This window comes from Medicago sativa, chromosome 7, assembly GCF_051527215.1.
Source record: "Medicago sativa cultivar Bolivia chromosome 7, Bolivia_mono, whole genome shotgun sequence".
NCBI classification, from domain to species: Eukaryota; Viridiplantae; Streptophyta; class Magnoliopsida; order Fabales; family Fabaceae; genus Medicago; species Medicago sativa.
Genome location: NC_140755.1, coordinates 12816039 through 12887711, shown reverse-complemented (window position 1 = coordinate 12887711; position 71673 = coordinate 12816039). Strand labels below are relative to the sequence as shown.

General features: G+C 37.3%; 6 protein-coding genes and 1 non-coding gene across 7 annotated transcripts; 5 read left to right on the top strand and 2 right to left on the bottom strand.

The window, feature by feature from the left end:
• Nucleotides 1-6257: 6257 nt before the first annotated feature.
• Nucleotides 6258-6364, bottom strand: LOC146904363 (small nucleolar RNA R71). The gene has a single exon (XR_015020815.1). It is a non-coding gene; the product is annotated as a small nucleolar RNA R71 (small nucleolar RNA).
• A 28560-nt stretch (nt 6365-34924) lies between these two features.
• LOC146904362 (UDP-glycosyltransferase 83A1-like) lies at nt 34925-35580 on the top strand. Its single transcript, XM_085728278.1, has 2 exons — nt 34925-34967; nt 35138-35580. The coding sequence occupies exons 1-2, from the start codon at nt 34925-34927 to the stop codon at nt 35578-35580; spliced, it is 486 nt and encodes a 161-aa protein (XP_085584404.1).
• A 963-nt stretch (nt 35581-36543) lies between these two features.
• On the bottom strand, nt 36544-36999 carry LOC146904361 (uncharacterized). Its single transcript, XM_085728277.1, has 2 exons — nt 36925-36999; nt 36544-36861 (listed from the first exon to the last, which is right to left on the bottom strand). The coding sequence occupies exons 1-2, from the start codon at nt 36997-36999 to the stop codon at nt 36544-36546; spliced, it is 393 nt and encodes a 130-aa protein (XP_085584403.1).
• Nucleotides 37000-38095: 1096 nt separating this feature from the next.
• Nucleotides 38096-41033, top strand: LOC146904360 (UDP-glycosyltransferase 83A1-like). The gene is made up of 2 exons (XM_085730407.1): nt 38096-38800; nt 39731-41033. The coding sequence occupies exons 1-2, from the start codon at nt 38326-38328 to the stop codon at nt 40576-40578; spliced, it is 1323 nt and encodes a 440-aa protein (XP_085586533.1). The 5' UTR covers nt 38096-38325; the 3' UTR covers nt 40579-41033.
• Nucleotides 41034-44318: 3285 nt separating this feature from the next.
• On the top strand, nt 44319-46784 carry LOC146904359 (uncharacterized). Its single transcript, XM_085728276.1, has 6 exons — nt 44319-44394; nt 44451-44863; nt 44969-45647; nt 45782-46140; nt 46252-46425; nt 46548-46784. Exons 1-6 carry the CDS (start codon nt 44319-44321, stop codon nt 46782-46784), a joined length of 1938 nt encoding a protein of 645 aa, XP_085584402.1.
• A 552-nt stretch (nt 46785-47336) lies between these two features.
• Nucleotides 47337-48035, top strand: LOC146904358 (uncharacterized). The gene has a single exon (XM_085728275.1). The coding sequence runs from the start codon at nt 47337-47339 to the stop codon at nt 48033-48035; it is 699 nt and encodes a 232-aa protein (XP_085584401.1).
• Nucleotides 48036-51676: 3641 nt separating this feature from the next.
• Nucleotides 51677-54547, top strand: LOC146904357 (UDP-glycosyltransferase 83A1-like). The gene is made up of 2 exons (XM_085730406.1): nt 51677-52426; nt 53448-54547. Exons 1-2 carry the CDS (start codon nt 51952-51954, stop codon nt 54293-54295), a joined length of 1323 nt encoding a protein of 440 aa, XP_085586532.1. The 5' UTR covers nt 51677-51951; the 3' UTR covers nt 54296-54547.
• Nucleotides 54548-71673: the final 17126 nt, after the last annotated feature.

The window sequence follows — 71673 nt, the reverse complement described above, 5'->3', positions numbered from 1 at the left end:
GTTCCCAGTTATACTTAACTGCTAGTAGGCCAGATATTGTCTTTGCAGTTGGTTTGTGTGCACGATTTCAAACTGCTCCAAAAGAATCTCATTTAACGGCAGTAAAAAGAATTTTCAGATATTTAGTAGGTACTACTGATCTTGGCCTTTGGTATAGGAAAGGTTCTTCTTTTGATCTTGTAGCCTATTGTGATGCTGACTACGCTGGAGACAAAATTGAAAGAAAAAGCACAAGTGGAGCATGTCAGTTCCTCGGGAATACACTTATCAGTTGGTCATGCAGAAAACAAAACACAATCGCTCTGTCAACGACTGAAGCAGAATATGTGTCAGCAGCAAATTGTTGCTCCCAGGTATTGTGGATCAGAAATCAACTCGAAGATTTCTCAAAAAGGTACACAAATATTCCTGTCTTTTGTGATAATACAAAAATTTATCAAAAAATCCCATTCAACATTCAAGATCAAAGCATACTGAAATAAAACACCATTTTATTAGAGATCATGTGAATAAAAGTGAAATCGAATTAATATTCGTAGACACTGAAAATCAGTTAGCTGATATATTCACTAAACCTCTTGTTGAGGATAGATTTAATTTTATCAAAGATAAATTAAATATTATTCAAAATCCTCATAAAAAATAGGATGTTAATTCTTAGAATGTCTTTAGCACATTCTTTTTGTGTGCTCTCTATGTGTGCATATGTGGGGCTCACGTTCAAAAAATTTAGTTGTACTTCTCTAGTTAAGTGAACTAAAATCATCATTAGATTGTTCTAAAAATATTTTGACACTGCCCAACACAAGTTTGATGCTAATCACATCACTAAGTAGGTCCACTTGAACTCTCTCATGTTTCCATACCACTCTCAATCAAATCACTTTCACTTCCCTCTCTCTTCTCTAAACCACAACTTTTTCTCTCTTCTTCTGCAAAACCACTATCAACAAAATCTTTTCATCTTCTATAAAACTCAAAACCTTCTTCCATAAAAATCAAACCTTTCTTCTTCCATAACAATGGCAAGAACAAAAGGAAACCATGCTAACTTCAGAACTCCCTCACCATCACCTTCTCCACCTCGCTCTCCATCACCACCCTCACCACCTTCACGGCCATCCTCTCCGACGAACCCTCCACCAGCCTCACCGAAATCCGCAGACTACCAAACTCCAAACGAAGCAACCCCTCACTCTTCTCCTCAAACCGAGCCTAACCCTAAACCATCTTCAAACCCTAACATTGTTGAAGAACCTTCTTCACTTCCTGAACCCACTCCAACCGAACCCTCTCTTCCAGTAAGGGCCATGCCATTAAACTTCATGCTTCCACCTATCTTTCAAGCCTCTGCTCCTAACTTGAATCAAACACCTCCTCACCTTAAATCTAAACCAAAGAAAGCGACCTCAGCCCCAAATTTGGCTCCAAGGAAATCACAAAGGTTAATAGGAAAGAAGAAGACTAATGTACTAGACAACACAGTGCATGTAATCAGCGATGATGATGATGATGATGATGTTGTCCAAAAGGAAATTGCTCAACAACCTACTCCTACTTCTGAGAATGTCGTTCCTCTTCCTACTCCTAAGGAAACTAATCCTCTCTCTACAAATGAGGAAACAAATGATCCTCCAAATAAGGAAGATACATCACTTCAAAATCCCTCTGATTGTGTTGTAATCGAATCACAATCAATAGCTGTTGAAGTCTCTCCTGAAAAGCCTCCCTCTCCAATCGAAGTTCCAAGGGAAGCCTCTCCACCTCAGTGTGACAAAGAAAAGGAGAAGGATATTGATGAAGCCAATCCAGAACATTCTCCAGAGGTCCCTCTCACCAGAAGGAAGGGAAAAAGAAAAATGTCTGAAAGATCAGAACGTTCTCAAGAACGTTCTTCTGTCAAAGAAGTCAGTTTCAACAAAAGGGTAGAGTCTTGAAATCTTTCTGTGTCTAAATCTAAGTTCCCTCTGTTGATTGATCCTTCCCTGAACACTACCTTTTATGAAAAATGGTCTTCTAGGCCCATTGGTGTAGGTAGATTCTATGACTTTGATAAATTAGAATTAGATGAAATTTTTATCAAACAATATCCTGAGAAACTAAGACGGGTTCCTTTTCTTCAAATTAGGGAAAGACATTATCCAGAGGTAATTCAAGCCTTCTATCTAATGGCTAAATGCTATCCTGAAAAAGATTTGATTGTTTCCACAATCAAAGATGTCGAAGTGTACATTTCTTTAGATGAAATATCCACAATTCTTAACATTCCTATTTCTGGACCAATTGTTTTTGGTGATGATTGGTACGATGCTTTAGGTCTAGATTATGACACTGTGTGCAAAACCATCTTTAAACTAGATGCACCAGACCACACATACTCTAGCTTGCTTCCCACCACCAAAATTCTAGCAAACATGTGTCACTATAGCTTCCTCCTTAAAAATGGCAGCTATGATCAAATTTCTCACAATGACATATTGCTTATCTATCACATGTTCAAAGGTGAACCACTAAATTTACCTCACATCATCATTCAAAACATGATTCTTGCTGCCAAAAATTCCAGTAAGAAAGGCACTCTCCCTTATGGAATGGCCTTGTCAAAAATTCTCAAGAAACTCAATGTTCAACTTGATGATGAACTCTCTAGTTTTAAGTTCTCAACCTTTGGACCTAAAAATGTTCACCAAATGAAGGATGAACCTGAGAGTCACATTCCCCTTGCTGAAAATGTGTCACACTCTCAAGGTACCAAAAGAAAGAATCCTATTTCTATGGAACATCTTTTTCAATGCCTTCAACCTGAATTAGAACCTCTTAGAAAGAGTTCTCCTATGTCTAAAGACCATGCTAGGTTGTTAGAAAACTTTGCTCAAAATCCCATCTTTCCAAAGTTTCAAAACTTGTATGAGATGCAAAGTTTCTTTGGTGAAATTGCTCCCACAAACAAAGTGTCAGTGGCTGCACCACTCTATGTGTCTCCTCCAAAACACAATTATTCAGCCTTGTTTAGATCTGAATCAATTGATAAGTTTTTCATGGATCCACCTTTTTATGAGTCTCCTACTCCTCATCATAAAATGCAATCCTCTTCTCCTTCTTTCAATGTACTAACTGGCGCATCCCTCCCTCCTTCCATGGATGAACCTCCTCCTAAGAAGACAAGAGTTGAAAGGGAAATAAGAAAGATTAGGAAGGATGTCTTGAAGTTGTTTGAAGCATTTCATGGAATCATGAATCATACTGTGTATGATTCTATGGAAAATACATGTTTAAGGCAATGGTACAATTCTCTAAGTGCCAAATGGGGTGTTGAACCACCTATGACTAATCCTTTTCCTCCACCACCTGCTATTCCTATGCCGGTTCCATCTAATTCATCCTCTTCTGATGGATCTTCTCATTCTAAGTGAAGCTTGAAGACTTGGTGCTTTATCTCCTTTTTTATGTGACAAAGGGGGAGATAATTAGAAGTACAACTTTTGTTTTTGGAATGGTGTTGCTGCGCACATGATGCATACAAGAATATATTTTAGGTTGCTAGCTTGCTGCTTTAAATATTATTGCTGCCTTATATTAAAAACATTCCATGTACTTCTGTATTATGCACTTTTTATATTTTGTTTCTACGTCATTTTGCTACTTTATGCTATTTTGATATATGAACCTTATGTGAAATTGAAGTATGTATCATTATCTTTATATATGAAATGATATTTTTGGTTCATTATTTACTTTGGTGCATTATTGCATATATTCTCAATTTATTCAAAAAGATCTTGGATGCTAAAATTGAGGGGGAGTTATTGATAAAATTATTTCACAAATAAATTATCAAATCTCAAATTTAAATATCAAAATCAAAAACAAATTATAAATGTTTGTCATCATCAAAAAGGGGGAGATTGTTGGGGACAAAATCCTTATTTGATGTTTTAAAGATTACAAACATTTTATACTTGTTTTTTAACTTGTTATCTACTAATGAATTTTGTGAGAAATGTTTCATGAGAATGTTCTTAACATAAGAAGAAGGTTCTTTGCTCAAAAGACAAGTTAAAAACGTCCTTATGAAAGCAAATAAGCAAATGGACATAATTGAAGTTTTTGGAACAAATTCAAGAAGCAAAATATTCTCTATGTCTCACCAAAAGAAGATACTTGGGATACATGACATAAATAGAATATCATATGATTACATAAAGGCTTTGCACTTAGAAAAGAAATGGAAATGCACGTGCCATAGAAAAAGAAGAAACAAAGTTGTTTTACAAAGAAAGAATGTTCTTGAGAACATTTTGGTGAAACTACAAATATGGATAAGGATGCTGTCATTCAAACACAGCCAATTACAACTCATATACAGTTGTATTACAACCTCACGTGGGCTGTCTCAAATGGCTAGGAAGAAGAGAATGTTCTTCAGAACATTCTTCACTTGGAATATGATGAGTCATAGATTAGTATATTTTAATGCTTTATTTAGTTTAGTTTTAAATAAGATTTGATTTGATTTTATTGCATTTTATTTCCTTTTAGAATATTTTACTTTAAATTGCTTTTTATTTTATTTTAGGAACGAATATATGGTGGAAGGTGTCTTGGAGCAAAAGAAAGAGGACTGGAGCAAATACAGTGCGAAAATACGAAGATATGGAACAAAAATATGTTCCCACCAAGTCATAAGCTTGACACGGCCAGTGCCAACATGTGGCACGGCCGTGCCACCTCCAGAAGCCTCTTTTGCTGCTTTTTCTTCGGGCCCAAGTTACCCTGTTGCAGCTTTACTGTTTTACCCTTTTAGTTGCTTAGTTTCTAAGTCGATTGTAAAGCTATAAATAGAGTAGCTCTCCACCATAAACATTCACCTTTACTTTGTTTATTTCAAGTATTATTTCAATAAAAAGTCTTTATTTCCTTTTTACTTTCTTTGCAATTTATTTTACTGTTTATCTCTCTTCTTCCCCCATGTCTACGATGAACATGAGTGAGTAGACTTCTTCGTCTTGGGATTGTTGGGGAGTCTAATGACTCAATCCTAAACAAAACAAGCCTAAACCCTAATTTCTATGTAACCCTAATTTCTAATCTAGATTCACCGTCTTAACGTGGATTAACAATTATCAAACTGTGGAAGCGAAAGCGGAGGGTTTGATAATCGTTAATCCATCATCCCAAACATCAATTCATAAAGCGAGAGCGGAGTCTTGATGTTGGAACAAGTGAATCTAGACAATAATTGCAAAACATTGAAATAGTCTTTGCAATTATTGAGACAAAGAGTAGTTTCAATCCTCTATGCATCTTCTAGTAATCATGTCAGCGAAATAGGCTTGGTTGCTAGAAGTAAACTCTCACCGGACTTTCATCGGAAAGGTGAGGGGCTAAGGGAAACCGGTCTTTAGAAATTAGTGTGTAAACCATGAAATTAGATGTTTAGGTCTTGTCTAGTGAAGGATTCGTCATTATGATAAACCAATGATCCCGAGGCCCTTTATTATTATTGTTTTTACCTTCAGCAATAAAACTCCCTTTTTCTAACTTTCTCTTCTCTAATCATTCACTAAAAGTTGATTGAATTAAACAACTCCCTAGCGGAACGATAACTCTACTTACTACTATTACTTCGATAGGCCGTGCACTTGCGGTTTGGCTCTATCAAGTTTTTGGCGCCGTTGCCGGGGAGTTAACTAATTTAATTAGCTTTTTCTAGTTATTAGAATTCTCTCTTCTTTCTCTTTTCTTTTTATTTTTAACTTTTTTATTTTTCTGTTATCGTTAACTTCTTGGGTTCTCAACCTTTTATGCGAAGAACTAGAAATCGAGCGGTATTCATACCCGAGATCGAAAGGTTCTTACATAGAAGAAGGAGAGCGGCACAAAATAACACCGCCATGGCCAATCGCACTCTCAAAGAGTATGCAACACCGTCTACGGCTGAGCCACAAGCTGTTATTGTGTACCCAACGGTTGAGGATGACAATTTTGAAATTAAGCCTGCCCTACTTAACTTGGTGCAGCAAAACCAATTCTCGGGATCCCCCATTGAGGATCCCAATCTTCACATCTCTGTTTTCCTACGAATTAGTGGAACCATGAAGGAGAACCAAGAAGCCGTAAGACTTCATCTCTTTCCCTTTTCCTTAAGGGATAGAGCTAGCGCTTGGTTCCATTCCCTCGAAGTCGGTTCCATTACTTCATGGGATCAGATGAGGCAAGCATTCCTTGCCCGTTTCTTTCCACCATCTAAAACCGCTAAACTTAGAGACCATATCACGCGGTTCAACCAAAAAGATGGGGAATCTCTCTATGATGCGTGGGAGCGTTTCAAAGAAATGCTAAGACTTTGTCCCCACCATGGCCTAGAGAAGTGGCTTATAGTCCACACTTTTTATAATGGCTTGTCTTATACCACTAAGATGTCTGTTGATGCAGCTGCAGGTGGAGCACTTATGAATAAGAACTACACGGAGGCGTATGCCTTGATTGAAGACATGGCTCAAAATCATTACAAATGGACCGATGAAAGAGCCACCACTAGTTCTTCATCCTCCAAAAAGGAGGCAGGTATGTACGAAGTCTCTAACTATGACCACCTTGCTTCTAAAATTGATACACTAACCGAAAAACTTGAAAAACTCAATGTTAGTGCTATCAATTCTGCTTCTACTCCTTCTTGTGAAATATATGGTATAACTGGTCATGCTGGTGTTGATTGCCAACTAGGTAGTGCTATTAATGGTGTTGAGCAAATGAATTATGCTCAATACAACCAAGGGATGCGTCAAAATCAAAATTTTTATAAAAACCAAAATCCCTATGGACAAGTAGCACCACCCGGTTATGCAAACAACCAAAGATTCACTCAGAAATCCAATTTGGAAATTTTGTTGGAAAACTCTATTGCCAACCAAACCAAACAACTTCAAGAACTTAAAAACCAAACCGGATTTCTGAATGATTCTCTTTCCAAGCTCAATACCAAGGTTGATTCTATTGCTACTCACTCTAAAATGCTTGAAACTCAAATTGCTCAAATAACCCAACAAGTGGCTACCTCTTCCCAAACACCGGGAGTCTTTCCTGGTCAAACCGAAGCCAATCCCAAAGCCCAAGTTAATGTCATATCTTTTGGGGGTAGTAAGTTAAACGAAACTTTTGCTAAGGTTAAAAACATTGGGAAAGAAAGTGTCAAGCCTTTAAGTGATAAAATTGTGATAGAAGATGCAAAACCGCTTGAAGAAAACAAAACTTTATCCCCCTTAAATCTTGATAAGCTCAAACTAAAGGGTAAGTTTGAAAAATTTGTTAACATACTTAGGAAAATTTGCATTAAACTTCCCTTTGCTGAAGCTTTGTCTAGGATGCCTCTATATGCCAAGTTTTTAAAGGAAATTTTTTCAAAGAAAAGGGCTATAGAGCATAATGAGACAATAGCCTTGGCCAAGGAAACTAGTGCAATCATCCAAGAAGCACCCCCTAAGCTTAGAGATCCAGGTAGCTTTGCCATACCGTGTGAAATTGGGAATGAAACCATAAACAAAGCCTTATGTGACTTAGGAGCTAGTGTTAGTTTGCTGCCTTTGTCTCTTCTTAAAAGGATAGGGATAGGAGAATTGAAACCTACCGAAATAGAGTTGAAGCTAGGTGATCGTTCTACCATGAAACTTGTAGGATTTGTCGAGGACATACCCATTAAGATAGAAGGGATATATATCCCAACTGATTTTGTAGTCGTTGACATTGCGGAGGACGAAGACGTCCCCATAATCCTAGGTAGACCTTTCCTAGCCACTGCAGGAGCTCTCATAGATGTTAAGAACGGTAGGATAGTATTTCAAGTGAGTGATAAGACGGTAGGATTTGAGTTGGAAAACGTTATGAAAGGTCCCGCTCTTTACTCTTGTTGCATGCTTAACGATCATGTTGTGAAAGAACGTTTTATAGTGTCATCTACACAATATGATATCTTTGATCCATTCTAAGGACTCTTTCTAACCGTCAAGCTAATGACATTAAAAGAGCGCTTCGTGGGAGGCAACCCACACATTTAATCGCTTTTGTTTTGTTTTTCTTTGTTTTAAGTTGTTTTGTAGGTAATTGTCCAAGTGTGATTCGAAAAAAAAAATCGAGAAATTGAAAAATTCTGAAGCCCCCAGGACCAGAAAGGTGGCACGGCCTGTGCTAGGCTTGGCACGGCCATGCCAAGATTTTGAAGAAAAAATGAAGGTGGAAGTCAGGAAGATGGCACGGCCCGTGCCAATAGGTGGCACGGCCGTGCCCGACCTCTTGTGCCTATATACATAAATTTTTCTCTTCTTCTTCCTCATTCTCAAACCACAAACCTCTCTCTACTTTCAAACTTCTCTCTAAACCTCCATAACCTCCAAACCTTCAAACCCTCATATCTCCCTCAATTCTAAACCAAATCACTCAATTCTTTCACCAATCAACCACAAACTTCCTCCAAAACAAAAACCACCAATCAAAAACATCTTTCACCCATCCAAACCCATAATTCACCAAAACCCTAATCTTTCAAAACATAACCCAAACACCACAAAACCTTAACCAATCTTCACATCCAAACCAACAAACCTTCCTTAAAACATCAACCCCAACCCTAAACCAATCCTTTCCACCAAAAATCTTCCCAAACCCTAAAAACTTCAAAACAAATTGCAACAAGGGTCAACGGCTTCAAGAAGAAGTGGTAAGGAACCAGCAAGCTCTCAAGGAGGACCTCCCCTAAAGAAGCAAGCACAAGTGAAGAATCATGGAATCCAGTTCAAAAACAACAAGCAAAGGGACAGGTATAAAAATCTCATCTCTAAACACTTGCATCCTTCTCGTTATCCTGATCCCAATACTTTGGATGTGCTAGAACTTTTTGGTGATGTTTCTAGGCTGATAGGAAAGTTAGGTTGGACTGATTTGCCGAAACCTATGCGGGGTTATGAAAATTTCACTTATGAATTCTTGAGCTCAATAGATTTTACCAAAGATAAGTTGGATTATGATAACCCTAACCATAGAGTTGTTTTCCGGTTGATGAATATTTATTATGACATGTCACTTCAGCACTTTTGTGAGGCCTTAGGTTTTGCAAATGAAGGATATATTCATGATCATTGGGATCCTAGTCTAAAACCGGTTAACTATGACCCTGCTGCCTTTTGGAAACAAATCACCGGTCTTAACAAATACGTCCCTAGGGAGAACAAAGCTAGCAACATTCACAACCACGTACTTAGGTACCTTCAGAGGGTAATGGCTTGCACTATTTGGGGTAGAACCGAGCTAGGAAACACTAGAACCGATGAGTTGTTCATGTTATGGGCAATGCTCTACAACCACCCCCGTCAATACTTGTTTTTATTTGATTGATCACCTAGACTTTGTCGGTACTAGACCGGCCGGTAGAGGAGACATAGTGGTGGGTGGCATCATTACATATATAGCTAGGTGTTTTGGAGTGGGTGAAGATGAGGGGATCAAACCAATTGAGGGAAACAATAGGCTTAACATAGAAACCCTTATTGCTATGAATTTCATCAAACATCGTCCACCCCTTTGCTTCTTCTTCTTCTTCTTCTTCTTCTTCTTCTTCTTCTTCTTCTTCTTCTTCTTCTTCTTCTTCTTCTTCTTCTTCTTCTTCTTCTTCTTCTTCCTTCTTCTTCTTCTTCTTCTTCTTCTTCTTCTTCTTCTTCTTCTTCTTCTTCTTCTTCTTCTTCTTCTTCTTCTTCTTCTTCTTCTTCTTCTTCTTCTTCTTCTTCTTCTTCTTCTTCTTCTTCTTCTTCTTCTTCTTCTTCTTCTTCTTCTTCTTCTTCTTCTTCCTTCTTCTTCCTTCTTCTTCTTCTTCTTCTTCTTCTTCTTCTTCTTCTTCTTCTTCTTCTTCTTCTTCTTCTTCTTCTTCTTCTTCTTCTTCTTCTTCTTCTTCTTCTTCTTCTTCTTCTTCTTCTTCTTCTTCTTCTTCTTCTTCTTCTTCTTCTTCTTCTTCTTCTTCTTCTTCTTCTTCTTCTTCTTCTTCTTCTTCTTCTTCTTCTTCTTCTTCTTCTTCTTCTTCTTCTTCTTCTTCTTCTTCTTCTTCTTCTTCTTCTTCTTCTTCTTCTTCTTCTTCTTCTTCTTCTTCTTCTTCTTCTTCTTCTTCTTCCTTCTTCTTCTTCTTCTTCTTCTTCTTCTTCTTCATGCTTCTTCTTCTTCTTCTTCTTCTTCTTCTTCTTCTTCTTCTTCATTTCTTCTTCTTCTTCTTCTTCTTCTTCTTCTTCTTCTTCTTCTTCTTCTTCTTCTTCTTCTTCTTCTTCTTCTTCTTCTTTATTATTATTTCTTCTTCTTCCTTCTTCTTCTTCTTACTTCTTCTTCTTACTTCTTCTTCTTCTTCTTCTTCTTCTTCTTCTTCTTCTTCTTCTTCTTCTTCTTCTTCTTCTTCTTCTTCTTCTTCTTCTTCTTCTTCTTCTTCTTCTTCTTCTTCTTCTTCTTCTTCTTCTTCTTCTTCTTCTTCTTCTTCTTCTTCTTCCCCAGCTATTTATTCTTCTTCTTCTTCTTCTTCTTCTTCTTCTTATTTCTTCTTCTTCTTCTTCTTCTTCTTCTTCTTCTTCTTCTTCTTCTTCTTCTTCTTCTTATTTCTTCTTCTTCCTTCTTCTTCCTTCTTCTTCTTCTTCCCCCATTTATTTATTTCTTCTTCTTCTTCTTCTTCTTCTTCTTCTTCTTAGCCTTGTTTCTTATTTTATTATTTATTTCTTCTTCTTCTTCTTCTTCTTCTTCTTCTTCTTCTTCTTCTTCTTCCTTTTGAATCATTGAGGACAATGCTTCCCCTAAGTGTGGGGCTAATAGAAGTGTCTAAAGTCGTAGTGTCTGTTATACCCCTAATTTTGGACCTAAAAATACTATTGCACTCTTCTTTTCTTGCATTTCAAGACATTTGGTATCTCTGATCAATTACATGCTTTCTCTTGCATTTTATTTCAATATTACTTGCAAAATTCATATAGAAAGGTATTTTAGTCATTTCTTTTGTGTCAAGCTCATCTTAGTCCTTTAAAAATTGCTTGAGTCTTTCAATTGTTTGAATAGAAGTTTTATTTCAATTCCATGTCAAAAATCCATTTAAAAAAAATTGCATTTGAAGTCATTTTGGTCGGTATGGCCTAGGGGGCATTTTAGTCTTTTCACATGTCAGACTCTTTTATTTGATTCCTAAAAATTGTCTACGGTCTTTAATTTTGTTAATATGAGGCTCTTCTTTGTTCTGTTTAAAACCTTTAATTGCATGGGGTATTTGATAGTTTTAGTCCTAGGGCATTTTGGTCATTTCACACGAAATTTTATTGTGAGAGAGAGAGGTTACTTTAAAGTACCTCATTTAATTAGTTGGTTCGTTTTAGTCTAGTTTTTGTGTCTTTTGTGGTTTCACTTTACGTTGTTTTCCATTTACCAGAATTTTAATTCAATTTTATTTTTAACTTTTTCATTAGTCCTAAAATTCCTAATTGCATTTTGGTCCATTTTGTTTCCTTCCGGTCCTTTAAATCTTTTTCAATTTTACAATTAAGTCACTTTTAGTCGAAAAGTTTGCGAGTCCGGTCCATTTTTCGAATTGCTGATTGGTCCCAAGCTTCTCAAATTGCAAAAAGGTCCCTCAAGGCAATAGGTCAGATTCTAGGTCAAACGGAAGTCCAGGATACGTGGCTTCGGATTCTAAGTGGCTCGGAAGGCCACATGGCAGCTATGAGAGCATTATTCATCGTCTGACGAAAGGAAGTCAATCCCAATGGCCTTTGAAAAAACAAATAAATCACATTCTCTCTCCGATTAGTTACGATCAAAACATAGAGATTGAAGAACTTCATCGAAGTTCATCAAGAAATTTCCGAAATTCTCAATCCAGACCTAACAAACTCAATCCTCATCCAGAATTCATCATCAAACACACAAAAATCAAAAAGAAATTTTCGAAAACCAAAGATGTTACTGAAGTTCAATTAGAAAACTCTTATAAAGTTGGTTTAATTGCTGTTCTCGGTGATTCCTTACGGAAATCGTCATCATCAAACCACATCCACTTCATTTCTTGCAATTCAGTGGAAAGGATCTGAAAGCAAGTGTGAGAAGAAGAAGAATCAACATTTTGAGCCAGGTGAAGAAGGAGAAGAGAGTTCTAGATTTGACTGGGTTCAACGCTTACCGAAGGATCAAAAAGCTTTCTCAAGGATCTTTCGTTGAATCTCTCCAACTTAAGACCAAGTAAACACCGAACTTTTCTGCAGTTTTTGTTCAAATCGTCACTTCAGCTCGTAGTCGAAAATAAACGGTGAAGCAGAGTAGATCGACAAGTTTTACAACTTTGTTCTTTCGAAAAAGTCTGGAAAAGTTGAAAAAGTTCAAAGTCGAAACCCTAAAATGTAGATCTGGGATGATTCATAGTTTATTTTAAAGCAATCAAGTTCATCCTGGTAACCGGCACAAAAAATAGAACAAGTTAGGGTTTTGAATCTAAACGGATCGGAGGAGTTTGAGTGTCGCCGAATGCGGAATTCATGGCGGTGACAATGGGGTGGGATGAATCTTCATCGTCTCCGGCCGTTTCATTCCGAAACCGGCGGAGGAGGATGGATGAGGAAGAGAGAGGAGAGCCTCTCTCTCTAGTTTCAAGTTTAGAGAGAGAAACGAATGGGAGAAATGAACGAACCGGTCCCATTGCCATTATATAAACGTTGTTGGACCGTTTGGTTCGGTTAAACCACACCGGTTCGCCTGAACCATGCGTTTCCATCGTTAGATCTAGGGTTTCACCTTCTGGATCAATCTAACGGCCTGTATTGCTCCCTGTGACCCAGGATCCATGTGTGAGTGGGTTTGGGCTTTTGCTTGTACTGGATTTCGTTTTCTTTCAATTTTCTTGCTATCTTGACACTGTTTGTTGATGTTTACACCCCCTGCCTTGCCTAAAATTCTCATAAAAATTCCATAATTTTTTCCATATGTTCTTTGATATTTTCCTTAACCTTTTTGTGATACTTTTATGTGTTAAATCTTGATAAAAATATGTGTAGCATTTTTTAATTTGTTTACTATTTTTTTGTTCAAATTTGTGATTTTCTTGTACATTTTAAGTCCAAAAATTCTTTAAAAATTCTAAAAATTTTCATATACATTTCTTGATAATTTTGTAGTGTTTTTGTGATGATTGTTGCATATTAAAGTTGATAAGAAGATAATGTGATAATTTTCTTGTTATTTTGTGATATTTTGTATCAAATTTTTTGTGAAAATTGCTTGATTCTAGTTCCTTTTTTTTTATGAAAGTTTGTGACCTATACCATATGATTTTGTGAAGTTTTGGGCTACTGTTTGTTTGTGATTTTTGCTGCATGTGTGTGAATTGGGTTTAATTGCTTGGATTGCAAGTTATGTTTGTGAATAAATGATGCAAATATGCCTAGATGTATCATGGATCTTGACTTGAATGTGTTCTTATAATTTCATATCATTAATTGTGGTGAAACCTTTAGAAAATTGGCATGATATGAGGATTATAGGTCATATATTTGCCTTGATGTCATGGTAAATTTTAAGTGTATTTTGCCACTTTTAGGTTAAGAATTTCATTACTTTTTGTCAAGTTTTTTTATATTTCTTTAGCTTATAATTTTCATGCTATTACACCCTATACCACTAACCACTTTCATTTCATGTTTCATTCATTCATAAGCATTCCATACTTCATCTCCTCTTTCATCTTATTTCTTGCACTTTAAGTTTTACCAAAAATTAGAATGTAAAACTTAGGAATGTTGTAATATCTTTCCTATGCTTTTAAATTCTTGCAAGACCATAGCATGTATCTAGGGTATGATGTAAAGGACAATGGACTCTAATGATGTACACCGACACAAGCACCGACACATGCACACACCTCACTTTAGATGTATGGCTAGGATATGCATGTTTAGATGTATGTTTAGGATTGAATGTTTAGATGAATGCCTAGGGTTTATACTTAGAAAAAAATCATTTTCCAAATAAACGTGAATAATATCACTCAAATCATCTTCTAAATAAACTTTGGGATCAAAATCCCATTGATTTTCCTTTTGTTTTCTTAAACAAAAATCTTAACAAATTCTTAATCATACTTAGACTTTTTTGCAAAATAACTAATTCAACCTCACAATTTCACAATCTTATGCCCTTGAGGCCTCTCTCTCTCATTCTTCAAAATTCCAATTTTCAAACTTAAAATCAACCAACAAAAAACAAAAACATTTTTTGGAAGAGAACTACGGTGGATTTGATCCCTTAAACGGGTACGTAGGCAAGGAACAAAATTCCTTCAACTCAAATAAAAATAAAAATTCAAACACTTTCTTCTCCCTCCAATTCTTGACTTAGTAAACCCTTAGGTGTAAATATCATTTTTCAAATAGCATTTAAAAATAAAACGCGCGCGTAGAAAGTAAAGACGGTTCCTATAGGATACTATAGTCGTTATGGGTGCCTAACACCTTCCCGTAGCAAAAACAACTCCCGGACCTCGATTCTCAAGGGTTTTGCTTACTTTTTCCCTTCCCAAGAAAAAATAAGATATCACCGGTTAAAAAGGTTCAAACGTAATCAATGTTTGACACCCGAAAAACAAAGATAAAACAGCTGGCGACTTCACTGGGGAGATTCAAGAGTTACGCCTAGTCTTTATTTTCACGCTTACGCTTTCGTTTTTATTTGCTTCTTTTACTTGCTTTCTTATGTGAATAAATGTTTAATTTCTTGCAAACGTGTGGGGTGAGAATATCAAAAGTCCTACACCCGGGCTGAGTGAACTTAGGATTTAGGAGGGATATAATCGACAATTCATTCCGGGGGTTGCCTCGTGTTTTGGATTATGCGATCAATCCCACATAGCTGAGGCATTTTGGGGGTGATGTTATCGGCGCGTGTTGTCGCGTTTAGGCACTTTACTTCTAATTGTTTTATGACGCTATGAACTGTAGATAACCGAACCCATCCATGGCCATTTTCTAGGATGTAGTGCGGGGGCTAAACCGAGTGTTGTCTCGAGTTTTAATCGTCACGCGATACTACACTCAAGTTAGACCTTCTTACGAATAATCGTGGAGCGAGTGTTCGTCTCGTGACACCATGATATACGCAAGAGAGGTTGCAACTTGGGAACCTTTTTAGAACCCGATTACTATCTCCTAAAGCCCTAGTTTCACCGGACACCGTGTCCACCCGTGACTCCTTGACTTTGAACTTCAACCCACCATGTTTTCTCCGAACTTGAACATAATCATGCATTCATGCATACATGCATAAACTTTTTTCCATGCATTTATCGGAGGACTTAGACGAGTCATCTTTTGAACATCACGGATGTGAACACCAAGTGATACCATCTCAACTAAACATCTAGTTTTGCTCAAGACCTTCAAATAAAACCGTGTTTCTCCGTGATGTTCACAACCACTTTGACAAGTCTTTTGACAAAAAAAAGAGTCTTTTTGCATTTGCATATCATGCATCATATGCATCATTCATCGGTCACAAATGGCTTCCCGTGCTCATTGTCTCCTGGTTCTTCTGTCTCAGTCTGAAAAGTGGCTCGTGCTCGCAAGATTCACCAACCAGATAGAGTTCAGCAGACAAGATGGTACAAGAGAAGAAACATGGCTAACCTTGAGGAAGAGTATGCCAGCCCCTCGGGCCAGCCCATTAAAGAGTCTAATCTGGACGAGATTTTGAGGCTTATTAAAAAGAGCGATTATAAGATTGTTGATCAGCTGCTGCAAACTCCGTCAAAGATATTCATCTTGTCTCTGCTCTTGAGCTCAGAAGCTCACAGGAAAGTGTTAATGAAAGTGCTAGAACAGGCATATATTGATCATGAAGTCTCTGTGGATCAGTTTGATGGAATAGTGGGTAATATTACTTCTTGCAACAACTTGGGGTTTGGTGATGATGAGCTCCCCGAAGCAGGGAAGCACCATAACTTGGCTCTGCATATCTCGGTACACTGCAAGTCTGACATGATATCCAATGTGTTGGTGGACACTGGATCATCTTTAAATGTAATGCCTGAGTCTACACTGAGACAGTTGAGTCATCATGGAATTTCTCTGAGGGGAAGCAGCTATTTGGTTAAGGCTTTCGACGGATCTCGCAAAGATGTTCTTGGGGAAGTAGACTTGCCAATTACCATTGGTCCTGAGACATTTCAGATTACTTTCCAGGTCATGGACATCAATGCTTCTTACAGTTGTCTCCTCAGAAGGCCGTGGATTCACAACGCTGGGGCAGTAACTTCTACTTTGCATCAAAAGCTCAAGTTTGTGAGGAATGGTAAGCTTGTTACTGTGCATGGTGAAGAAGCATATCTGGTTAGCCAAGTGTCATCTTTCTCTTGTGTTGAAGCAGGGTCCGCTGAAGGGACGTCATTTCAAGGCTTAACTGTTGAAGGTGCAGAACCCCGAAGAGCTAGTACTGCTATGGCTTCATTGAAAGATGCCCAGAAAGCTGTTCAAGAAGGGAAAGCTGCAGGCTGGGGCAAAGTGATACAGATCTTGGAAAACAAGCGTAAAGAGGGCCTTGGATTCTCCCCAACCTCAGGCATTTCAACTGGAACTTTCTACAGTGCTGGGTTTATCAATGCTATTGCTGAAGATGCTGCTGAAAGTAGTTATGTGCCTACATTTGTTATACCAGGAGGCACTATGAGAAATTGGGAGGCCATTGATGTTCCTTTAGTCATGCATGCTTCCATGTAATGTGTCTTGTTGCTCATGTTTTCTTTGTTTTCAAAATAACAATCCTTCCGCTCCGCCCAAGGCGAAAGTGATATCATTGTAAGGGCATGTTTGTTTCGGCATTGCCGTTATCAATAAAAGTTGTCGTCTTTCTCACGACTCTTTGTTTTTTTTAGTGCCTTTTTCTTGGAAATAATGGTAATGCCAGAAAAAACCAAAACATTTGTTATTTTCTTATTAATTTCAAAAATCTGCATGAAAAACATTTTTCTAAAATCATCCCAATCATATTATGCAGATTGAACCATAATAAACCCGTTGCACACAGTGACCCTATGGTTCCTCCAAATTTTGAATTCCCGGTATATGAAGCTGAAGATGAGGAGGATAATGAAGAGATACCGTATGAGATGACTCGACTGCTTGAGCAAGAGAGAAGAGCCATTCAGCCTCACCAGGAAGAGATTGAGCTTGTCAACCTGGGTACTGAAGAGAACAAGCGAGAGATCAAGATTGGTGCTGCACTTGAGCCAGAGGTGAAAAGAAAGATTACTCAGCTTCTCCATGATTATCCAGATGTCTTTGCATGGTCCTGTGAAGATATGCCGGGTCCAGATCCCAAGATTGTGGAACATCGGATACCGACAAGACCTGAATGTCCTCCTGTCAAACAGAAATTGAGAAGGTCTCGTCCAAACATGGCTCTTAAAATCAAAGCTGAGGTGCAGAAGCAAATTGATGCGGGTTTCCTCATGACGGATGAATATCCTGAGTGGATTGCCAACATTGTACCAGTACCGAAGAAAGATGGAAAAGTGCGAATGTGTGTTGATTACAGAGATCTGAACAAAGCCAGTCCGAAAGACAACTTCCCATTGCCCCACATTGATGTTCTTGTTGACAGTACTGCTCAATCCAAAGTGTTCTCCTTTATGGATGGGTTCTCTGGCTATAACCAGATACGAATGTCACCTGAAGATAGAGAAAAGACGTCCTTCATTACTCCGTGGGGAACGTTCTGTTATAAAGTGATGTTGTTTGGCTTGATAAATGCTGGTGCTACCTATCAAAGGGGTATGACCACTCTGTTTCATGATATGATTCACAAGGAGATTGAAGTATATGTTGATGATATGATTGTGAAGTCAAGTGATGAAGAGCAGCACGTTGTGTATTTGAAAAAGATGTTTGAAAGATTGCGAAAGTACAAGCTGCGGTTGAATCCTAACAAATGTACATTCGGTGTAAGATCTGGAAAGTTGCTAGGTTTCATTGTCAGCCAAAGAGGCATTGAAGTTGATCCTGACAAAGTCCGAGCCATCAGAGAGATGTCGGCTCCTCAAACTGAAAAGCAAGTCAGAGGTTTCCTCGGGCGTCTGAATTATATTTCAAGATTTAAATCTCACATGACTACTACCTGTGGACCAATTTTCAAATTGCTCAGAAAGAATCAACTTGTTGTGTGGAATGATGAATGCCAGGAAGCTTTTGATAGCATTAAAGAATACCTGTTGGAACCACCTATCCTTGTCCCACCAGTGGAAGGAAGGCCTTTGATTATGTATCTGTCAGTGTTATAGGATTCAGTGGGTTGTGTTCTCGGTCAACTAGACGAGACCGAAAAGAAAGAACATGCTATCTACTATCTGAGCAAGAAATTCACCGACTGTGAGACTCGGTATACAATGCTCGAAAAGACTTGTTGTGCTTTAGTCTGGGCTGCCAAACGCCTGCGTCATTATATGGTGAATCATACAACTTGGTTAATATCCCGAACGGATCCAATCAAATACATCTTTGAGAAGCCTGCTGTTACTGGAAAGATTGCACGTTGGCAAATGTTGTTGTCTGAATATGATATTGTGTACAAAGCTCAGAAAGCAATCAAAGGAAGTGTCCTTGCTGAGCACCTTGCTTATCAACCTCTTGATGATTATCAGCCAATTAAGTTTGATTTCCCGGATGAAGAGATTATGTATTTGAAAGCGAAAGACTGTGAAGAACCACTGATTAATGAAGGGCCAGATCCTAATAGCAAATGGGGATTGGTGTTTGATGGTGTCGTTAATGCTTATGGTAAAGGAATTGGGGCCATTATTGTAACTCCACAGGGGCACCACATTCCTTTCACTGCTCGAATAACTTTTGAATGCACGAACAACGTAGCAGAATATGAAGCATGCATCTTGGGCATTGAAGAAGCCATTGATCTGAGAATTAAGCACCTTGACATCTATGGAGATTCTGCACTTGTCATTAATCAGATAAAGGGTGAATGGGAGACTTATCATGAGAAGCTGATCCCTTACCGTGACTATGCAAGACGTCTGTTGACATACTTTACAAAGGTCGAGCTGCACCACATCCCTCGGGATGAAAACCAGATGGCTGATGCTCTTGCTACTCTGTCTTCCATGTTTTGTGTGAATCACTGGAATGATGTGTCCGTAATCAAAGTTGCAGCGTCTTGATAGACCCGCTCATGTGTTTACTATTGAAAATATGCCAGATCAGGCTGATGGAAATGTGAATGACAGAAAACCTTGGTATTACAATATCAAACAATTCTTGCGGAGTCATGAATATCCACCTGGTGCTTCCAACAGGGATAAAAAGACCTTGAGAAGATGGGCTAGCAAATTCCTTCTGGACGGAGAAATCCTATACAAGAGGAACTATGACACGGTCCTATTGAGGTGTGTTGACAAACAGGAAGCTGAGAAATTGATGCATGATGTACATGACGGTACTTTTGGGACCCATGCTTCGGGCCACACCATGTCAAGGAAACTATTGAGAGCCGGCTATTACTGGATAACTATGGAGCGTGATTGCCATAAACATGCTAAAAGATGCCACAATTGTCAAATTTATGCTGACAAGATTCATGTGCCTCCACATGCCCTCAATGTTATCTCTTCCCCATGGCCTTTCTCTATGTGGGGCATTGACATGATCGGAAGAATTGAACCAAAAGCTTCCAATGGACATCGCTTCATTCTAGTGGCAATTGACTATTTCACCAAGTGGGTTGAAGCTGCTTCCTATGCAAATGTGACCAAGCAAGTGGTTGTCAAGTTTATCAAGAATAACATCATCTGTCGATATGGTGTTCCCAACAAGATCATCACTGACAATGGTTCCAATCTGAACAATAGTATGATGCAAGCTTTATGTGAAGAATTCAAAATTGAACATCACAACTCTTCTCCTTATAGACCTCAGATGAATGGTGCAGTTGAGGCCGCTAACAAGAACATCAAGAAGATTGTTCAAAAGATGGTCACAACTTACAAAGACTGGCATGAGATGCTACCGTTTGCCTTGCATGGTTACCGTACTACAGTGCGCAGTTCAACCGGGGCAACTCCTTTCTCTTTGGTATATGGCATGGAAGCAGTTCTCCCTCTGGAAGTGGAGATTCCATCTCTTCGACTGATCATGGAAGCAAAATTAACTAAGGCTGAATAGTGTCAAAGTCGGTATGACCAATTGAATCTGATTGAAGAAAAATGTATGGATGCTATGGCTCATGGACAGTTGTATCAAGTGCGAATGAAGAATGCTTTTGACAAGAAAGTCTGACCCCGAGAATTCAAGGAAGGCGAACTTGTATTGAAAAGAAGGATAAGTCAGCAACCCGACCCAAGGGGCAAGTGGACACCTAACTATGAAGGTCCTTATGTTGTCAAGAAGGCTTTCTCTGGTGGTTCTTTAATCCTTACACACATGGATGGTGTTGAGCTTCCAAATCCTGTTAATGCCGATATAGGCAAGAAATACTTTGTCTAAGAAGAAAAGAATAGCGTGGTAGGTCGAAAACCCGAAAGGGCGGCCTAGGCAAAAATGCGCTTCCCGGTGAATCGAAAACCCGAAAGGGCGATCCAGGCAAAAGTTAGGGACAAAAAAAAATATATGTGAAAAAGCTCGCTGAGATTGTACGCGACTCAGGCATGAATGAGCGCCTCGATGTGCCGAAAACCCGAAAGGGCGGTTCATGCAAAAATGAGGTTGATAATAAAAGACAAGTAACTATATCTAGCAAACCACCATCACTCTTTGGGGCATCTGCAGCTGTCAATGATCGTCTTCATCAGAGGCTTCCGTACTTGTGAATTTAAAATTTCTATGAAATGTAGCGGTCATCGTGTTCAATGTACCACCAACCAATAAAATTACCATTTTCCAAGCTTTGTAAATCCGTGGGGTTATGCCTTTGGCTAATTTTCACTCTTCTACATCAATTTGAGCCTATGCTGTTGTTTGAAACTCTGCTTTTTCTTTCTACTTTCAATGCTATATACAAAATATTTCCTTTCTATTTGATAATGCCAATGTCTGAAACAAATATCTTTTAAAATTGAAAAATCTTTTCCTGTCTATTTTGAAAGCAAACCTGAGCAACAGGGTACATTTCAATGAAACATGCATGAATAAATGAGTGTCAATGTCTATTTCAATACATGTTACGAGCAGGTTACTCCCCAGGATGATCTGTGGTCGATGGCAAGAATGAAAAACAAAAGAAAGAATTAAAAAAAATATAATACAAATGAAAAGCTCGCTAAGTCGAAAACCCGAAAGGACGGCTTAGGCAAAAATGAGCACCCCGCTGATTGACAACCTATGAAGGCAATTCTGGCAAAAATGGGGCAATGAAAAGAATTTTACTCCCCGATGAATCGAAAACCCGAAAGGGCGGTTCAGGCAAAAATGGGATTGAAAAATGAAAGAATGAAAGAATGAAATATTGAAAAGCATTGACCACAGATGTGAACATCCAACGTTTACCCAGCACTGACACGCCTAACAACGGCGACCTGTATCAAAGAATCTTTCAAGGGTCCCTCCTCTACAAGTTTTTATTGCCCTCAGCCATGGTCTTGATACGTCTTGCAACGACGGTCTCTCCAAAGAGGATTTTCTATGTGAATATGTTACAGCACGAGCCACTACGCGCCCAATCTTCCAATGTTTTGTCTATCTCTGTGAAATTTCGCTGTCAAACTACAAAACAATCATGCATTTCAAGCATTCATACATGCATAATCATGCATTTTATGTGCTCATACATTCAATAATCTTGTCATACCATACATACATGTTGCACTTCCAATTTCAACTTTCAATATAAATCAGTTTCCACTTTCAATTCACTTCAATCTCCACTTTCAAATTTAACTCAACATTCAATTTCCAACTCAACTCAATCTTCACTTTCAAAATTCAACTCACTTCCAATTTCAATCCAATCTCAATTTCAATTCAATCCAAATTTCAACTGTCAAACTCAATTTCAATCTCCAATTTCAATCCAATCACAATTTCAATTTCAACTGTCAAATTCAATTCAATTTCAACCTTCAATCCAATTTCAATGCCAATTTAACTCAATTCAATTTCAATCTCCAATTCAATTCAATGTCTATGTCTATGTCTCTGATCAATCTCAATTTTCAACCTCTCTTTCAATCTCAAACTTTCAATTCAATGTCTTTGTCAATATTAATCAACTCTCAATTCACTCTTGGGCCAAAAAAATGGTCATGTCTGTCTTCAAATCAAGTCAATATCAACTTACTCTCAATTTGTATCTTTCCAAATCAAACTTCCAATGCATATCTTATTTTTGGTCAAGTGGCTAGTTCGATCCAAAGAACAGCTTGTACCTGTTTATATACCCGTACTTCCGGTCAAACGACAAGTTCGATCCAAAGAACAGTCTGTACCCAGCTTATGCTTTGTTATCAGTCAAACGACAAGTTCGATCCAAAGAACAGTTTGCACCCACTTACATGATGTGGTGATGATCCAGTGGCTAGTTCGATCCAAAGAACAGCTTGTACCTGTTTATATACCTATACTTCTGGTCAAACGACAAGTTCGATCCAAAGAACAGTTTGTACCCAGCTTATGCTTTGTTATCAGTCAAACGACAAGTTCGATCCAAAGAACAGTTTGCACCCACTTACATGATGTGGTGATGATCCAGCGGCGAGTTCGATCCAAAGAACAGTTTGTACCTGTCTATCTGTTTGTATCTTCAATCAAGTGTCAAGTTCGATCCTAAGAACAGCTTGTACCTATCTCTTGTTTTGTATTCCTTGGTCAAGTGGCTAGTTCGATCCAAAGAACAGCTTGTACCCTATTTTCTATCCCCTGGTTTGTCTACCCTGTCAGTGTCCACCTGAATCCCCAGTGACATGACATGCTCCATAGACTCCAGTTGTTTGACTTGCATTCATAATCGAAATATTGCATGACATTCATGATTTTGAAAATCCGAGAGCGTATTTTTACGTCCAAAAACAGTGCAAATTTTAATATTTAAGTATCTTCGTCCTGTCAACTCAAAGACTTCGTCTCTTGACCCTCCGGACAAAGAAACTTAAATAGGGGCAGCTGTTATACCCTAATTTTGGACCTAAAAATACTAGCTCCACTCTTCTTTTCTTGCATTTCAAGACATTTGAACTGTCTCTGATCAATTACATCTTTCTCTGCATTTTATTTCAATATTACTTGCAAAATTCATATAGAAAGGTATTTTAGTCATTTCCTGTGTCCAAGCTCATTTAGTCCTTTAAAAATTGCTTGAGTCTTTTCAATTGTTTGAATAAGTTTTTATTTCAATTCCATGTCAAAATCCATTTTAAAAAAAAAAAAATTGCATTTGAAGTCATTTTGAGTCAGTATAGCCCCTAGGGGCATTTTAGTCTTTTCACATGTCAAGACTCTGTTTAATTCCTAAAAATTGTCTCTGAGTCTTTTAATTTTGCTTGTATGAGCTCTTGCTTTAATTTCCTGTTAAAAACCCCTTTTAAAATTGCATCTGAGTCATTTTAAGTCGTTTTAGTCCCTAGGGGCATTTTGGTCATTTCACACGAAATTTTGACAGAGAGAGGTTACTTTAAAGTACCTCATTTAAGTAGTTGGTTCGTTTTAGTCCGTTTTGTGTCTTTTATTGGTTTCACTTTACGTTGTTTTCCATTTACCAAATTTTAATTCAATTTTATTTTTAACTTTTTTCATTTTAGTCCTAAAATTCCTAAAATTGCATTTTGGTCCATTTTTTGTTTCCTTCCAGTCCTTTAAATCTTTTTCAATTTTACAATTAAGTCCTTTTAGTCCAAAAGTTTGCAGTCCAGTCCATTTTTTCGAATAGCAGATTGGTCCCCCAAACCTTCTCAAATTGCAAAAAGGTCCCTCAAGGCAATAAGGTCAGATTTCAGTCCAAAGCAAGTCCAGATACGTGGCAAGTCCTAAGTGGCTCAGAGGCCACATGGCAGCCTATATAAGGCTGTGTCATCAATGCAACAGAAAGGAGATCAATCCTAATGTGCCAACACATCACAAACCAAATCACACATTCTCTCTCCAGTTAGTTACGATCAAAACATAGAGATTGAAGAACTTCATCGAAGTTCATCAAGAAATTTCCAGAAATTCTCAATCCAGAACCCTAACAAACTCAATCCTCCATTAGAATTCATCATCAAACACACAAAAATCAAAAGAAATTTTCAGAAAACCAAAGATCAACACCGTTTCAATTAGAAAAACTCTTATCAAATTTGGTTTAATTCGTGTTTGTTCTCAGTGATTCCTTGCGGAAATCGTCATCATCGAACCACATCCTTCATTTTCTTGCAATTCAAGTCGAAGACGATCACAAGAAGCAAGTGTGAGAAGAGAAGAAGAAGAATCAAAGCAAATTTTGAACCGGTGAAGAAGGAGAAGAGAGTTTCACCGATTTATTTTCGGTTCAACGCTTACCAGAAGGATCAAAAGCGAGAAACGCTTACCGGCGGAGGAGGATGAACGGAGAGGAAGAGAGAAGGGAGAGCCTCTCTCTAGTTTCAAGTTTAGAGAGAGAAACGAATGGGAGAAATGAACGAACCGGTCCCATTGCCTTTATATAAACGTTGTTGGACCGTTTGGTTCAGTTAAACCACACCGGTTCGTTCGTTTCCCACCTGAACCATGCGTTTCCATCGTTAGATCTAGGATTTCACCTTCTGGATCAATCTAACGGCCTGTATTGCTCCCTGTGACTCAGGATCCACGTGTGAGTGGGTTTGGGCTTTTGCTTGTACTGGATTTCGTTTTCTTTCAATTTTCTTGCTATCTTGACACTGTTTGTTGATGTTTACACCCCCTGCCTTGCCTAAAATTCTCATAAAAATTCCATAATTTTTTCCATATGTTCTTTGATATTTTCCTTAACCTTTTTGTGATACTTTTATGTGTTAAATCTTGATAAAAATATGTGTAGCATTTTTTAATTTGTTTACTATTTTTTTGTTCAATTTTGTGATTTTCTTGTACATTTTAAGTCCAAAAATCCTTTAAAAATTCTAAAAATTTTCATATACATTTCTTGATAATTTTGTAGTGTTTTTGTGATGATTGTTGCATATTAAAGTTGATAAGAAGATAATGTGATAATTTTCTTGTTATTTTGTGATATTTTGTATCAAATTTTTTGTGAAAATTGCTTGATTCTAGTTCCTTTTTTTTTATGAAAGTTTGTGACCTATACCATATGATTTTGTGAAGTTTTGGGCTACTGTTTGTTTGTGATTTTTGCTGCATGTGTGTGAATTGGGTTTAATTGCTTGGATTGCAAGTTATGTTTGTGAATAAATGATGCAAATATGCCTAGATGTATCATGGATCTTGACTTGAATGTGTTCTTATAATTTTCATATCATTAATTGTGGTGAAACCTTTAGAAAATTGGCATGATATGAGGATTATAGGTCATATATTTGCCTTGATGTCATGGTAAATTTTAAGTGTATTTTGCCACTTTTAGGTTAAGAATTTCATTACTTTTTGTCAAGTTTTTTTATATTTCTTTAGCTTATAATTTTCATGCTATTACACCCTATACCACTAACCACTTTCATTTCATGTTTCATTCATTCATAAGCATTCCATACTTCATCTCCTCTTTCATCTTATTTCTTGCACTTTAAGTTTTACCAAAAATTAGAATGTAAAACTTAGGAATGTTGTAATATCTTTTCTATGCTTTTAAATTCTTGCAAGACCATAGCATGTATCTAGGGTATGATGTAAAGGACAATGGACTCTAATGATGTACACCGACACAAGCACCGACACATGCACACACCTCACTTTAGATGTATGGCTAGGATATGCATGTTTAGATGTATGTTTAGGATTGAATGTTTAGATGAATGCCTAAGGTTTATACTTAGAAAAAAATCAGTTTCCAAATAAACGTGAATAATATCACTCAAATCATCTTCTAAATAAACTTTGGGATCAAAATCCCATTGATTTTCCTTTTGTTTTCTTAAACAAAAATCTTAACAAATTCTTAATCATACTTAGACTTTTTTGCAAAATAACTAATTCAACCTCACAATTTCACAATCTTATGCCCTTGAGGCCTCTCTCTCTCATTCTTCAAAATTCCAATTTTCAAACTTAAAATCAACCAACAAAAAACAAAAACATTTTTTGGAAGAGAACTACGGTGGATTTGATCCCTTAAACGAGTACGTAGGCAAGGAACAAAATTCCTTCAATTCAAATAAAAATAAAAATTCAAACACTTTCTTCTCCCTCCAATTCTTGACTTAGTAAACCCTTAGGTGTAAATATCATTTTTCAAATAGCATTTAAAAATAAAACGCACGCGTAGAAAGTAAAGACGGTTCCTATAGGATACTATAGTCGTTATGGGTGCCTAACACCTTCCCGTAGCGAAAACAACTCCCGGACCTCGATTCTCAAGGGTTTTGCTTACTTTTTCCCTTCCCAAGAAAAAATAAGATATCACCGGTTAAAAAGGTTCAAACGTAATCAATGTTTGACACCCGAAAAACCAAGATAAAACATGTCCAAACTCCCTTGAACTTTATTCTTTTGTTTTGTTTTTATAGTGAAAGGCATGACTAGTAGCTTGTTTTTAATGCAAAAAATGGCATGAAAATTTTTGTTTTGTCTCTTCTTTAGGTTGCTTCTTATACACGAAAGTAGTTTCTTGTGTTCTTATGATCTTGCTATACCCATGTCTTGTTTTATTGTGAAAATCTCCATTGAGAAAAGCACTCGGTTGCATTCCTTGAGCAAATGTATGAATAGGTATTTTAAGGAACACGTTCTATCTTTAGTGTTAACTTAGACCCTTTAAAGTCTTAAGAGTAAAAGTAGTATAAGTTTGTGTGGGAAATTAATCTATGTTCTTAATTGTTATATCCTTAATTGTTAAAGTTAAAATGGGGCGGGAGAATGGCACCAACATGTGGGGGAAAGGACAATCCCTAACTTCCTAATTGTGGTGGTGACTCCCTAATTTGAACCTAAAGTGAAACAAATTCATCAATGCTAGGGGGAAAGGACAATTACATCCAAAAAGACTTCCTACGCGGAGATGAAACAAATAATAATTTTGCAGCACTGCTTAGGGTGATTTTGAATCTAGGGGGAAAGGACAATTACATCCGAGAAGACTTCGTACGAGGATAGATAGCCCCTAAGCATCTGCAGCCCTTGTGCTTAATTGTTAAATTAATTCAATCTTAACTTAAATTCCCATCACTCTTATATGAAATGAAGAAAGGACTTTTCTCGGTTACTTTAGCGTTACGGATAGAACCTATTCCTCATAATATCTATCTTATACAGGAGCAATAAAAGGGTTGGACTGCACACACACACTCGCTTGAGACTTGATGTTGGGTAGAATAGGTTCATGAGAAGCATTTGAAATTGTAATTAGTGTACTTGAAGCAAAGCCTTTCTTTTGAGACATGTGTTCTTAATATTTCCATGAATAAATCTATTGTTGCCTGCTATGTTTATTGCCTTTTGCTTGAGGACAAGCAAAGATTCAAGTGTGGGGGAGTTTGATGAGTCATAGATTAGTATATTTTAATGCTTTATTTAGTTTAGTTTTAAATAAGATTTGATTTGATTTTATTGCATTTTATTTCCTTTTAGAATATTTTACTTTAAATTGCTTTTTATTTTATTTTAGGAACGAATATATGGTGGAAGGTGTCTTGGAGCAAAAGAAAGAGGACTGGAGCAAATACAGTGCGAAAATACGAAGATATGGAACAAAAATATGTTCCCACCAAGTCAGAAGCTTGGCACGGCCCCGTGCCAACATGTGGCACGGCCGTGCCACCTCCAGAAGCCTCTTTTGCTGCTTTTTCTTCGGGCCCAAGTTACCCTGTTGCAGCTTTACTATTTTACCCTTTTAGTTGCTTAGTTTCTAAGTCGATTGTAAAGCTATAAATAGAGTAGCTCTCCACCATAAACATTCACCTTTACTTTGTTTATTTCAAGTATTATTTCAATAAAAAGTCTTTATTTCCTTTTTACTTTCTTTGTAATTTATTTTACTGTTTATCTCTCTTCTTCCCCCATGTCTACGATGAACATGAGTGAGTAGACTTCTTCGTCTTGGGATTGTTGGGGAGTCTAATGACTCAATCCTAAACAAAACAAGCCTAAACCCTAATTTCTATGTAACCCTAATTTCTAATCTAGATTCACCGTCTTAACGTGGATTAACAATTATCAAACTGTGGAAGCGAAAGCGGAGGGTTTGATAATCGTTAATCCATCATCCCAAACATCAATTCATAAAGCGAGAGCGGAGTCTTGATGTTGGAATAAGTGAATCTAGACAATAATTGCAAAATAGTGAAATAGTCTTTGCAATTATTGAGACAAAGAGTAGTTTCAATCCTCTATGCATCTTCTAGTAATCATGTCAGCGAAATAGGCTTGGTTGCTTGAAGTAAACTCTCACCGGACTTTCATCGAAAAGGTGAGGGGCTAAGGGAAACCGGTATTTAGAAATTAGTGTGTAAACCATGAAATTAGATGTTTAGGTCTTGTCTAGTGAAGGATTCGTCATTATGATAAACCAATGATCCCGAGGCCCTTTATTATTATTGTTTTTACCTTCAGCAATAAAACTCCCTTTTTCTAACTTTCTCTTCTCTAATCATTCACTAAAAGTTGATTGAATTAAACAACTCCCTAGCGGAACGATAACTCTACTTACTACTATTACTTCGATAGGTCGTGCACTTGCGGTTTGGCTCTATCAGAATAACACATTTTTTTGCAACACTTGTGCATCAAGCAACAAAAGCAAGAGCACATGGGCTGTTTTTTTTTCGTACAAGCTTCACAACTTTATGTTCATGTACATTTCAAGTGAGCTTCACAAATCAAGCCTCTATAAATACAAGCATATAGCAAGGCAAATTCTTCAAAAGCTTACACACAAGAATTCCATTCTCTCATTCACGTGAATATTCAAAAGAAATATTCTCAAGCTCTTCAACAACAACAGCAAAGCAAGCTACACATATCTTTCTTCTTAAAGCTTAGATATCCCTGAGAGTTTGTATTTAAAATATCTCTTTGAGATATTATTTTGAAATCTCCACGTGAGATACTTTTAAAATCTCTTTTGAGATTCCGTATTTTACCAACACCCACCACCATACAAATTGTAACTAGATCTCAAGTCTATTGGGCTTAATAGTTTGAGATAGAACTTTTCTTGTGTGATCAAGAATAGTAGAAGCCTGCTGAGGTTGATAATACAGAGTGTAACGGACTGATCTGGTGTGATCAACAAATTATAGTGCTATTCAGACGTTTCTGATAGCAGGATACTATAGTGGATAATCTCACACGTAGTGTGGGGACTGGACGTAGCCGGTTAGGCGAACCAGGATAAATCTCTTGTGTTCTCTCTCTTCTCTCATCTCTTAATTTCTGGCCGTCACATATAACTATAACTAACTATATTAATTTTCCAGAGTGCTCTGGTCCTTAAAACTTAAATTAAATAATTAACCTACCACTTAATAATTATCCAGAACTTTCTGGTCCTTTGTCGCTTTATTTATTTCAGTTATATACATCCAGAGTTTTCTGGTCCTTTATCGTTTTATTTATTTCAGTTATATATATCCAGAGTTTTCTGGTCCCTTACTGTTTTATTTATTTCAGTTATATATATCCAGAGTTTTCTGGTCCTTTACTGCTTTATTTATTTCAGTCTTTTATTCCAGAACCTTCTGGTCCTTTTATTTATTTTATTATCCAGAGTTCTCGGGTCCTAATATTATAATATTTTATTATTACTAACACTAACCAAGATTTTCTTGAGCATATATTTTTATTTAACTTCCAGGAATAATTTTTAAAAGGGTCACAATTCAAACCCCCCCCCCCTTTCTTGTGACGTTTATTGCTACTTCAATTGGTATCAGAGCCCGGTCTCTGAAAAAGATAAAGCACTTAACACGTGCTAGAGGAAAAGATCCAGAAAGAAGCAATGTCTTACATACCAGAAGGACTTTCTTGTACTAGGCCTCCATTATTTAATGGAAAGAACTATTACTTTTGGAAAGGGAAAATGGAACTATTCCTAAAATCTCAAGATATAAACATGTGGAAATTAAAGTTGTCGCTGACGGTAACTTCATACCACAAACCACTGATCCAGTCACGGCTGTTGTAACTATCAAATCTGAGGCATCATGGACTGATGACGAGAAAAAGAGAGTTCTCTTAAACTCTAAAGCTCAACTCTTTTTACAATGTGCATTAACCATGGAAGAAAGTGAAAGAATATATGAATGCAATACTACAAAAGATATTTGGGACACTTCAAAAATTCACCATGAAGGAACAAGCCATGTAAAAGAAACAAGAATAGATATTGGCGTAAGAAAATTTGAAATTTTCGAAATGAATGAAGAGGAAAACATTGATGAAATGTATTCCAGAACGAGGATCCCCCTGCCTAACACCTCTACTACAATTGAAATAGCCATGTAGCTTGCCATTTATGGACACTGATAACTTAGCAGACAAAAGAATTGCATGAATCCATTTGCAAAACCTATCACAAAAACCAAAACATTTGAGAACTTTAAGAAGAAAATGCCAGTCCAGAGTATCAAATGCTTTAGCAATATCAATCTTCAAAGCTAAATTTCCCCCAAAAGCCCTCTTGTTGAGAACATTAATAGCTTCAGACGTTAAGCAAATGCAATCTTTTATGCTTCTGCCTTTGATAAAACCCCTCTGCTGAGTTGAAATGATTGCAGGCATGAAGTTGGAGAGTCTATCTGCCAAGATTTTGGAAATAAGCTTGAATTTGAAATTTGCAATGGCAATGGGCTTGTAATCAGTGACTTTCTCTGCATGGTTAGTCTTAGCAATAAGAACAATATTGTTAGAGTTAAAACCAGGTAAGATCCAACCATTTTTGAAAAAATCTAAAACAGCATTTGAAACATCAACTTTAATAATTTCCCAAAAAGATTGATAAAAAAGTGCTCCAAATCCATCAGGACCTGGGGCACTTTCTTTATTCAAATAAAAAACAGCTTGAGAAATCTCATTTTCTGAGGGTATAGTTGTAAGGAGAGAATTGATTCTATCAGTGATGAGAGAAGGAATCACTTCTTCTATCATACCATTATCAAAAGTATTTGTGGATGAGTTGAAGAGAGTATTGAAGTGATTGACAATATGCTCTGAGATCTCAGTTTGATCAGTCAACAATTCATCACCAGTGGAGATGGATGTGATAAGGCTAGAGGCATTTTTAATTTTGGCTATTCTATGAAAGTAAGATGTGTTTCTATCACCCTGAATGTGCCACTTTACTTTGGACTTCTGCTGCCAGAAAATTTCTTCAATATCAAGAGCTTTCTCAAGTTCAATCTGGGCCTATTTTTCTTGATCTAAAAGGTCATCTGTAACAATAAGGTTGTCTAGTTGATCTTGAATGTTATCAACCTTAAGGGTAGCAGTTTTGATTTGAGAATTAACATTACCAAAAACGTTCTTGTTCCAAACTTTCAAGGAAGATTTTAAGTGTTTCAGTTTTTGAGTCAGAACATACATAGGGCAACCAACAAAAGGAGTACACCAACTGTTTTTAATAATATTAACACAATCAGGATGAGATAACCAGATTTTGAGGAATTTGAATTGAGAAATGAACCTGGAATCATCATTAGAGAAATCTAACAGGATGGGGAAATTGTCATACCTGAGTTTGGTGAGGGTGGAGCATGTGACTAAGTTGCAAGCATCATACCATTCCTGGTTACAAATAGCTCTATCCAATCTTCTTTGAATGAGGAATTTACTTCTTCTACCATTAGACCAAGTAAAGTTGGCCCCTCTAGTATGAATGTGGATGAGGTTGTTAGAATCAGTCCAGTCTTGGAAATCCTTCATTGCAGAATCAAAAACTCTATATCTGCTCTTTTGTTCATGAGCACCAAGAATGGTGTTAAAGTCCCCTAGACAGCACCAGGGAAGATTGGCAGAATGTTGAATGAATTGCAATTTCTCCCATTGCTCTTTTCTCTTGATACGACTATTAGAAGCATAAACACCAGACAAACTGAAGCACTTACCATTTAACATAATATTCAGTGAAATTTGTTGATCATCAACATCTATAATGTTGGGATTTAGGTTCTTAGCACAAAGACACCAAAGATTAGGAATGAGATTACCTATAATATTTACACAGACTAATTTCATTCCCAATCTGTTTAACCAAGAAGAAGATAATTTAGATACATACATCCAGGGTTCAGCAATGAAACAAAGGTCTGGCTTATGTAGAACCAGCAACTTTTTGAGAACTAACTTAGTGGGGGAGTTAGCCAAACCCCTTAAATTCCAGAAGAGGCACTTCATTGCAAAGGTTTAGAGGGACCAACCTTTGATCTGGTAGAATAGGCTCTTTTTGCAGCTTTCTGCGCTTTCTTAGCACCTTTGGAAATCATTTGCTCAAAACCCTCATCATCAATCAAAGGGTTACTCAGCTGCATCAACCGGATTGCAGAGAAAGCAGCATTTGCACAAACTAGAATGGTAACTTGCACATCTGGAGAAAGATTCTGAGTTTCCACATTATCTTTTGAAACATGTAAATTTGCCCAAGAATCCTTTAGAAAATCAATATCTGCCTGAGCTAGGACTTGTTTAGACTTAACACTATCTACAGTAGGTAAGGAAAGCTCCAAATCAGGTTGACTCTTAGTGTTTTCAACAAAATCAGAGTTACCACTACTAACCTCTTGAATAACAGGAGACAGAACAGGTTCCATTGCAGGCTGAGATTGTAACTGCGCAAATGCTGCATTATGAGCTTCAATGACATCGTTAATTTCATGTTCCATAGCAACATCATCCCTGCTTCTAACAGAAGAATCTGCTACGTTTTCCCCCAAGTTGACAGGGCCAGGGGGCTTAGGTACCCAATCCTGCTTGTTAATGGGCTGAACCTGCATCTTCTGAGGTCCCTTCGTAACTCTAGCATTCTTCAATCTCTTGCAGACTTCTATGTGGTGACCTGTGGCTTGACAATGAGAACAAAAATCTGGAAGGGTTTCATAATCAACATCAACAAAGAAGGCAAACCCCTTCCTTTCGACAAGTATCCTATAGACCAGGTCTTTGTCCAGATCCAAATCAACTAAGACACGAGCATAATGGCCAAAGGATCTCTCCATTCTTGGTTTACTTGTAATGGAATCAGTACATAGAGGGGTACCAACTCCACGAGCAATAGCAAACAAAATTTTTTTCTCCAGTATTCCTGCGATAAACCATAAATCCTAATCCAAACCTGAGCAGTAGTTTGATGTTGCAGAGTTGGATTGAAATCGGGAGACCAAGCAAAGAGCTTTAAAAAACCTGGATTTAGAGACCATGATCCAACCGATCTAACCCGTCTGAGATCCTCAAGGGAAGAGAAGATGAATTCATAAAAACCTTTTCCTATAGAGGTTACCCCCCATAGACCTAATGATTTCCTCAAGATTTTTAACTTGTTACGCAGACCATCAATAGATAAAGGTGACGACCCTTTGGGTACTATGATTCTCCCGTGCAAGCTGTGTTTGCATTCATCCATACCAGTCAAATACTCTTCTTCTGGTATTTCGATAGCAACGTCATTCCCCTTCAGGCAAGGCTGAGGAAGTTGGCTTAGTGGAACATCACAAACATTACTTAACGCCTGAGCAAAAGTTTTATGTTGATTATGGGTTACGGGCTGAGGGTTAGGTTGAAAAGGAGGGATGGGTTTAGAAGGAAAAGGAGGGTCAGAAGATGAAATCAAGCAAGGCCAAGGGATGTTGAATTTTGGAGAGGTTGCTGATGACATGATTGTTGGTGGTAGGTGGTGGATCGCAAGGTTTCAACACAGAAAGGAAAGGTAAAGGTAGGTGATGAACAGTGAATAAATCGCCCTAAAATCGCCAGAGCAAAAAGTCAATCCCCCATCTTCGATCCAAGGGCACTAGAGAATGAAACCAGCATATCTAAACGTACAAGGACAAATTTAACCACATTCAATAAAAACATTTATCTCTATTAATTTATTTTTCTTCAAATCTGAGATATGGAACCTGTTTTGATGATAATAGAAAAAGCCCCCACCGTTTGCGACGAGCAGCAGGATCCCAATTGGTGAAGTCTATTGATAACTCCCAATTTCTCTATAGTTTCCATACACAGATAAATTCTGAAAAACGACATGGATAAATCCTTAAGATTGTTGTAAAAATTAGGAATACAGTCTCTCTATAAATAATAATATCATATAAATAAAAGCATCAATAAAATATTAAAGAGAACAAATAAGAGAGATTTAAGAAAACTTATGTTTGCTCAATATTGTTGTATAATTTGGCTGCTGACATAGTTCTATCAACATCCTCCACCAATACTTCTTAGGACACCTACACAAGTGTAAACCGATAGATAACCTGAGGTGTGACGAAGTCACTGTCCTTAAGGATTTATCCGCCTCATAAGCGAATATCCTCCCAAGATACAGCAGGTTCTTCTCTGACATGAATCATGTCAGAGGTGACAGAACAACTTGAATTTGATAATCACATGAAATGTTACCCAAAAATAAAATAGTTCGGAGGAAAGAAAACTATATTTTTTAGAAGAGTACTTTCTATATCTTTGCATTTGCATATTCATCAAAGAAGTACATGTTCTTTTTACAAAAATGACCGTACTACTATAATTCAATTAAAAGATTGTGATTATAATTACAATTGAGAGGTGGATGATTGTTGCCTTATATTTCTTACTTTAGGCACAAAACCGTTACTATAACAATGAATTTTGATTACCTCTATTTGACTAAGCCAAAAGCTAACTGTAGAAAAGAGAATTAGCATACTTTAATGTCATAATGCACCTGTTACTCTTTAGTCTCTTATTATTAAATAATTGAATTAAATACTTTTTACTAAAATATTTATCAATTAAAAATAAGGGACAAAAATATATTTGAAAACTTTTGAAATATACTCAAAATTTACAACAAGTTGTTCGTCCGAACAATGATAATAAGGTAAACTATGCATACCCTGATGAATTTCTTGGAACTAAAGGAAAGATTGTTGGTTGGGCACCACAGAAGAAGATATTGAACCACCCTGCTATTGCTTGTTTCATAAGTCATTGCGGCTGGAATTCTACCGTAGAAGGTGTATATTGCGGTGTACCTTTCTTGTGTTGGCCGTTTCACGGTGATCAATTTATGAACAAGTCATATATTTGTGATGTGTGGAAGGTTGGATTTGAATTAGACAAGGATGAAAATGGGCTAGTACTAAAGGAAGACATAAAGAAGAAGGTGGAACAATTGCTTGGAGATGAAGACATTAAAGAAAGATCGTTGAAACTAAAGGAATTGACATTGGATAACATAGTAGAAAATGGTCACTCTTCAAAGAATCTCATAAACTTCATCAACTGGGAAAAGTAATTATGATTCAATAGGTGTATGGTAGTTGTTACTGTTCTTGTATAATTTTTGAATTATAATCTAATTAAGTTTATATTTTCTTCTATTTCTATGGTTTTACACTAATTTATCTTGTCTACAATGAGAATGTGTGAGTAGACTCCCTTTATTTTGGGATTCTGAAAAGAAGTCACAATGAAAGATTGTTCCCAAGTCTTTCTTGTTGCTATGTTTCAAAGAACTTCTAATTTTATCTTATTGTTATATACATACACACAAATTGTAGATATGTTTGTTTGATCTTAGTTATCAAACAATTATGTCGTTATATTTATCCAAATCTATGATATATATATATCAACGATGGAGCAACAGTGGAAGTTGATAATATCAACACATATATAAGGGTTTTGAGGCGCAGAAACCAAATTTTGTTTTCAGGCTAAAAATCATTTGAACTGCAAGATAAAAAAAATACGTGGTTTGTTTTGGTTCAGCTGAATTTAAAAGAATCGAACTAAATCAAACAAAAACAAACCAAACCAATGTGATATGTGTTGATTTGGTTGGTTCGATTTTTTGCAAGATAATACACAACTACTACGCTGTTCATAAATAACACACAATTTGGTTGTGTGTTCAAAAAAAAAAAAAAAAAGGTTTCCTACTATCGTTAAATTGTGTTAGGAACTCTTTGATAATCATGTTTGTCACCACAAAGTTTATGGTTCAAGCTTATCCTAAGAAGGACAAGAATGTTCTCATTGTTTTTTGGCTACCTCCTCAAATTGGTGCTTAAGGTTAACACTCATGAGACTTCTATGGGATCTTGTAAAGCAATTTTTAGAGATTCTCGAGAAACTTTTGTCCAGAGTTTTGAAATGAATCTTGGCTGGCAAGACTGTTAATGGTGGTCCATTTGTCCTAGTTTCATTACATTTGATTTCTTTAGAGATAAAAATAAAATGTGGGAATTAGGGTGTGTTACAACATGCACCCAAAGGTAGCGCAACCCAAAAAAAGGTGACTTGCAGTTTCCTCGTCGTCGCATCCTCCTACACACCTGTTGTCGACATGTTGAAGCACACGACGCCACACAAGATTGTCTTTTATCGGAAGTTTGTTGCGAAGAAGTCTCCAAGCGAATAATGAAACTTTCAGCGGAACATGCTTATGCCAAACGTCATCAATTAAACTCCTTGCAAGAGGTTCATCAATAGTCGTCAGAAACTGATAGGTCCCCTTAACGGAATAACCATTAACGGAATCGAGAAGCCATTTCCATCTGTCTGTAATATCATTCTGCCAAACAACATTACACGACTAAAAGAGCACTTCTTGACACAATCTTCCTCCCAAGCTAACAGACGCCTCCTCCACATCCAGGCACCACCCCCATCCTGCCACCCTCTCCTTGCCATCTCCTCCACCGACGCCCATTTATTTTCAGCCAAAGCAAAAAGGTGAGGAAATCTATCCCGGAACGGAACACCTCCTACCTAATTGTCCGTCCAAAAGTAAGTGGTACGTGCTTCACCAACCACCCGACGAGCATTGTCAACAAAGCAATTTCCGACTCTCAACCCTACACCTTCGCGGACACCCACCACCATCCGCCACCAAACTGAGCCCCAACCCCCCCAACGACCTCAACATACCCCTTTCCTCCCCGCACCTAGCCTTTAAGACACGATACCAGAGGCACTCCCTATCTAAAAGCATCCTCCAACACCATTTTCCTTAAAGCGATATATTAAATTCGCGCAGCCTCGTAACACCTAACCCTCCATCCTCCTTAGGTAAACAAACCAAGTCCTAATTGACCCAAGCAATTTTCCTAAAATACCCCCCAAAGAATTTTTTAAATAAAGATTCGATAGAAGAAATTATACTTGTGGGTGCCTTGAAGAATGAATGAAAGTAAACCGGAAGAGACGACATGACAGATTTCAGGAGAATCAGACGGCCCCCAAAGAAAGAAATTTACTATTCCAGTTCGACAATCTATTATTGATATGGTTCAACACCGACTTCCAAAAATCCAATCTCCAAACATCCCTACCAATAGTTTAGTGTCATTTCTAAACTATGATACTTTTTATTTTATTAGAAAGGTTTCCTCAATTTTCATCCAATATAAATTTATTATTTTGATTTTTTTAAACTCATAAAATATATTATCTTCGTCTCTAATTATAAGACTCGTTTGAATTTTTTTTGGTCCCTTTATATAAGTCTAATTTGCTATTTCCAACTACATTAATTATTTCTTTACATACTTACCTCTATTTATTTTACATCTTTTTCTCAATCAGCAATAAATAACAAGTTAAAAACATAAACTAAATCTCTTTTTAAAAAATATCTAGTCATATTAGTCAAAAAAAAAAAAACAAGATATTATATAATCATTTGTCGACGAAGTGTTGAATTTGAGTGGTGTCATCAAACTTATACTTCAAATTAAAATGAAATACGTAACCCAATTCCAGTCAAACATTTTAAAATAGTATTAGAGTATTGCTTCAGCCAATGGTTGCTATGCCTTTTCTCAAGAATTTGACATGTTGCAATGATAGTTAATTTCAAAAGTTTGAAAAGTAAGTAGAAATTTCCAACCATGACTTTGATTTGTATATAGTTTTCTAGAGTATGTGTTTATTTAGCCACCACACCACTATAAAACACCCAAGAGCCATTCTTCTGTCCTAAAAATATTTTCTATTATTGTCATAATAATATAATTTTTTTCCAGCAACTAAGCAAATGGTTATATTGCCTCATTTTCTTGCTATACCATATCCAGTTCAAGGACATGTTAACCCCCTTATGCAATTCTCGCAAGTTCTAGCCAAACATGGTTGCAAGGTCACTTTTCTACATACTGAGTTTAACCATAAACGATCGAAAACCGCTGTTTCCGAGCAAGACAAGATACAAGTGGTGACACTACCAGATGGTTTGGAACCTGAAGATGATAGAAGTGATATGAAGAAAGTTCTATTATCAATTAAAAGCACCATGCCTCCAAGACTTCCAAAGCTTATAGAAGAAGTTAATGCTTTGAATGTTGACAACAAGATCAATTGTATTGTTGTTACATTTTTTATGGGTTGGGCTTTGGAAGTGGGACACAATTTAGGAATCAAAGGGGCTCTACTTTGTCCAGCTTCTGCCACTACTTTGGCGTGTGTTGTCCTCATACCTAAACTTATTGAAGATGGGATTATTGATTCTGAAGGTAATACTTTTTACTGTTTTGGTATAGATTTCACAATTAGTATTTTGGGAATAGAATTCCATAAAGCTAGTTTCTTATTCATCAATTTTGTTGTTATCATGATCATTTCTTCAGCTTCTGTGGCTTTTGTGTGTGGCTCATTTGGAAAGAACGTAATAATAGAATCTTTAATAATATTAATTCTTCCATTCTAGAGATGACAGAAAAAGTTAAGTTCCAGGCTTATTGGTGGTTAAAGGCGAATAATGCCTCTTTTGTGTATGGTTGTGAGCAGTGGCGGTCAGACTCTTTGTTTTGTTTGGATATCGGCTGATGCCTACCTTTGTAATTATTTGACAGACACTTTGTTCTTGAGCGCCTTCTTTAGTACACCTTGTGCTTAAGAGGCGTCTCTATTATTGTTAATATATCCCATTTTAGTTTCTTCAAAAAAAAATCAACTTTTTTTATTTATGGAATGAACATTTCACATTATTTTATTATTGTAAAAATTTAAGAAGATAGTTATATCAATTTTAATAGTATTAAAAACATTGTGTATTACAAAATATATAAAAAATATATATTTAAAGTAAAAGTTATATGAATTTAAATAACGTATGTTTTTTTAATAAATAATTTAAATAACATATGTTAATAATTTTTTTTAAACTAAACAATTTAAAATTCAAATAAAACAGACCGTAGTATCATACATATGACTTGGAAAATTGTAAACCTTAATTCACTGAAGTAATATATGGAACTACCGTTACTCTTTAGTCGCAGTGGTAGGTACATTTGGCCGTGTTGCATAAACAAATGATCATGTTCCATTGTTTGTGAAATATGTTTCTATAATCTTTTGTAACTAATTCTTGATGTAACATAATATCAAGTTCAGGTTGAGATTAACATAAAATATTTCATGATGTCCTTTTCGCATTGCAGGAAATCCCACCAAAAAACAAGAAATTCAAATCTCCCCTGATATACCTATGATGGACACAACAAACTTCCCATTGCGCGGCGTAGATAAGATCTTCTTTGATCATTCTGTGCAAGAGATACAAGCTATAAATTTTGGAGAATGGTGGCTTTGCAACACTGCTTATGATCTTGAGCCTGGTGTATTTTCCATATCACCAAAGTTCCTACCAATTGGTCCATTGATGGAAAGTAACAACAACAAAAGTTCATTTTGGCAAGAAGATACAACTTGCTTAGATTGGTTGGATAAACAAGCACCTCAATCTGTCATATATGTTTCCTTTGGTAGTGTGGTAGTAATGGACCAAAACCAATTTAATGAACTAGCCCTAGGACTTGATCTTCTAGACAAGCCTTTTCTTTGGGTTGTTCGTCCTAGTAATGACAACAAGGTAAACTATGCATACCCTAATGATTTCCATGGAAGTAAAGGTAAAATTGTTAGTTGGGCACCACAAAGTAAAATATTGAACCATCCAGCCATTGCTTGCTTCATAAGTCATTGTGGATGGAATTCTACCATAGAAGGTGTACATGCTGGTGTGCGTTTCTTGTGCTGGCCATTTTTTAGTGATCAATTTCTCAATAAATCATATATTTGTGATGTGTGGAAGACTGGACTTGAATTAGAGAAAGATGATAATGGATTTATATCAAGGCAAGAGATAAGGAAGAAGGTGGATCAAGTAGTTGGTGATGATGACATAAAGGCAATGTGTTTGAAAATGAAGAAAATGACTATTAATAATATAGAAGAAGGTGGCCAGGCATCACATAATCTCCAAAAGTTTATTAGTTGGGCGAACTAATGTGTTTATAATCTATTTCTTGTGGTTTTGAAGAAGTGGTGTTCTCTTTTTTCTCTTTTCATATAGGTGTGTCTTAGTGTCGGACACACGACATGACATCTATGATTATCTTGAATCATGTCATTTTTTTAAATTATTTTCCGCGTCGGCGTGTTTGTGTTGTGTCCCGTATCTTTGTGTTTCTTTGCTTTATAGGCTGAAAGTATTATCGAACACGATTGCGAACACCATTCTTAATCGAGGTTTGAATCTTAATTTGTTTATGGGAGTCTAACTATTGCTCTAAACCCAACTTCGTTTGTAGAGTAGTATTCTCCTTTTATAATAGTCAACCATAATCAATAATACTATTTTGAGGGAAAAAAAAAATTACCACCAAATGCTTTTCTATCTAGAAGATTGATTGATTTGGATGTAATACAAATTGATTTACAGATTTGCCTCTCTTGAATGAAATCTCGTTCATCATTAAAAATAATTTTTGAGGCCACTATGGCCGGTATGTCAGTTTCAAGAACCTCGTTGATCCTTGAAATTGGCTAGAGCAAATTGTCCACTATGTCATTTTCATGAATTTTAGAAACCACACCACAACATTAGAGATATTTGTATGCATCAACAAACTAATGTCATATATACATAAATGCCAATTTTATTTGTATGCATAATGCCTTATATACATCATTGCCAATTTCATACTGGTATATTTAAAAAAAGGAGAAAAAATAACCCATCAAAACTATCGGAGCCTAGAACAAAATCCCTAATTCACGAAAAAACAAACTCTTAACTTATCCCAAAAAGCTCAGCGAGCAGAGTTGTATAAAATCAACAAGGCAATATGTGAAACAAATAAAAATGGCAACCAACAACCAAACTATCCAAGCAAACCAAGAACAAATCAAGCAACTTTAAGTGTAAACAATCAATGAGGTAAAAAAAAAAAACTCAAGTTATAGACAATTTATAAATAGACTAAAATACCCTAAGTCAGTATTTCACCTCAATTCTTCCTATTGACTTCAAAACAATGGCAATACTAATTATTTATCCATCAACCACAGTACTGCTCTCACCTATGCTACCGAGTACTTTTAGCACTGTCTCTGAAATAATGATAAATATTATTATCACTGTCTCTCTATGATGATGTTGACTGTTCTTAGCACTGTTTCTCTAAAATGAGGTTGAGTATTCTTATCATTGTCTCTCTAGGTTGAGGTTGAGTTATTCGCAGCCTTTAGGCCATTTTTAGTTCCAACATATCTAGTTTTGTTCTATCACCTAGAAATGCTTGTTTAACAATAAACCATCTAAACTTGTGTCCCTCCCTAACATGCACCAACTCAAAATCTCACAGCTTCGTTATTTCAGGTGAGTCTTAACTAGATAGCCATGTATGACCAATAATAGTGTTACCATCTAACATGTACAAATCACACACACTTTACCATCTCTACCTATCATCTTTTTATCTTGTAAAATTTCCATTATCCCATTCTCAGTTCATTTTCATAGCCTAATCCATGAAATATTCTTATTGATAATAAATTTTGTTTAAGTTTGGGAACATACCTTACATTATGCAAAAGAAACTCACATTTATCAAACATCAACTTCAAAGTCTCAAATATTTCTTTCTTGGAAACTTGTGATAAGAGGATCAATAGTTCATTACCCAATTCTTTTCTAGTTCCTAACTTCTCACCACTAGTACCTTCACAGTCGCATAATTATCATATAAGGCAAAGGCAACATAAACTTGTATGAAATCATCATTGCTCCCCCAACTTGGGACAATTCTTCTTGAAGTGAACGATCTTATGACAATTGAAACACTCCAACATGTCACCACCCCTTGATTTTGATTTTTTTCGTTATTCTGTCTAGTCTTATTTCTTTCTATTGACACATTCAAGACTTCCACGATATTCTTCACCTTCAAGTCTTTAACCATAGTTGACTCCTCAGTTTAATCGTTGATTGGGCCCCCCACCCCAAAGGCAATAACACCTTTCTTTTCATAAAGTAGCGGTGCTATAAGGAGTTTGGAAAATGAGTTCAGCAAGGGTAAAGCCTTATACTCATTATCAAGGTTCACCAAGTTGTCAATTATTTTGATAAACTCTATCAATTGCTCCGTTATAGATTTTGACTATACTATCTTAAATGGGTAAATATATTGTTTCAGACATAACCTGTGACTCAATGACTTGATCATATACAATGTTTCTAGTTTGGTCCACATTGGGTCCGTGCTCTTTCCATTGTGACCTCCCTCAACATTATATCTTTGAGGCACAATATAAAATGTCTTATCTATCATTTCGGTCTTCTGTGATTATGTAAGGCTGATCGGCACCAATGCCTCGCCCTTCAAAGATTATACTAATTTTTATTGAAATTGTATTGTTCCAGTCTTCGCTTTTCACAACCCAAAATCGTTGTTTCTAGAAAATTTCTTATTGTCAAATCTAGTATACATGATGTTCACTTGAAGAGTTTGTTTCGTTTCCCCACGATGGGCGCCGCTTGTTATGAATTTGAACCCTTCTGCAAATCCAACAAGACAATAAGTGGAACAAACAACAACTAAATAATCCAAGTAACAATATTTAACCAAGAACACATCTAGAAACATATGGATATAGCAGATTCTCTCTCAAATCAAAGAACAAAGATAAAGACAATAAACAAATAAAAGCATCAAAATTATTACCTAGTTGGCCTTTACCCTATCACCTCAATGAAAAAAAATGAAAGAACCTTTACCCCTTTTACCATCCTGCCCTTTGAATGTTTGAATTTATGTTGTAAAATGCATCTTAATATCCTACAAAATTTCCTTTAAGAAGCGAAATTAATGGCATCGAAGTCCACACCGCATAATGCCAACTCCAATTTGAATTCGGTGAATACAAAAGCTATCTACATTGTCCATCTTAGTGTATCCTTACAAATACTTGGATATTATAAGACACAATTATAATTTTAAAAATACAGAGAATGCAATCTACCTTCTCGCTCTAGTTAAGAGAAGCACCGTCTGACCCCATTTTGAATTGGAATTCTCATTCTAATGGAATTCCTTATTATATTTGTTTTGTCTGCATCACGTCTACATAGATTTTCAATTTGCTATATATTGGATTTGTTTTTGGTCCCGTATATAGAGCCTATTCGAGTAAACAACTAATTCATAGTTTATAATACATGTGTTTATCATGATAAGTGTTCATGTATAAACTTGTCTAAGTTATTTTTGTAGCAAATGATATAATACCGTTGAATTGATTTTGTATATGCTATGTTTATTTTATAAGATATGTTAGAAAACTTATGCAAATAAATTATAAAAAAAAAAACTTATGAAAATTGTCATATGTTGTTTTTATGTATTCTTTTAAATTGTTTCACAAAACTTATGCTAGTAATATACAATTGTGAAAGTGGTGGTACAATTTAACAACGCAAGGAAGTAATAACAACGTAAGTTCCAGGCGATGAGAGGGGTTGAGAGAGCGAACAGCATCGGACAGTGGCACCGCCACAGTCAAACTCACCGGCACTCTTCGCCGGAGGTGAGGATCATTGGGGGGGAAGGGGTTCCAGGCAGGGTGCCACAAGAGGGGGGGGGGGGGGGGGGAGGGGGAGATTGGTTCGACGTGAGACCGCGACGGAGGAAAGCACCGCAACAGGAATCTCAAGGTCAGGATCATGAGAGAGCACGACTTCGGAACATGGACTTCAAGCTTCGTCAGGCTAGGGTTAGGTTTCCACAATGGGATGAACGCTACTACGGGGACTCAGATACAGGTTCGGATTATTACGGTGATAAGACTCTGCAGTGGGGTGATTTGGACTATGATGAGGATTATGGCAGTGGGGTGATTTGGACTATGATGAGGATTATGATCGCGACTATGACACTGAAAGGCAAATACCACCAACGCAGATGGCAATGCAATGGCAAGATGGGAAGTGCACGGTTGTTTCTCCCAAACAGAGACCGCATGCGATTGCAACAAATAGCAGGCAGGAACCACTTGTGATTGCAACAAACAGCAGGCAGGAAACACGTCTGCAGATAGATGACACAAAGGGAACCGAATCTGCCTCATCTATAAAACGGTTCGTTACTTTCTATATTACAAATTTTCCTCTGCAGGCTTTAAATTTTCTCCTACGAAAAGGTTTCGAAGTTTGTGGTATTCTTGAAGATGTTTTTGTGGCAAACAATAGGAATATTTATGGTGAGGTTTATGGCTTTGTGCGTTTTGCAAAGGTTCGTGACACGGACAAATTATTAAAAGCTTTAAACAATGCGTGCTTTGTTCAATACAATGTATGTGTTGTGCTAGCTAGGTTTGATAAAAAGTAACCGAGGAAGGGGGTTGTGGTGAGAGAGTCCGAGGGTCTAGTAGGTAAGACTGTCGACGAGGGTGGGGAGGTTAGCGTGAGGAAGAAGGAGCCTGAAGGAGAAAAAAGTGTGAGAGATTGGACAAGAGGTGAGGGTGGAGGAGCGAAGAAGTTAGGGGGTGAGCAGAAGGGTGGAGCGGGTAAGGTGAGTGTGAGATCGGTGTGGGTGAGCATGGGGAGAGGGCTGAAGAAGGGCGAGGCTGGTGAGGAAGTAGAGAAGGTCGTAGGGGTTCAGGGGAATGTGGGTAGGAACGCTAGCACAGACAAGACGATAATGTGTAAGAAACTGGTTCGGAAATATAAATCTTGTGAGGAGGATATGAATTGGGCTTCTCGAGGTTTGGTTGGTACTGTGATCAACGGTGACTCGATACCACTCATTCAAAAGAGGGTGGAGGATGCTGGTTTTCAGGATATTGACATCATTTCATTGGGTGCCGAGAAGGTTTTTATTCATTCACTTTTTGGTCATAATGTTTCTAGTATTGTGGGGAAAGCGAAAGAATTCTTCAATCTTATTTTTTCTAGTTTGGTTGGTTGGGATAAAGCGGTAATGCCTTTTCAGGGGGAGCATGGTTGCGTTTGTATGGGATACCGTTACATGCTTGGAACGAAGGCTTCTTTAAGCTATGTGTTTTTGACTGTGGAAGGTACTTAAAAACAGACGCGTGTTCTCTGAATAGAGAAAGGTTTGATTACGCAAGCGTGTTGATTTCTTTGTCGACTTTGGGTGAACATGTTTGTTTGTATGACGAGGATGATAAATCGGTTACATCTTTACCAGACAACGCTGAATTTCGTGATGATTTTGATATTAATAAAAATGTGGAGATTCTTGCGGATAATATTATCAAAGATCTTGCTGAAATCAATGGCTCCGAGGACGAAATTGATGGCAGATACATGAGGAACTCTTTGGAGACTACGGAGCGTTTGGATGTGCATGCAACTAATGCACTTTCAAATAGTCGTCCGGACAGTCCTAAGGAACATTATCATACGGTCGATTCGTCAACATCTAGAGATGATTTGATATCAAAAGATGGAACAGAAAAGGCATCTCACATGACTAAACCGGTGCAGGATGTGTCACAATTAGGTGGCCTGGACTCTTATATACAGGTTGAAGCATTTGTTGACAAGGTGGGTGTCTCTAGAAAAAGAAGATTAAAAATATCAACAATTTCTTCTGACGATACTCGTTCTCTACGATCGGGGCCATGGAGTGTGGACTGGCTACGAAATGTTCAATAGGGATATATAGGCCTTATTTCCTCAAACAAGAAACGCCTGAAGAAGGTAGTTAGAGAAAGTGGTGCTGGGGGGACTATCAAACACGCAAGCAAAAGAAAAGTGGGAGGTGTGCTTCGACATCCAGTCCTTACGCTGAAAAAGGTGCCAAGATTACCGAGCAAAGATAGAGCGGAGGTAATGAAAGTATTGAAAAAATCCATAGTTATGGAGGCTTTGAAACAAAAAAATCACAAACCGTCGCCGTCGAAGGGAGAAAATTTACCAAGTCATTGGATGTGGGTCATCATAATTCTAAGAATGAATCTTCTTCTACGGCTTCCGTGAATAATGATTGGCAAATTTGGGTGGCTTTACAAGGGCCTAAGAATGCAAAGAAGAACGATATTAAGAGTTTAGGAAAGGTCATTGGAGTCTCTTACACAGGCGATATTAACAATCAATTCAGTATTCTTTCTCATCCAAAGAAGGTGTACGTTGGGCTAGTTTTGAAGACTGTGGGAACTGTCGAAGGCGTGGAGGATGGGGGCAATTAGGTGTGGAGGTTCGGTCTCAAGGAAGGTCGTGGAGGGTGTTCTAAATGAAGTTGTTTTCTTAGAATGTGAGGGGTTTAGGGGGCACATAGAAGAGGAAGGAAGTAAGGAAGTAAGGAATTTAGTTGCCGAGAAACGGCCTCAAATCTTGTGTCTGCAAGAAACTAAATTGGTGTTGTGTGATGAGACTATGTGCACCACATTGTGGGGTGATTCGAGTTTTTCTTTCTCTTATCGTCCTTCAGTGGGGGCATCAGGAGGGATTTTAACGGTGTGGGATACTATGGAAGTGGAGGTTTGGTCATCTGTCAGTTACGATCACGTGCTTCAAATCCATGGCAGATTTATTCATACTAATGAAGAATTTTACTTGTTCAACATTTATGCACCTTGTGATTCGAGAGAAAAACAATTGTTATGGGCATCTTTGTCTGTGAAATTACAATCTCTAAGGGGAAAGAACGTCTGTGTATGTGGGGATTTTAATGCCATCAGGAATGTCGACGAAATGCGGCCTCTCAGGGGGGCGTTACTTCTGACTTAAATCAATTCAACATGTTTATTGAAGACAATGGTTTGGTAGTGGAGTGTAGGGTCTTACTTGATGGTATTGTTTTGTCCTCTGATATTTCTGACAGGTGGCAGTGGGACCCTGACATCTCAAAGGGTTACACTGTGAATGGAGCGTACCAGATCCTAACTAGCCAGGCCGCTCATTCTCATGATGCTTTGGGAGATATTGTTTGGCATAAGCAGGTTCCGCTGAAGGTGTTGATTATGGCATGGAGATTGTTGCAAGATAGGTTACCAACTAAAAACAACCTTTTGAGGCGCAACATCATTCATCAGGACGCGGCCAGATGTGTCGCAGGATGTGGGCACCTCGAAACAGCATCTCATTTGTTCATTCACTGTGGTTTATTTAGTTCATTATGGCAATATATTAGGTCCTGGTTAGGTGTAATGGGTGTTGATCCTCATTCCATCAGCGACCCTTTTCACCAGTTTATACATTGCACAGGTATCTCAAGGCGCCGCAAATCATTTCTCCAACTTATGTGGCTGTTGGGAGTTTGGTTAATATGGGTTGAGCAAAATAACATGCTGTTTAATAACATTCAAACTCCAATGGATCAGATTCTAGACAAAGTTAAATTTCTTTCCTATTGGTGGCTAAAAGCTAAAAACACCATGTTTCTGAACGGTTCCGAGAGATGGTGGTCAGACCCTTTGGTTTGCCTGGGTCTTGACTGAACTATATTTTTGTAACTATGTTTTGACTCTTGGTTTGGTGGAGTGGTCCCGTTAGTACACCTTGTGCTAGGGATATTACACTCCAATGTTAATATATTTCATTTTTTCTTCTTTAAAAAAAAACTTATATGTAAGTAAATAAGCTTAAATAAATCAATTCAAACATCCCCATATTTTGTTGGTCCTCGTCTAGGGTGGACGAGTGGTTAAGTAGTCCATCATACTAGTGTTTATTATTAACAACAGTTATGCTAAGAAGCTTTAGTCGCCCATATTTTTAAAACAAGATACTTTCCTTCAGTGAGTTTTCTCATAGCCATGTTGGGCCACAATTCGAGTTATGTTTGGCGAAGTATTATGCAAGCACGTTTCATTGTTCTAGGTGGACAAAGTTGATGCATCGGTGCAGGTACTTCCATCCCTATTCTTGATGAACTTTTGCTGCAAAATGGTAGATGCATTGATGGTAATATACCAGGCGCCCCTTTGCTTCGAAACTATACAGTTAATAGCCTAATCTATACTACACATCAAAGGTGGAACATGAGCCTAGTTCATCGGATTTTTAGTGAGGATATAACAACTAAAATTTCTTAGTTTGGAAAGTCGAAAATAATGGTCTTTATTCCGTTAGGAGACCTTGCAGGCTATGTATGGAAGAGCTTGTAGACACCTTACATTTACGTCATCCATGGTTTTGGTCGAGTATATGGAAGTTAAAGGCACCATCAAAAATTAAGAATTTTCTATGGCGGATGTGTCGTGGATGTTTGCCCACTAGAGTCTGGTTGCAGGACAAAGGATTACAAATTTACAATGTCCAATATCTTGAATTACTTTTAATGGTGATGTTGAGGACCTAGCTCTCCTTTTCTTCATTGTCCTTTTGCATTTAGCTAGGTTATGGGATGGCATCTCTATTTCTCTCCAAAACACGATTTTCATGGAGGAAGCCATTTTTGCCTTGATTGTACTACAATTTGCAGGTCGACTTGCAGCAAAGACTGGTTGATGTGCTATGGAGCCTTTAGAAGTATCTTAACCTCAATTTCTAAAAAATAAAAAATGAGTTTTGTGTTCGTGTCATGGATCGAGAAAGCAATCTGATTGATGAGTGGCTATCAGCGAATGCTCCTCCTAATAAGTCATGCACGCAATCAGATTCGGCACAAGCTGTTGGAACATTAGTGTGATGTTGGGAGAAAAATTGGAAGATTAAACGCCAAGTAATTATACTTTGATCTAATGTTGTGTGAATTGAAAAAATAGAGTGTGGGGGTCTCACATAAAATAGAACACACGCATTAATAGTGTTTAAATAGTGGTATTTAATTTTAAATACCTGATAATGATGAAAATAATTATTATTATTATTATTATTATTATTATTATTATTATTATTATTATTATTATTATTATTATTATTATTATTATTATTATTATTATTATTATTATTATTATTATTATTCTTTATTCATGGATATCACTTCCCATAATTTTAGGTTATGTTTGTTGTGATAAGACTGAGAATTCAACTGAATTTCATATCTTTCCTTCATTAGTTTGTTTCAGCTAATCTTGTGGGTTTGTTTCTTTTTTAACTTATCCGATTAGTTTGTTATTTGAGCTGATCTGTAAGTTGCTTAATTTTTAAGTTTACTTAATTTTTAAGTTTACTTAATTCTTAAGTTTCTCCAAATTAGTTACAAACTCTCCCTATAAAAGGAGAGCTCACCTAGTTCAAAAATCACACCAAAAAGTTTCATTGAGTTGTCGAGAACTCTTTCTCTCTTCTCCCATTCATGACTTATGTTGACGAGTCTTTCTTCTCTTCATCTCCTTTTTTTGTCCCTTCGAAATTAAGAGTGTTCTTAAGATCATAGTCTCTTTTTGGTTTAATGTCCCTTCGGAATTAAGAATGGTATTAAGTTCATAGTCCCTTCCATATTTTTATGTCCTTCGGAATAAATAATAAAAGATCATAGTCCCTCTTTCAGTATAATGTCCCTTCAAAATTATGAATGATCTTAAAATTCTTCTTCGACTCTCGAAGAAGCTAGAATGGTGTAAAACCATATTTGAGTGATCATAGTATCATAGTTGGAGAAGTTAATAATTAGAATGTTGGTAACACCATATTTGAGTGGTCTCAACACCATAATAGAGTGGTAACAGTACCATATTAAAGTGGTTTCAGTATTAAAAGAATGGTCTTGGTACCATATTGGAGGTGTAATTCTCAAACGGTTTTCTACAGTGCAGTAGTTAATCAAACAGTTTTAGCTGGACTTATTTTATCCTGGGGGCGGCATGGTTGATAGTCTGTCTTGCACAATTTTGGGAAGTGTCACGAAACGTCTTAAAGAGAGCGACCTGGTCGTGACTCAACCTAGTAACAACTTCGGTAGATAATAGAATTTGGAAATCCAAAAACAACACAAGCTATTGTTATTTCTCTGCAAGTTGTTTCCATGAACGAGCAACAGACTAGTCATCCATCAACAAGATCAGATAGGTGGCAGAAACCGCAGCCGGATAGGATAAAATGTAACATTGATGCCTCATTTTCTTCCTTATGGAACAGAACTGGCGTAGGTATATGTGCTTGCTAAAACTATGAGTTTGTCTCTTAAGCATACGATTGAAGTCGGAAAAGCTCTTGGATTGTTTTACATGCTACCGTGGTTAGTAGACATGCAGTTCAACAGTGTGAATTTTGTGGTAGTTTCGAAGATCACAACAGATGCTTCCTACTCAAATTGTCAAGATGTAACAGAGTATGGTACCATTATTTCAGCATGTTAGAAACTTTTTTCCTCACATTTTACAAACTCTAGGGTAGAGTTTAATAGGCGATAAATAAATGTGGTTGCTCATGCCCTTGCAGGTGAGGCCATGTTGTCAGCTAGTCCTACAATTTATTATGATGTCCCAACTCTATCAATACTATTATTATAAATGATATGGTATAAACATCTTTTCCTAAATAAAGATTCGATAGAATAAATTATACTTGTGGGTGCCTTGAAGAAGGAAAGAAAGTAAACCGGAAGAGACGACATGACAGATTTCAGGAGAATCAGACGGCCCCCAAAGAAAGAAATTTACTATTCCAGTTCGACAATCTATTATTGATATGGTTCAACACCGACTTCCAAAAATCCAATCTCCAAACATCCCCACCAATAGTTTAGTGTCATTTCTAAACTATGATACTTTTTATTTTATTTTATTTTATTAGAAAGGTTTCCTCAATTTTCATCCAATATAAATTTATTATTTTGATTTTTTTAAACTCATAAAATATATTATCTTCGTCTCTAATTATAAGACTCGTTTGAATTTTTTTTGGTCCCTTTGTATAAGTTTAATTTGCTATTTCCAACTACATTAATTATTTCTTTACATACTTACCTCTATTTATTTTACATCTTTTTCTCAATCAGCAATAAATAACATGTTAAAAACATAAACTAAATCTCTTTTTTAAAAAATATCTAGTCATATTAGTCAAAAAAAAAAAAGATATTATATAATCATTTGTCGATGAAGTGTTGAATTTGAGTGGTGTCATCAAACTTATACTTCAAATTAAAATGAAATACGTAACCCAATTCCAGTCAAACATTTTAAAATAGTATTAGAGTATTGCTTCAGCCAATGGTTGCTATGCCTTTTCTCAAGAATTTGACATGTTGCAATGATAGTTAATTTCAAAAGTTTGAAAAGTAAGTAGAAATTTCCAACCATGACTTTGATTTGTATATAGTTTTCTAGAGTATGTGTTTATTTAGCCACCACACCACTATAAAATGAATACAAAGTACAAATATTTCACCCAAGAGCCATTCTTCTGTCCTAAAAATATTTTCTATTATTGTCATAATAATATAATATTTTTCCAGCAACTAAGCAAATGGTTATATTGCCTCATTTTCTTGCTATACCATATCCAGTTCAAGGACATGTTAACCCCCTTATGCAATTCTCACAAGTTCTAACCAAACACGGTTGCAAAGTCACATTTTTACATACCGAGTTTAACCATGAACGATTGAAAACCGATGTTTCCGAGCAAGACAAGATACAAGTGGTGACACTTCCAGATGGTTTGGAACCTGAAGATGATAGAAGTGATATAAAGAAAGTTCTTTTATCAATTAAAAGCACCATGCCTCCTAGACTTCCAAAGCTTATAGAAGAAGTTAATGCTCTGAATGTTGACAACAAGGTCAATTGTATTATTGTTACATTTAATATGGGTTGGGCCTTGGAAGTGGGCCACAATTTGGGAATTAAAGGGGCTCTACTTTGTCCTGCTTCTTCCACTACTTTGGCATGTGCTGTCTGCATACCTAAACTTATTGAAGATGGGATTATTGATTCTGAAGGTAATACTTTTTATTGTTTTGGTATAGATTTCACAATTAGAATTCTTGTAATAAAATTCCATAAAGCTAGTTTATTATTCATTGCTTTTGTTGTTATCATAATTTATCATCTTTTTTTTTTATTTATGGAATGAACATTTTACTTTATTTTATTAGACAATTGCTTTTCTGACATTCATAAGTTCCTAATGATACATGAAAAATATCAAATTGCCCCAGCGGTAGTTAACTACCGCTGAAATCATTTCTTCACGGCTTCACCAATTTTTTTTTCCTCATCAATCTGTTGAAGAGCTGTCTCTTTCTCCATGACCAAGCTTTTGTTTTTTGTCTTCATATCCTCCAAATTTTGACAAGTAAATATGTGGGACTTGTTAATTTCCAACCGTTTCCATTCTTTCAGAATATAGAGATTCATGTTCTAATCTTCCATCATATTTTTGTCTCCAATTAATTATTATTCTCTTCTAATAGAAAGAATCCATTTCAGTATTTTGATGTCACTTTTACACTATTTTCATATTGTTGAGGAAAAGAAGATTGATGAGGAAAAGAAGATTACAGATGAACTAAGAAACTGGCAGATGTCTGAGATAGTGGGAGATTGGTGAAGTTGTGAAGAAATGAATTCAGCGGTAGTTAACTACCGCTGGGTCCAGCGGTAGGTAGTTAACTACCGCTGGGAGCAATTTAGTATTTTCCATGTGTCATTAGGAACTTATGAATGTTAGAAAAGCAATTGTCATTTTATTATTGGAAAAAATTAACAAGATAGTTATATCAACTTTTTTGTTTGGTAGAAAGAGAGGGCCACAGCCCAAATAGTTATATCAACTACTGCTACTCTTTGGTCGCAGTGGTAGGCGTACACGTGGCTGAATTGCATAAACAATTGATCATGTTCCATTGTTTGTGATATATTTTTTTATACTCTTTTGTTACTAATTTCTGATGTAACATAATTTCGAGCTCAGGTTGAGATTAACATAAAATACTTAATGATCTCCTTTTCACATTGCAGGAAATCCCATCAAAAAACAAGAAATTCAAATCTCCCCTGATATACCTATGATGAACACAACAAACTTCCCATGGCGCGGCGTAGATAAGATCTTCTTTGATCATTTTGTGCAAGAGATACAAACTATAAATTTTGGAGAATGGTGGCTTTGCAACACTACTTTTGATCTTGAGCCTGGTGTCTTTTCCATATCACCAAAGTTCCTACCAATTGGTCCATTGATGGAAAGTAACAACAACAAAAGTTCATTTTGGCAAGAAGACTCAACTTGCTTAGATTGGTTAGATAAACAAGCACCTCAATCTGTCATATATGTTTCTTTTGGGAGTTTGGTAGTAATGGACCAAAACCAATTTAATGAACTAGCTTTAGGACTTGATCTTCTTGACAAGCCTTTTCTTTGGGTTGTTCGTCCTAGTAATGATAACAAGGTAAACTATGCATACCCTAATGATTTCCATGGAAGTAAAGGTAAAATTGTTAGTTGGGCACCACAAAGTAAAATATTGAATCATCCAGCCATTGCTTGCTTCATAAGTCATTGTGGATGGAATTCTACCATAGAAGGTGTACATGCTGGTGTACGTTTCTTGTGTTGGCCATTTTTAACCGATCAATTTCTCAATAAATCGTATATTTGTTATGTGTGGAAGACTGGACTTGAATTAGAGAAAGATGATAATGGATTTATATCAAGGCAAGAGATAAGGAAGAAGGTGGATCAAGTAGTTGGTGATGATGACATAAAGGCAATGTGTTTGAAAATGAAGAAAGTGACTATTAATAATAAAGAAGAAGGTGGCCAGTCATCACATAATCTCCAAAAGTTTATTAGTTGGGCGAAGTAATGTGTTTATAATCTATTTCTTGTGGTTTTGAACAAGTGGTGTGGTGTGTCTCAGTGTCAGACACACGACATGACATCTATGATTATCTTCAATCATGTCATTTTTTTCAAATTATTATCTGTGTTGGCGTGTTTGTGTTGTGTCCCGTATCTTTGTGTTTCCTTGCTTTATAGGTTGAAAGTATTATCGAACACTATTGTGAACACCATTTTTAATTGGGATTTGAATTTTAATTTGCTTGTGGGAGTCTAACCCGTCCTCTAGACCCAACTTCGTTTGTAGAGTAGTATTCTCCAAAAAAATTACCTTCAAATGCTTTCCTATCTAGAAGATTAATTGATTTGGATGTAATACAATTTGATTTAGAAATTTGCCTCTCTTGAATGAAATCTCGTTGATCCTGAAAAATAGTTTGACTATTACTTTTCCTAGCCTGCTGGATTCTAGCGCATCCCTTTTTTCCTTCAAAAATACCCCTAGTCCGGATTACATAATCCGAACTCCTTTGGGATTATGTAATCCGGACAATTTCGTGGATTTTGGAGCATGAAGATCCTGAAGGATCGTGATGCCAAAGTGCATTGGATGTGTTCGAATTATATAGTCCGAACTGTTTTTACATGTTTCAGATTATATAATCCGGAAGGTGTCAATCACCCCGTAGAAAGTCAACATTTGGAGTGAAAAAGGATGATTCCGGATTATATAATCCGGAAAGTGATTAAACAGTCCAGATTATATAATCTGAACTACATCAGCACAGAGGCACAACCATCTGTTTTGGTCGAGCCTCTGATTTGGCTCATTTAGCCATCTATTTTGGCCTTTGACCATACGTTCAAACAGAAAATTGAATTCATAACATAACAATTAACAACACAACATAATTTTCAAACATTAATCAAACATAAAGATAAAATTATCCAAATGTTACATGCACAAAAATTATCCAAAATATTCAAACATAACATAAAAATAAAATTATCCAAATGCTACAATCATCTAATGACTACACCCATGCCACCCCTGCCCCCTATGGCACCCCTGCAACCCTCAACATTTTGTCTACGGCGGTAAACCTTCCCAACATAAACCTCTCTCAATACTTCCTCCAAATGTTGCCATGCCTCAGACCCTTGATGCACCTCACCACTAGACATAACAACACACACATGGATGTCTCGTGATGGTCTGAATGTACCCAAACTGACGAAGCACCCATTCCGACAGATATCTCACCATGCGATTACCGTACCTGAACCATCCAAAGTAAAGGCTGACCCACTCCAAAGGACATGCCTGACAGTGCTCTCCATATGGGGTCATGACAACGCCCGACAGATCCAGCGCATCTGGTGTAGACAAACCCTCCCGTGGTGCAAAAAGCATGGCACGTGGATGTTGATCATCCCGATGTCCACCCCCATCAAGTGTCACTATCATCTCCCCAAATGGAAGATGGAAGCTCGAAGTCTCCTCGTGCCACCTCCCCGCAAATGCAGAAATTAGGCCGTGGTCAATCTGGTTGTAGCTGATATCCTGAAGCCAAGAAAGACTGGTAGACTCAGTCCATAACACCACCACCGTGCAGCCATGATAGGACTAGTATCGTCATCATGCATCGAATCAATCTTCTTCCCAAAGATTAACAATAGTTCACAATCATTAAAGTATCACATTAATATGTACCTCTCCCTCAGACGCCTTCCTGGCCACATACACATGGTACCTCGTCAGCAGGGTATTGTCGTGTGGGCCACCAGGATAGTCATCAAGAGGCACAGGGTCTGGCTTCACCACACGCTTCCCCCTCTGCCGTCGCCGCTGTTGCTGGCCATCATCCTCATCCTCCTCAGTATCTTCCTCCAACTGCTGTCCATCTGATCGTACTTTGGGTGGTTATACCCTAATTTTGGACCTAAAAATACTAGCTCAATTCTTCTTTTCTTGCATTTCAAGTCATTTGAATTTGTCCTTGATCAATTGCACCTTCCTCTGCATCTTATTTCAATGTTATTTGCAAAATTCATGAAAAAGGGTATTTTAGTCATTTCCTGCATTCAAATTCATTTTAGTCCTTGAAAATTGTTTGTGTCTTTTCATTTGATTTGTATAAGTCCTTGTTTCACTCTCATGTTAAAATCCAATTCAAAAAATTACATTTGAAGTCATTTTGAGTCAGTTTAGCCCCTAGGGGCATTTTAGTCATTTCCTGTGTTAAAATTCTTTTTAATTCCTAATTGTCTCTGAGTCTTTTAATTTGCTTGTATAAACTCTTGCTTTATTTCCCTGTTAAAAAACCGTTTTAAAAATTGCATCTGAGTCATTTTGAGTCGTTTTAGTCCCTAGGGGCATTTTGGTCATTTCACACAAAATTTTGGCAGAGAGGTATTTTAAAATACTTCATTTTGTAATTGTTTCATTTTAGTCATTTTGTTGATTTTATTCTTAGTTTCACTTTACGTTAATTTTCAAATTACTCTTTTAATTCAATTTTAGTTAATTTTTACATTTTAGTCCTTTGAGTTTTGTTATTTGCATTTTGGTCCATTTTTAGTCCAACTAACTTTTCAGGTGCCACATGTCTCTATCCTATTGGTCTAAGGCCAATGAGCTCACCTATATAATGGGTCCCATGGGTCAAGGTCAACACACACTAATCATTTTTCACAAATACACAAAAATCACAAAAATCAATTTTTCTTTCCCTCTTTCTTCTCCAAAACCGCAACCACCTTCATCACCACCATAACCAACTTTTTCCACCACCTCTAACCTCCATAACAAACTCTTTCCACCACCTCTAACCACCCTAACAATCTTCTTCCACCACAACCTCATCTCTAATCTCTCTCCAACCACCACAATCTTCTTCCTCCATCATCATCATCAACAACATCCACCATTAAAATTCACCACAAAACCTCCATAACCACCACAATCTTCATCTCTAACAAACTTCAACCACCACAATCTTCATCTCTAACAAACTTCAACCACCACAATTAACCTTCAACTCCACAAAAATCACATCCATAAATGATGTAAGATTTTTCCTACATGTCATATAACTATGTACACGTGAGTATATATAGGATCGTTTCCACAGGGAGTTACGTTTATTATAAGCATTTTCGCAATAGTTCACATTAAGGGTTTGGATATAATTTGTTTGTTTGTAACACTATATCCATAGATTACAAAAGTAAAAACGAGAGGGTATCGAACTATTTCGCTTGCGGTATAAGATAACGAGCAAGCATAACAGCAGCAATCTCTCAATCGATTAACAAATTCTAGCTTTATAACCAATATTATTACAATCATTTCTACAATATCCTTCGTGTCCAAAGCGACATCGTTATTTCCAAGTTAGCGTTTAAACATTCGTGTCCAAATTCCTTAAACGATAACAAAGTCGATCGGATAACTTAATCGACCGTGTCCAGCCTGATTAAGTATCCGAAAGCATTAAAAGCTTGATTAAAAGTAATTATCAAAGGTTTTCAAACTTGTCAAGAGTGATATAACATAAGATAGATTGTTATTCTAGTTCTAGATTCAAGAGTTTGTGTCCAAATCATCTTGAATCTCTTTGAAAGCATTAAAAGCAAGAATAACAACAATATTGAATCATTAAGCTAGAACCTTATATATTAAAAGATCAAAAGATTACATAATAGCTTGATAGTTACCTCAATACTACAAAGAAGATGTTAGTTACATATAGACATGTAAACTAATGCAAGGAATGAAGGAAAGATGAAGATTCCATGCCAAGATCCTTGATGTCTCAATGAATCTAGGGTTGAATCTACTCCTTAATCACTTGCTTTGTGTTTCTCTCTATGAAATAGCTCTAACCTCTCTCTAGAAATGTATAAAATGTTTCAATGGAATAGTGAATACCTAAAAGAGAGGTAAAAATGCTATTTAAATGGCCTGTGTTTTTGCACCTGCGCTAATAGCGCAACTCACGCTAATAGCGTGGTAAGGCGGCCTATAATCTGGCCAATAGGAGTGTGCCACGTTGGCCTTGCCCTGCTGCTACGCTCCAGCCACGCCATTAGCGTAGCTCTCTGGAGTATTTACGCTAATAGCGTAGATTACGCCAATAGCGTAGTTCTTCATGGTCTGCTACGCTCCAGGTACGCATATGGCGTAGCTCTCTGGACAAAGTACGCTAATAGCTCAGTATACGCTAATAGCGTAGTCTTCAAGAGTGCTCCAGATCCTACGCCCCAGGTACGCTAATGGCGTATCTCTCTGACCTTGGCCATTTCTTCATCACGCTAATAGCGTAGGACACGCTAATAGCGTGGGACCTTGAACTTTGACGTTTCTTGCTCCTTGCTTGTATTTTCCTGCACAAAAAGGTAGAATAAGGCTCAAAAGCATAAATGACATATTTACACAATAATTGGAGTTTTCCATAAAGAATCTTGCAAAACAAGTCACTAAAATGCCTAAACTCCCATATGAAATATATCACTTTTAAACACTTATCAAACTCTCCCCAACTTGGCTTTTTGTTTGTCCTCAAACAAATCAATTAAAAAGGAAACTAACAAGGCTTTGGACAAGGTTTTCAACATGTTGTCAAACAATTCAAAACAAAAATAAACAATGGTGATTCAAATATGATTGCGTGGACAAGCATGAAGTCCTCCGCTACTCTAGGTTCAAACTAAGAATGCGAAAAATGTCCTAAGCACAAACTATACATCATAAACTTCAAAACATAAACATATCTATCTATGAACCACACCTAACACACTTCTTTGAAAGTAAATGCAATATAATGATAACAATGAATGAGGTAATGAACACACATCCAACAATCATGCTAACATCCTATTTAAGTTAGGTGTCCATCCAAATATCGTCTCAAAAAGCATAAAAGCATGGATCAAAAGGTCTTGCAAGGGTTATAACTTGGCCGGGCTACAAAAGAAATGTCATATGTGGGGCAATTGATCAGAAAGCCTATCAAAGAGGAACATTTATTTGTATCACAACTTGAAATCCATATACTTCCCTACCAAGAATTACAACCTTTGGTGATTAACAATCAAACTTATAACCTTGACAACTTATTCTATTTTTGATTTTTCTCTATCTTTTTCTTCTTTTTCTTTTCTTTTCTTTTCTTTTTTCAAATGTACAACTTTTTCTTTGATTCAATGTTGTCAGGTTATTTTACAACTTCACCAGAACTTAACATATAATGCCTCCTTTTTCTCCCCAACTTGAATACAACAAAACTCTAATTGAATGTTCCCCTATCCTAAGGCAAGGGACAAAGTACAAAAAGGTTAAGGGTTCAACAAAGTAACATTATCAAAGTCCTATAAGATTCAACCATGAACTGGATTTTTGAAAAATTTCAGGCAAATTCAACAAGCATTGTGCTTATGAATATTGACAGTTCATGTTTGAGGACTTGATTCATTTGGCTCAGATTGGGGTATCAGATACTCACTCTTCTCACAGGTAGGCTTTATGTGGTCAAGTAGGTTACTCTCGATTCAAAAAGTGCCTTGATCCTTTCCATGCTTTCAAACAGTTCAAAATAATTATCAGATTTAACATAACTAAAACAAGTTAGACGGTGATTATCGGTCTCCAGCATATATACAACAGATTGAAGCTACCTCACATTTATGCTAAGTACTAAGTGGTTCAAAGATATTTATGTTTATGAAAAGACTTAAATGATATATATTTTATGCAAAGTACAAGTTTCAAATTCTTATTAAAAACCTAGAATAACAGGAAACCAATACCTTAGCCTTACGCTTTCTCACAAGTAATATCATTATCACTCACCTGCTTTTGCTCAAACATGGCTCCATGGAGCACTTTAAAATTTATTGTTCATGAGCAATTTTCTTTTGAGAGACACAAGCAAGATGCAAACAAAAATTTCATCCAAAGCATAAGTTATTAAACCAAAAAGCTAAGTTATTAAACCAAATATAAAGTAACAAAGTAACAAATCAAGCATTAAAACCACAGTGCTTGAAGAGTACAAAATACAACCAAATAAACAACTGTTCCAACATGAAAATAAAAACAAAGAGTTAGAAAGCAAAAAGAAAAACATCACTAAAAACCCAAAATATCACTGATCATCCTCTCCAGCATCATCCATATCAAGATCCTGGTACACATCATCATCACCCACAACTCCAGCATCATCAGGTGTCGCCTCATCATCAACAGCATCAGCCACCCCCACATAAGGACTTGGCCTGCCCTCAGGCCAATGAACATAGCTCTGGTACTGGTCAGGTGTCATCACCGGGTAATCAGCATTTCCCGGATACATGTGAGCATTGTAGAGGTCCTGGTGTATGCCCATGTTGCTCCTCCAAATTGCCTCATTCTAATCCATTAAGAATCTATTCTGGTCCCTCACGTACTGGTTATGCATCTGCTGCTCCAGCATAAAGGTCTGCAAACCAGAAAAGTCAAAAGAACCAGCACCCTCAGATGGGCCACCTTCATCATCCGAGAAATGGTATTGGGCTGCCCTCTGCTCTGATTTCTCCCAGGTGCGAATAGAAGTGTCAGTAATGACCCCTTCAATATCTTCATCAAAGGGTCCAGTAATGGCCACTCCATTGGCCTTAAGCAATCCCATAATCAAACCCGGGTAGAACAATGCCACCTTCTTAGCACCTGTGGCAACTTTTAAAGCCACAGCCTTCATCTCATTGGCTATGATGCGAGCAATATCAACAGGCACTTCTTTCATAATGCACCAGATGAGCGGCAGAACGGCTTTTGGGGCATCGGATGTATGGGCTCTAGGAAGGGCATTGTGGACAAGGAATTGGAAAACTAAGCGGGCAGTAGCGGTCATCTCCTTGGTTAGTGCATGCCTAATCTCTCCCTTGTCATTCTTTACAAAGAGCCTACCCTTGTTCATGATATCACGCTCAATTTGCTGAAATTTCCAATTTCCTTGAGCGTTTCTCTTAGCATAGGTACGCAAGGTGGGCATTGTGGGGTCAGGTGATGGCTCAAGGTTTAAGGCATTTTCAAGGAAATCATTGATTGCATCCCTATCAAATGGGATTTGCTTTCCTCGGACATAGGAAGTCCAAGAGAAAGTCTCAGCAAGGGTAGTGGGTGAGGCATCAGGGACAGCATTACAATAGAACTCCCTGATTAGGTCGGTGTTAATCTCAGTTGCGGGCACAAGGAGTTTGGTCCATTTGCGACCAGTAAAAATATGGAGCATATCAGCATGCTCACCACTAGGGTGAATGTCAAAGGTTTTCTCGTGCCAGGTTTTGTACTGTGCCATCTTCTTAAACCTGGCAGAGTGGGCAGGGGTGGGGAAACGGTTTGGGATTGCAGGTGCAGCAGAGGTAGAGGCACCTTTGCCTCTAGAACGTTTAGTCCCGGTAGTTTTTTCAACATTTTTCGGTGCCATCTGTAACAAAACCAGGAAACACCAACATATTGCATAGAAAATATTAGCACAAAGTAGAATTGGTTATTTAAAAACATCAAAAAATTTTAAAATCTGGGCAAGTATGAAGATCTACGCTATTAGCGTAGATTTCGCTATTAGCGTAGTTCTTCGTACCTGCAATTTTCAAATTTTCAAAATCTTTGTTCCTGCAATTTCACAACACCAACCAGCAAGTTTCAACCCTAGGTTTCATCCTATGTCTCTAAAACACAATAGAATCATGAAAAGGAATCAGAATCACAACATTGGCACACAAATCATTCAAAACCCTTATTTTTCAAATTTACAAAATGGGTCAAAATCAAAAGATGAATGTTTGTTGCATGTCGGTTATGATTATTGTTCCTTTTCCAACTATTATCAATGAAGAACAATCTCTATTCACAAATCAAAACTCTAACCCTAACCTAACCATCTCTAATCATGTCAAAAACATGGATTTTTTTCAAATTTAAGAACAAAGATAGGAAGAGAAAATCAAACCTTGTTAATGCAGAGAGAAGCAACACAAATGCAAGAAGAAATGATACAAAAATGGATGCTTGAAACCAAATGAAAAGTGGGTTTGATTTCTAGGGTTAGTGAGTGGGAGAGAAGTTTATGTGTGTGGTTATGAGAAAATGAACAAATGAAACCGTAAAGAAGGAAAAATGAGGGGTTGTGGGAAGTTAAGGGGAGTTAATCCCCTGGGCCCACAAAAATTTTTTCTCCCACGACAAAATCACGCTAATAGCGTGGCTCTCTGGAGCTATCACGCTAATAGCGAAAAATACGCTAATAGCGTGAAGCTTCAGGATCATTTTTTTTCAAAGTTTTTCATTTCTGCTTGTAAATGTATATGTACTACTACTATATGCAATAAACATAAAAATACTTACAAAACTGGGTGTGCCTCCCAGCAAGAGCTTGTTTTACGTCCTTAGCTTGACGCATTTTGAAGAAATCATGGCTCGATTAGTGAAATCGTCGTCAAACACCGATCAATTTCACCACCGAAGTAGGGCTTAAGCCTTTGCCCATTAACAGTCCAGTTGGCTTTGGTGACTGGGTCCTCAAGTTCAACAGCTCCGTACGGTTTGACCTCTTTAACCATGAAAGGTCCGGACCACTTAGACTTCAATTTGCCTGGAAACAACCTCAGTCTTGAATTGAAAAGTAATACCATTTGTCCCGGCATGAATTGTCTCAGAATGATCTTCTTGTCATGATACTTCTTGGTCCTTTCTTTGTAGAGCTTTGAAGATTCATAAGCTTGATTTCGTAATTCTTCAAGCTCATGCATTTGAACTTTTCTTCTTTCACCGGCCTTCTCTTGATCAAAGTTTAGGAACTTCAATGCCCAAAATGCTTTATGTTCGAGCTCGACCGGTAAGTGACAAGATTTGCCATAGACCATTTGGAAAGGAGTGAGGCCTATAGGAGACTTGTATGCAGTCCTATATGCCCACAAAGCTTCATCAAGTTTAGCCGACCAATCCTTCCGAGATGTAGAAACCGTCTTCTCAAGTATGCGTTTGACCTCCCGGTTAGAAACTTCGGCTTGTCCATTCGTTTGCGGATGATACGGTGATGCTACTTTGTGCTTGACTCCATAATGATCTAGGGCCTTGGCAAGTTATGTGTTGCAAAAGTGTGACCCTCCATCACTAATGAGAACTCTTGGTGTACCAAACGGGGTGAAAATATTCTTTTTTAGGAACTTCACTACCGTCTTGCTATCGGCTTTAGGTGATGCTACGGCTTCCACCCACTTTGAAACATAATCAACAGCTACCAGGATGTACTCATTTGAATATGATGAAGGAAAAGGGCCAACAAAATCTATACCCCAACAATCAAACACTTCCACTTCAAGGATGAGTTGTAGAGGCATCTCATTTCTTTTTGACATTGATCCGGTTCTTTGGCATTCATCACAATACTTGCAATGTAAATTGGCATCTTTGAATAAAGTTGGCCAATAGAACCCGGATTGAAGTACCTTTGCGGCTGTTCTCTCCCCGTTGAAGTGACCTCCATAGGGCGAATTATGACATTGCCATAGGATCTTCTTCGCCTCTTCATCATCCACACACCTACGCAAGAGATTGTCCGCTCCAATTTTGAACAAATAAGGCTCATCCCACACAAAGTGGTTAGCATCATGAAGGAACTTCTTGCGTTGTTGCCATTCAAAATCTTCCGGAATGAACCCGGTTGCTTTGTAGTTCACCATGTCGGCAAACCACGGTCTCACATTGATTGCTAGCAACCGTTCATCTGGAAATTCTTCACGAACCTCCGGTTCATTCTTGGTTACCTCATTGTTTGTCAACCTTGAAAGGTGATCAGCTACAAGATTCTCCGTGCCTTTCTTATCTTTGATCTCTAAGTCAAACTCTTAAAGCAACAACATCCAACGGATGAGCCTTGGCTTTGAGTCGGACTTAGTAAGGAGATACTTGATAGCTGCATGGTCAGTATAAACAACAATTTTGGAACCTACAAAGTTAGAACGAAATTTCTCCATTGCATAAACTATTGCAAGTAACTCTTTTTCAGTTGTGGCATAATTGATTTGTGCCTCATTTAAAACCTTACTTGCATAGTGAATAGCATGAAAAATTTTGTCCTTACGTTGACCCAATACCGCACCAACAGCATAATCACTTGCATCGCACATTAATTCAAAATTTAAATCCCAATTAGGAGCAATGATTATTGGTGCGGTGGTCAACTTTTCTTTTAAAGATTCAAATGCATCAAGACATTCATTATCAAAAACAAAAGACTTATCTTTGTTGAGCAAGTTGCTCATAGGCTTTGCGATCTTTGAGAAGTCTTTGATGAACCTCCGGTAGAACCCGGCATGACCAAGAAAACTCCGAACACCTTTGACATTCACCGGTGGTGGAAGCTTTCCTATGACATCGACCTTTGCTTGGTCTACCTCAATACCCTTAGCAGAAATCTTATGACCAAGGACAATACCCTCGGTAACCATGAAGTGACATTTCTCCCAATTGAGCACCAATCTAGTTTCAATACACCGCTTCAGCACGGTATCCAAGCTATTCAAACACATATCAAATGACGAACCGAAAACCGAGAAATCATCCATGAACACCTCCATGCATTTACCAATAAGTTTGGAGAAGATTGCTTGAACACACCGTTGAAAAGTTGCGGGTGCATTACACAAGCCAAATGGCATTCTTCGATAAGCAAAAATACCAAAGGGGCAAGTGAAAGCCGTCTTCTCGTGATCATCTGGGTTTATGGCGATTTGATTGTAACCGGAGTAACCATCTAGGAAGCAATAAAAGGATTGACCGGAGAGTCTTTCAAGCATTTGATCCATGAAGGGCAAGGGGAAGTGATCCTTCCTTGTTGCTTGATTGAGTCTTCTATAATCTATACACATTCTCCATCCGGTGACGGTCCTAGTTGGGATCAACAAATCTTTATCATTAGTGATCACCGTCATTCCTCCTTTCTTGGGAACTACTTGAACCGGGCTTACCCAAGCACTATCCGAGATAGGATAGATCATGCCGGCTTCAAGTAACTTCACTACTTCCTTTCGCACCACCTCTTTCATGTTTGGATTTAAGCGGCGTTGTGGTTGTGCTACCGGCTTGAAGTTTTCTTCCATCATAATCTTGTGCATACAATAAGATGGACTTATCCCTTTCAAGTCGGATAATTTCCACCCTATTGCTTCCTTGTTGGCCTTGAGAACCTCTAACAACTTTGTTTCTTCATCGATGGACAAGGAGCTACTAATGATCACCGGTTTTGTACCATCTTTCTCAAGAAAAACATATTTCAAATTAGATGGTAAAACATTTAATTCTACCTTGGTGTCATCAACTTACGCTTCTTCCTTGGATTCTTCTTTCAAATCTTCAAGTATAGCTTGATTAGGAAGAACCTCCTTCAAGGAATCTAGCTCCTTCAAACACTCTTCAATGGCACTTGCTTCGTCTTCATCAATAGCATTGAGTGCGTCCACAAAAGCACTCTCAAGGGGTGTTCTATTGTGCATTTGCTTCCGAGTAGTCAAGATGACTTCTTCGGTTGCATCCATTTTGAAACACGCACCCTTGTCTTTCAAGTACTTCAAAGCTTCTCGGATGTTGAAGGTAACCTCTTCATCATTTACCTTGACCTTCATGATATTATCATCAAGATCAATCATCATCCGAGCCGTTTGCATGAAATTCCTTCCCATTAAGATAGGCACATACTCATCTTCTTCGACATCCATGACATCCATAACCACAAAGTCAGCCGGAAAAATAAATTTGTCCACTTTTACAAGAACATCTTCGGCCATACCTAGTGGTTTTGCAAAGGATTTGTCGGCCAATTGCAACATCATCCTAGTCCGCTTTATACAAAGGTCACCAACTCTTTTGGCAACGGACAAAAGCATGAGATTGATGCTTGATCCAAGATCAAGTAGTGCTTTACCTACATGTGTTGTGCCAATAGCTACCGGTAGAGTGACTCTTCCCGGATCTTGCTCTTTCTTTGGCATCGTTCTTTGAATAATAGCACTACAATTGGCATCAATTTGGATCGTCTCTTCATCGTTGATTCTTCTTTTCTTGGAAAGGATATCTTTCATGAACTTCGCATAGACCGGCATTTGCTCCAAGGCTTCTGAGAATGGTATATCAATTTGCAACTTCTTGAAGAGTTCAAGAAACCTTGCGTACTGCCGCTCTTTGTCTTTCTTCGATGGAGCATGTGGGTATGGTAAGCGTTGAGCCACCACTTGCTTCTCAACTACTTGTTTCTTCCCTTTGTCTTTCCCCACATCTTTATTCTTCCTCTCCATCTCCTCTTGTACCACTAGATCTTTTTTTTGATTTTTTTCTTTTTCAACTAATGCTTCTTTATTCTTTATATACACTTCCTCCTCTATCTCTACACTATCCTCCTCGAACTTCTCTTTGTCCTCCTCATTGACAACTTCATCATCCTTCTCTTCAACAACAATATCATCACCTACCCCTTTACCTACTACTCTCCCACTCCTTGTAGCTATAGCTTTTGACTGCTATGCCTTGTGGTGCTCCTTAGGATTTGGTTGAGTGTTTGCGGTGAAAGTTCCCACTTGCGGAGGACCTTGAGCCATTTGTTGTGCTAACTGACCAACTTGCGTTTCAAGGCCTTTGATGGACGCGTCGGTGTTTTTCTGGTTAGCCATGGACATTTGCATGAATTGCTTCAAGACCTCCTCGGTACTTTGGGAATTGTTAGGTTGTTGGGGGTTATTTGGTGGTGGAAATTGGTATTGATTATTGAAGGGTTGTTGGAATTGAGGGAAAGGTTGTTGGTAGAAATTTGATTGAGGATATTGGTAGTTATTGTTGTAAGGTGCTCTCCACGGTCTCTGAAAGTTTTGATTGGCCGGATATCTTCCTTGAGAATTGGAAGTGCCCGGATTTTGGGATTGTTGTGAGGTTCCGGCATGTTGTGGTTGGTTAGGCCTTTGTTGGTTTCCCACATAGTTGACCTCTTCCTCTTCAAAAGAACCGGGTTCGGGACAATAGCCGGTTGGATGATCCCCCGTACAAAGTCCACAAGTATTGACTTGAGCGGTTCCTCCTTCTTGCTTGAGAGATTCAAGAATTTGTTTTGGCATAGCTCTCATCTCCTTTTGCATAGCTTCTATTTGTTGAGTGAGAAGCTTATTTTGAGCTAAGACCGCATCATTTGCTTCTAGTTCAAGGATACCGGTTTTCCTTTGTTGAGGACTCCGGTTGTGAGAAGATTTTCTTGTGTTGATAGCCATTTGGTTAATGATTTTGACAGCATCAGCTGGATTTTTCATAGCAATAGAACCTCCAGCACTTGCATCTAGCATCGTCTTGGACATGTCTTGTAGCCCTTGACGAAAAAGATATAGTTGCATTTGGCTATCAAAACCATGCTTTGGACAATTCCTTAGCAATGATTTATAGCGCTCCCAAGCTTCACAAAGAGACTCACTTTGGCCTTGAGCAAAAGTTGTAATTGAAGTTTTTGCCTCAAGATGCCTATCCTCCGGAAAGAACCTTTCTTGAAATGCTTTCTCTAGCTCACCCCAATTTTCCATCAAAGAAGTTGGTTGATCAAGATACCACTCCTTAGCCTTCCCGATCAAAGAATGAGGGAACAATTGCACAAACACACCCTCTTCCTCATCTTCCTTTGCACCAAGTGTACCGGCAGTAACATAGAAGTTGGTTAAATGTCTATATGGATCCTCATGATCCATACCGGTAAACTGGTTATGAGTTATCAAGTTTATCAACCCTGACTTCAGCTCAATTGATTTGGCATTACGATTGCCAAGATTAGCTAGCCTCCTCGGACTAATCCACATAGGTAGAGCATCATTATCATTTTCCTGAGCCATGACTACTTCTGGTTCACTCTTCGGAGATGAATGTGGTGAAGAATGTGAAGAATCACCAAGTGAAATAGTATGCACCGAACCTGACGGAGAAGGAATAAAAAGTAAAGATTCCGGCTGAGCCAGCCTGGCTAATCTCTTAGCTTCCTTTGCTTGAGCTCTAAGTAACCTAGCAGTTTTCTCAATCTCAGGATCAAATTGTAGGTCTTCGCTAGCAACAGTACCTCGCATAAACAAAGTTCACCAAGACTATACCAGGTGGTTAGCATCAAAAATAATGAATGATATAAGTGTATATGTATATGCATGAAAGAATTTTGTGCAAAATTGACTTAACATGACAAAATTGTTTCCATACTTATAATATAACAATACGCTACTCCCCGGCAACGACGCCATTTTGATGTAAGATTTTTCCTACATGTCATATAACTATGTACACGTGAGTATATATAGGATCGTTTCCACAGGGAGTTACGTTTATTATGAGCATTTTCGCAATAGTTCACATTAAGGGTTTGGATATAATTTGTTTGTTTGTAACACTATATCCATAGATTACAAAAGTAAAAACGAGAGGGTATCGAACTATTTCGCTTGCGGTATAAGATAACGAGCAAGCATAACAGCAGCAATCTCTCAATCGATTAACAGATTCTAGCTTTATAACCAATATTATTACAATCATTTCTACAATATCCTTCGTGTCCAAAGCGACATCGTTATTTCCAAGTTAGCGTTTAAACATTCGTGTCCAAATTCCTTAAACGATAACAAAGTCGATCGGATAACTTAATCGACCGTGTCCAGCCTGATTAAGTATCCGAAAGCATTAAAAGCTTGATTAAAAGTAATTATCAAAGGTTTTCAAACTTGTCAAGAGTGATATAACATAAGATAGATTGTTATTCTAGTTCTAGATTCAAGAGTTTGTGTCCAAATCATCTTGAATCTCTTTGAAAGCATTAAAAGCAAGAATAACAACAATATTGAATCATTAAGCTAGAACCTTATATATTAAAAGATCAAAAGATTACATAATAGCTTGATAGTTACCTCAATACTACAAAGAAGATGTTAGTTACATATAGACATGTAAACTAATGCAAGGAATGAAGGAAAGATGAAGATTCCATGCCAAGATCCTTGATGTCTCAATGAATCTAGGGTTGAATCTACTCCTTAATCACTTGCTTTGTGTTTCTCTCTATGAAATAGCTCTAACCTCTCTCTAGAAATGTATAAAATGTTTCAATGGAATAGTGAATACCTAAAAGAGAGGTAAAAATGCTATTTAAATGGCCTGTGTTTTTGCACCTGCGCTAATAGCGCAACTCACGCTAATAGCGTGGTAAGGCGGCCTATAATCTGGCCAATAGGAGTGTGCCACGTTGGCCTTGCCCTGCTGCTACGCTCCAGCCACGCCATTAGCGTAGCTCTCTGGAGTATTTACGCTAATAGCGTAGATTACGCCAATAGCGTAGTTCTTCATGGTCTGCTACGCTCCAGGTACGCATATGGCGTAGCTCTCTGGACAAAGTACGCTAATAGCTCAGTATACGCTAATAGCGTAGTCTTCAAGAGTGCTCCAGATCCTACGCCCCAGGTACGCTAATGGCGTATCTCTCTGACCTTGGCCATTTCTTCATCACGCTAATAGCGTAGGACACGCTAATAGCGTGGGACCTTGAACTTTGACGTTTCTTGCTCCTTGCTTGTATTTTCCTGCACAAAAAGGTAGAATAAGGCTCAAAAGCATAAATGACATATTTACACAATAATTGGAATTTTCCATAAAGAATCTTGCAAAACAAGTCACTAAAATGCCTAAACTCCCATATGAAATATATCACTTTTAAACACTTATCAATAAACAACAACCTTCAATCAATTCCATTAACGACGAACTGGAATCGGACGAAGGAAAGGAATTCAATCGAAGCAAAGGGAGAAGAGAAACAGCACCAAATTCGAATACATAAGAAGAATCTGGAGCCATTCAAAGCTTCGTCAAGCATCACGGTATTGTTCTTGATCCAAGCTTTTTATTCCACTTTTTTTTCTCAAATTGGCGCGGCTGTATGTGTTAGATTTAGGTGGATTGATTGTGTTTTGAATGTTTCCGAGTTCATATTCGAAAAGAGGATAACAATCCGGTTTTAAAAGTGTAAAAAAAATTCGAATCGGAGCTCGCCGGAATCCGGAAGTGTCGCCGGAGTTATGAATTTTCCGACGAACCTTTGAAGATTTCGGCGAACTCTATGAAGTTTCCGGCGAGGCTTTGTGAGGAAGATGAAGTCTTCATGTAGAGAGAGAGAGAGAGAGAAACACGTTTTTTTTAGAGAGAGAAAGGTGTTGTGGTTATGTTGTTTCACGTGAAAAAGCTTCTCTTAAGCTACTACTTGTTGTGTTGTTTTATCCCATGCGCGCATGACCACATTCATTCCATGTTCCTTTGCCTTCTTGATCGTTGGATCAAAGGTTGATCCAATTGGATCAATCCTACGGTCCCTGATGCTTTCTGTTTGGATGTGGATCTTGTGTGTTTGGGCCTGGACTTTTGTTACTACTTTCTCCTTATTTTCTTGCTATATGTACACTATTTCTTGCTGAATACACCTTTGCATGCCTAAAATCTCTTTGAAAAATTCTAAGAAAATTCCTATAATTTTTCTAGTATATTTTGATCAATTTTGATATATTGCATGTCAAGATTGATCAAGAAATACTAGAAAATTATTTTGCCTTGGTTTAATGCTTTTTCTTTTACTTTTTGTTGAAAAATCTTGATGAAAAGCTTGTAAAATTTGGTGAGTTCTTTTTGCATTTGTGTTGATTGATTTAGGATTGTTGCATGTGAATTTTTGTATGCTGAAATTTGTCAGGAAAATATACTTGTAGGATTTGTTGTGATTTTGTGTTGTTTTGTCCAAATTTTATGAAGTTTTTTGCACTTTCTAATTCCAATCTTTTGGCTCATAATGATTGTGTTTTGTTGAATGATCTTGGAGTGTTGTTTGATGCTTGATAAGTAGTGTTTGGGGCTGTTTTGAATATGTGATAATTGGTTACTTACATAGCAAGTTACTTGATGTTTAAATGTGTGAATTAATGCAAAAAATAGGCTTAATATCATACCATAGTTTCTTGACTTGTAATTTTCTCATAACTCTCACATTGGGGCTGAACCTAAACCCTTTGAAAAATGCCAAAATGGAGAGTTATGAGTCTCTTGCATTTGCCTTGGAATTTTGGTGTTTTATTAAGTGCATTTTTGCTACTTTTTCTTGCATTTTTACCATGTTTTATGCTTTATTTCCTTGCCAATTTTTCTACTATCCTATGCCTATTATTACTAACCATTTGTTCATTGTTTCATAAGCATCTTCCATCACTTTCATCTTCATCTCAATTCTTCATTTCTTTCCCTTTACACTTTTATGTTGCTTTACATTTCATTTATGTGGGATTAAGTTCCCACAAGGAAGTAGTGTGTATGTAGGG

Excerpts from the sequence above, each read along its gene's own strand:
- LOC146904362 (XM_085728278.1), top strand. The coding sequence starts at position 34,925 with ATGAATTTTGATTACCTCTATTTGACTAAGCCAAAAGCTAACT. Across the intron at positions 34,968-35,137 it reads GACTAAGCCAAAAGCTAACT|TTGTTCGTCCGAACAATGAT; the intron begins GTAGAAAAGAGA and ends ATTTACAACAAG.
- LOC146904361 (XM_085728277.1), bottom strand. The coding sequence starts at position 36,999 with ATGGGCGTCGGTGGAGGAGATGGCAAGGAGAGGGTGGCAGGATGGGGG. Across the intron at positions 36,862-36,924 it reads TGGATGTGGAGGAGGCGTCT|AATGATATTACAGACAGATG; the intron begins GTTAGCTTGGGA and ends GTTGTTTGGCAG.
- LOC146904360 (XM_085730407.1), top strand. The coding sequence starts at position 38,326 with ATGGTTATATTGCCTCATTTTCTTGCTATACCATATCCAGTTCAAGGA. Across the intron at positions 38,801-39,730 it reads TGGGATTATTGATTCTGAAG|GAAATCCCACCAAAAAACAA; the intron begins GTAATACTTTTT and ends TTCGCATTGCAG.
- LOC146904359 (XM_085728276.1), top strand. The coding sequence starts at position 44,319 with ATGGACTTCAAGCTTCGTCAGGCTAGGGTTAGGTTTCCACAATGGGAT. Across the intron at positions 44,864-44,968 it reads GCTTTGTGCGTTTTGCAAAG|GGGGTTGTGGTGAGAGAGTC; the intron begins GTTCGTGACACG and ends TAACCGAGGAAG. Across the intron at positions 46,141-46,251 it reads TTGAAGCATTTGTTGACAAG|GGATATATAGGCCTTATTTC; the intron begins GTGGGTGTCTCT and ends AATGTTCAATAG.
- LOC146904358 (XM_085728275.1), top strand. The coding sequence starts at position 47,337 with ATGTTTATTGAAGACAATGGTTTGGTAGTGGAGTGTAGGGTCTTACTT.
- LOC146904357 (XM_085730406.1), top strand. The coding sequence starts at position 51,952 with ATGGTTATATTGCCTCATTTTCTTGCTATACCATATCCAGTTCAAGGA. Across the intron at positions 52,427-53,447 it reads TGGGATTATTGATTCTGAAG|GAAATCCCATCAAAAAACAA; the intron begins GTAATACTTTTT and ends TTCACATTGCAG.